We start from the raw sequence: 63219 nt of genomic DNA, 5'->3' as shown, positions 1-63219 counted from the left end.
CTGCAGCTGTTTCTTATCCGGCACAGCCTCATTTGATCTGTTTGTAATTTGCATGGGAAACAATTGCGCCGAAGGGGGGGCTTTTCGGAGTGAAATCCTGATACACTTCTGAAAGTTTCTGTTCTTTTTGAAAACACAAACAAATCAAAGAAGGAAGAAAACGGAGTCACGTCGTGTTTGTGCTGACCTCGTTGATTGTGTTTGCTTTCAATCACACGGGTCAGAACGCGGGTCGGGCCCCATGGATCATTTACTTTAATGGCCGCTTCCTGCCTGCTCACACGCACACGGATACGTGACATCATTTACGCCACATGATGCGCCAGTGATACAAAGCTTTCGGAAAAGGGAGGTTTGTGCACGTAGACGATAGAGATGGCGACAAAAGTAGAGGGAAGGCTTCGTTTAATTTTGTGCCCTGTTGGGACGACAGATGTGCGGATGATGTCATGTCGAAAGAGGATAGGGCGGAGTGAGCAAAGCGCAGGAGGACGGACGGATGAGGAGGAGCCTCCATCCCGGAGTGGGCCAGGAGAGGAGGAGCAAGGGAGGGGAGCTTGTGGCACATCCTCCATTGTTGTCACATGACCATTTCATAAGATGGTACCCAGCTTCCAAAGTACCTTCCACTACCTTTCCAAAAGGCCAAAACAAAAGATTTTGCTGTTCTTCTCCCAAAAATGTGCTGAACTGTTTTTTTCTTCTTCATGGCAGGACCTCTCACAAAGCGCATCCTTTCCAACCGTACCGGCTGTTGGAGCTATAATTTACTTAGCGCAGTCATTGCAGAAGTTTACCCTCCCATGCCAGGACAGGCCGCAGCATAAGAACCCAATTGTTCTCGCAGTCTGTAGTGACAATGGCTGTTTGTGGTCCTCCGGGGGGGGTGAAGGGAAAGGAGCGTCATATCCATCCAAGGTCATTTGTGCTAGTGACTGCTGTAGCTACATGGTGACGCGCCACAACCCTCTTGCTGTTTTTTTTTTTTTTTTTACTGTATCTGGCTTAATAGTTACTAGTGCTACTACTTATCATCCAACCTGCTTCCAACTTGCCAGTGTCACATGCCATCCATCCAGGCCCCGCCTCTTCAAGGCACATATCACATTCACAGACACTACATTCATGCTTATCATATTTTGGATGCATTTTATGGTTGCAGTTTTTATTTGTGTCCAAATATATTTAAGTTGTGTTTCAAACGTTTGTTTTAATTACGACGGTGTATTAGGGCCACGTATAAATATATATTTTTTTACAGGGCGGGGGCAATATTTAGAGAAAAAAACTTGTAAACTTATAAAGTGGCAAATTTGCGAGTTTATAAAATTTTATAGAGGAAGATTTGCGGGAAAAAACCCACTCGCTATAGTCTAATCATGTGAGGATTCATTGGTGGATAGTGGGACAAATTCATTCTTAATTTAAACTTTACCCGTCATACACGGCAGCTAGAGCGAAAACACTTCCTGATCCCCTATCAGCTGACTAAACACTAACCAATCAGAAGCTAGCATACTTTTAGGTAAATGCAAGTGAAAGATGGAGAGCAGCGGATTCGACACATCAACTTAGAGACTTGAACAAAAAAAAAAAAAGTATGACTGTGTAAATAATAATTCTGGTAGTAATATAAGTAAATATACATTTTAATATACATTTTAACAAATTAACACCTCAGGGTGTGGAATTTCGCAAAGCGAAGCGTCATTGTTGCTGGCCGTAACCAACGCTTCAAAGAGCGAATTCTTAACATGATATTGTTAATCTCTGCTTAAGCAATTGCTATCTCCTTATTTGAAAACCCGACCAAAAAATATTAGCACAAACATTCGAGGGACTTAACTAGTACGCTACGTGTATTTCTCGACAGTTTCTGAGTTTTTTTCTCTCGCCAATCTGCCACTTTATAAAGTCGCAAATTTGCTACTTTATAAACCCGAAAATGTGCAAGTTTTTTTCTCTAAATATTGCCCCGCCCTCTAAAAAAAATATTTATACGTGGCCCTAATACGCCGTCGTATTTAATGAATATAAATATAAAACAAAAAAATAAACATCAAAGAATGTATAAACAAAAAGAAATTAATTAAGCGTCTCAACAAATTTTGTTTAAAAAAAGTATTAAAATCTGTTTGAAGAAAATGTAACATTTGGAAAAATTTGGTCTAAAAAAATAAAATAAAACTTTTTTTAACCATCACAATTTTAGTAGGGTGAGAAGATCGGTCATCCGGGAGGGACTTAGAGTCAAGTCGCTGCTGCTCCTCCGCATTCAGAGGAACTAGTTGAGATGGCTCGGGCATCTGGCTCGGACGCCTCCATGGAGAGGTGTTCCGGGGCATGTCCCACCGGCGGGAGTCTTCAGGGACGACCCAGGACTAGCTGGAGAAACTATGTCTGAACGCCTTGGGATCCCACCGGAAGAGCAGGTTGAAGTGAATTGGGAGAGAAAAGTCTGGGCTTCCCTGCTAAAGCTGCTGCCCCCGCGACCAGACCAAAGATATAGTGGTAGATGATGGATGGATGGATGGACAAATTTCAAGTTAAAATTCTGCATCTCAATATATAATGCATATTTTAAAAAAGTTCAACATCTAAAAAATGAAAATCACACAAAATAACACAAGCGGGGACATCCAGGTAACCAGAGAGAAATCGGGGAGAAGCAATGGAATCTTTCTCTATATCATCCTGTTAAGCTCTGTTGGTCATGTGACCCTGACACTGAAGGATAGGTAGCATTTAAAAAAACCTGTTTGAAGTTCAAACTTAAAGGGCACTTCCATCATGTTTTCCCAAGCATCTCCAAGCATCCGGACAAGACCGGTTAGATCCGTATGACCAATTTTCAAGCCAATCGTGGTCAAGGGGTCAGAGTGACCACGGAAACCTCACAGGCACCATTTTGCTCCATTTCTTTGCCACGACGTCGCCTGCATAAATGTGACCATTCCTGACGTTGTGTGTTTGAACCACACTGAGAGGCATTGTGCTCTTATGGTCCCATTGCAGGAAGGTGCGTGCAAAGAAAGAGCACCCCTCTGTGTTTCTCGAAGCTTTGAGGTCAAGTGCAAAGCGCAACTGTCATTGATTCACTGAACATGTGGCAGCTGAGTCGCACCCAAAGTAATCTAAAATCTTGAAAAACAAAGCGCCTTGAGTCTAATTTGCATGGCATTTAGCATGTGATAGGGCTGGGTTTTACAATAAAATCCTTTATTTTTTTATATATATATTTTTTTATATTCATTCATTTATTTATTTAAAAATATTTGCTGGTATGACTGATTTATGGGTGTGATAACCACCACAGTGGCCAAAACATTCCTAATTAAAGTTAAACTGCACTAATAAACTAACCACCAGAGGGTGCTGGAATTGCACACATGGAATACAACCTCAACTTTTAACAGATGTGCTGCTTTTTAATATCATGACATGACAACAATAATATTATGACAATATCGCAATATCGCCATTATCGTTACATCCACAGTAGTATATACAGTACAACTGTGTTTTCATGAACAAACTTTGAACAATCGCGTATGCAAACACAATCCTAAATAAATTACCATTTAAATAAATGCTTACTAATGCAAGATTTTAAATGAGTCGTCAAACTGCACGGTTCAGCCGGCCGGGAGCTCTTTTCTCACAGTGAGGCAAGGCAACTTTGGCAAAATAATTGCGGCTTGAATGCTGATACCTCAGCTCGAACATTTTTTTTCAACATGTCGAGAAAGCACTGCATGCTTTTACAAAGTATAAATGAGCAACCTGTCTGAACAATTGACTCTGATTATCTTCCTCGAGCTCCTTTTTTTGTCTCAGAAAAAAAACGTTTTCAGAATGCAAGAATTCAAGTATTTTTTTAAATAGACACTAGAGAGATACAAACACAAAACAATTGCAAACATGGCAACACTGACTTCTTTTGCAAACAAACTCCTCTCTGTTTGCAGCCGTATCATGTAAGCAGTGCTTGTCAGCCATTTTGAACTACAACAAATAAACTCGAATGAATTGATCAAATCGATTGATGGCCCAACCCTGTGAAAAAGATGCAGCCCGAACTTTCTCCCCTGGGGGTCTGACCTGCACTTAAGGACAATCCAGGCCTCACTGGGTAATCATTGACCTGTTACCCACGGCAACCAGGCCACAACATACTGTACAACCACTGGGATGCAGATAATAAAGTTATAATGCCTTCACAGGTGCATGAACCCACTCAGACGGTGCACGCGTATGAGGCTGTATCATATTTCGGAGAAAAACACCTATCCATTATACACACAATGCCGTTATAAAGAACCATACAAAATCGCAATATAACCGTATGCAACTAGAGATCAGTATTTCTGTAATCACATAAAAAATTTAATCAAATACATCATACTCAACAAAGATGCTGATTATTAAATGTAATATTGTGTGCAAGCAGATTTTTGCTAGTTGTTGTTGGCTGTAGCACGTTTTGCTGTGACCAACCAATCAGAGGATTGGAAAATGCTGCTGTCATTAAGATCTGAAGACTTATGTGAAATCTGATTGGTTAAAGAAACAGTCCCATTGCTAATTTAGATTGTGTGTTACATCAGACAGATTGACTGACTCTGAAGGCCCTGAGCAGATTACATCAACACACAAGCTAAAATCTATTTGGACAAAAAAAATATCTAATATTCACAATAGGCCATGAAAAACACTATGAAATAAAATAGAATAGGCTGTCTGGAATAAATGAATACAGATTTGTGGAACAAGTCATAAGATTGAGTTGTTGTTGTTTTTTAATGTATACGATCAGTGCTTCTGATGGTGTTTATTACACCAGCAGAGAAGTATGATTTCAGGAGTTTTCTTGGACTTCACAAACTCCAGGATCAGATTTCTGGCTGGTTCTCCCTGTTCCGGAGGAGCACAAAATCGATCTTTTAGTGGTGCAAGGTGGGGCGTGCGCAGCACTGCACCACTTATTTGGAGGAGGCATGCAAGGGTAAAAAAAAGTGCAAGGAGCTGGGCTGGGAGGCGGCAGTTTGACCCTTTGCTAGAGTCACCTCCCACTTCTCACTTTTCCACACCTCCTCACTCCCCCGCCATTTCACCTCCTCACGTCGTACTCCTCCATGTGGTCTCTGCTATCTGGGCTGCTCCGTGCAATTTAGCCCATGGCCTGAAATTCATCGAAAAGGTACCTTGGCCGCCTTGTTTACAACTCAATGTTTGGACATTACATCCTCCTATCACTTCATAATTATACTATCAGTTAAACCAGACTCAGGTACTCTTTCTGATACTTTCTTAATTGATAGTATGAGTGTATAAAGTCAATAAAATGCTAGACTAATGGGTATTTAGGGGTACAGCTCATAAGAGCCAAACACCAGCACCAATAATAAAACCATATGTTGTTTATTCAAATGATTTTTCATGCCACTGCAACTTTTCCCATATTTCCCCCCAATACAGTTTTTTATTTAATTAAACCACAAAAAAAATAGAATTATAGATGTATCCGTTTGTTTGGTTCCCCTAATTTACACTAATTAAAACAATAGATAAACATAATAGAGAAAACACACTCTAGAGAAATAAATTTAAATCCAATTACTTTAATTAAAAATACACATTAAGTATGATGACCAGATCTATATGAATTATTTTCATAGCATGAGATTCAATTGTTTAATTTTACATCACTATACATCAGTGTGTCAAGCATTGTGTAAAATATCTAAATAGCATAAAATCTCAAATCAAATGTATGTATGAAAAATACTTGAATAAAATCATGTGCTCAACTCGTATTCATCAAATGAATGTAAAAGTGATGGTGTACAAATGGTTAAATTTGTCCCACTGGTTGTAATAAATTAGGACACACTATTTCAATACATTATTATAACTTGCAAGTTATAGTAATACACATTTATTTGGAATTAATTGAAGTTTTGACTGAACTTGAGGCTTCCAGTTTAACCGATTGACCGGCACACACACATTTGTTGTTCATGCACACACACTTCAAGTTATTTGAAGATTAGGGGGGTAATTAAAAAAAAACTGTTGGTCTTTAGGCACGTGAGGCTCCATTATGAAAGTATATCAACTTTTAATCCCTTTAAACTATATAGCCTAATGCTTTATCTAGCCAAGTCAAGGTAAGTATACGCACACACACACACACACACACACGATCTTATAGTACGCTTATGTTTATGGTTACTGTATGGACAAGAAATTTGTGGGTGCAAATAAATGTGATATTACCATACAGATCTCTTAATACACTGTTTAAGTGTATTTAGTATTTTAGCTGATGACCCATTTATTTAAGTGAATTGCTTTACTTAGATAGCTAGGTGGATAGATAGATAGAAAAAAGAAATATGCACTGTTGATATATCCTTTATTTATCCACTTATCCACAAGGGAAATTCACTTTTCCAGTAGTCAACAAAATGAGAACATTACAGCATTTGGCAAAGCAGGCATGCCAATTTACAACTAATAAAGATATCAAAATATTGAACTACTAGATTAAATATTAAATACAGTAACTAAAGCGCTTAAAGACATGAAAAATATTAACCGCCTATATACTGTATAAGTCATTCTCCCTTTTCCCCTTTTAAATCCAGAAATACAAAAATAAACATCAAATAAAAAAATTAAGTTTGGGTTGAGTTAAGTTTTATTTTGAAATGTTGAACACTATAAAACCTGTAGTTGATTTAGTTATTTTGAATGAGAATTATAATGTTATGCATTCATTATTCACATTTAGGTATAAAAAAAAAAGTTCACTAGCTTTTGCATTAGAATTCATATTCTGCAAGGGGCCCTTGGAAATACGTAAAGTTTGCTTCCCTGTTTTTTTTTTTAATAACCTGTATCATGCCTGATTGTTATGGTGGCAAAAAATATATATCCTTTCCAAATATTATGAGTCATTGTTCATAAGTGTATTTTTAAAACGGTTGTCATATGTACAGTTTATTTGACTGAGATAGAAAAATGTCTAGTTCACTTTAAAAAAGAAAAAGAAAAACATCATCAGGTCAATCTCATTATGACTGCCTCAATTAGGACCCACGACATAAGAGGATTACGTTATATCTAAAATGACATTTTGGCTGATTTTGATGAGCATATTTGTAGTTTAATAACTTTTATTGTGTATTTGTGTAAGTAAACTGAGAGTTAATTAAATATTTGCCATCTTTTTATGAAGCTCGTGGAGCTAATTAACACGGTTTTACAGACGTGTGGGAAGCCACTTTTAATGTCTTTTCGAAGCTAAATAGCCGAACCAAGCTCAGTAACTAACAATTAAAAAATGTTAGATTTAATGCATTAGTGTCTTTATAACCAACTAAGTCCTACACACGCATATGTTCTGATTAATTATGTTGAAATGTTATTATAACGTGCGTTATCCTCTTTAAACAAACTGTTTGCCATGAAGTTGACCAAAGTGCCTCTAAAAAAAAAAAAGGCAACCTAAAAAAAAAACGATTAGAATATCGTATTGTATTTTTAAAATCCACTTCACATTTTCGCTTATTTTCCCGTCAAACTAAGCTTTTAATTGCTATTTTTTGCACAAAGCTGGCATCAGGCAATATCAAATAGTGCTTTTTTCTATTCGCGGAAGGGGCAAAAAGGAGGGGGTGTGAGGCTGCCCTCAATAATCATCTCAACGCAGCCTACTTTTTGCTGCATTTACAACGTCAAGTGTCTTTTCACTTTTTTATACCCCCTCCTCTCCACTCTTCTTTCTCTTTAACAGACATTGAAACAAGCGGGCTTCGATGGAGGAGCGGGGGGCTGCTTGTGTAACGGGCTGCAGTTTCACCTCAGCTGAACTTGACGCATCTGCTTGAGCGGCGGGCACAGGACGCGCCGTGTCCCCGCTGAACCGAGCAGCCGTGGCCGGGGGAGGAGGGAGCGGAGAGCAGCGTCACCATTACCCGACTGCCGTCTCCGAACACGGACACTTTCCCCACCTCCTTCGCTGGCTAGAACGTGTCTTTGTTGTTAGCCCGACGAGTATTCGAGAACGTTGGACTTGAACGTGACACATTTGGGTATGTTTTTTTTGCATTCACTCTCTTCCTGGTTGTTTATTTTGTAATGTCGAATACAAGACGTGCTCGTAAATTACCGCAGGTGGCTGCCGGACCATCTGTAGTTCAACACGCTAATCGCAAAATTAGAGGCTTTTAAGGGTATCGTGGCGTGCCCGAGTTACGACTGGCACACGTCGAATCCTGCCCTTTGTTGTCCACTGGAAGCAAGCTCGACCGGGTTGCGGCTCATAAGCACCTCCGCGCAGGGGGAACTTGTCAGGCGAGGCGCTGGTAGGAGGTGACTAGAAAAAGTGCTTAAAACGACAAAAGTCATGACCCACGATTAACCTATGGTCACATATGGTCCAGGCGTTTGGTTTCCCCTGATGTGTCACTGTGGTTTCCTCCAATGAGAAGTTTTTGATGAAAATTAATTCAATGAAACGTGAGATGGGCTTACACAGCTGTGGCTGGATGTGATTTTTTTTTTTTAATGGTTAAAAGGCCTGCGTGGGCTGGTTTAATTCATTCCGAACCTAACACAAAGTCCAAAAAATATAATAATATTGATCCTAGTGGGAGTGAGTTGTGATGATTTATTTATTTTTACAGTTAAAAGGACAGTTAAGGTTATAAAATAAACATAAAAGATTGCTTTGTCACATTTTATCTGGAGAGAAAAAAATCAAAGCACAATTGTGCAATTTTCCCTTTAAAGCTTGTTGACACATTGCTGTGGCTGATGTCACCCACTTAAATCTTTGCAACATTCATTGCATACTTTTCAGTGCAGTTTTTCGATGCACTAGTTCCATGCACCTGGGATTGCCAAGAAAAAGATTAGGCGACTCACTCTTTCAATGGAAGCAGGGAAAGCTCGTTTGGGGCACCCACACTCTCTCATGTGATATATAAATACCCTGACGTTGCATGTTTACAAAGCGAACTCGCTGCTATAAACAGGAAAAAATGTCATTGTGCCTTTGAGAAAATGGAGCAGCGACACAGGTGGCGCGACAATGGACCCGAGAGTTCATTTCTCAGTGGCACACATGGGGGCAAGCACATGGCTGTGGAATGAAAACTGGCAGTCTGATTTTACCTAGCTCACAGCTCTTGCGTGGCCAACATGGCTGTACAAGAAGAGGCCTGGAATCCAGGGATTTTGCTCAGGTTCGCCATCCCTCCATCCCCTTCGCGCCGTCATATTTCGCGCAATTGATTGAGCGCCGAGATGGCGAGATTAGACTCTTCAAACCCTCCCCTCTATGGAGAGTTGATTGGATGTGCTTGGCAATGTGGCGTGTTGTTCCTTTAAGGGTATATCAGGCCAAAGGACAAAGTTCGGGGGATTTTTTTTTTTTTTGCGAACACAGTTGATATTGCCGTGAAATAGTTTCTGATGTCCCCAGTGAGGTCATTTGAGGTGCATTTTAGGCGCACTTTTATGTATTCAATTGCCATCTTGTGTTCTGACACAGATGGATGTTTGTCAACTTTGATTTTATGAATGTGTGTGCATGCCTTTGCTGTCCTGACCAAACACTTGCCGTTTTAAATCTGCGTTCATCTCAGTGCAGGGTACTTAAGTGCTTGACCTAATTTCTCCGGCAGCAAAGAATCCACCAGTGAGTGAAGGCCTCGCTCTGTGTGTGTTTGTGTGCGCATGCGCGTGTTGCTCTGGGTGTTTCCTCTTTGCCTTTCGAACAGGAAGCTGATGTGGAGTTCAACCGAGGACAAGGAAAAGGCCTTTTCTTTCCACTGTGAATCATTTGAGAGCGAAAGACACGGACGGAAGAGAGGAGAGGGAGAAAATAGTGGCAAAAAAGACACTGGGGTGGGGGGGGAAGAGAGCGAGACGAGCAGGCTTTTTGCATTGATTCAGTGTTCTGCAATCGGTCCTTCTCGCACTTCGCTGCCGATTGTCTCCTTTTCTGCACCCATTTTCAGTTCTAGTTACCGTCTCGCAGGAGAGACGGCGGCGTTCAGCAGGGAATGTGCAGGTTTATGCAGAGTTCAGGAGTCCTGTGAGAAGATGGGGAGGGGAGAGGAAAGGGGAGACGAACAAGCAAATGAAGCAGACCTCTGTGGCGAGCAGTGCAGGTCCTTCCGGTTTACTTTAAACATGAGCGCAAAGAAACTGGCTGCTTGGCATGCTCAGAGGCATGAAGAAAGCATGCCAGTGGCTTTATTAAGGCCAGTGAAGAGTCCCTCTATGCCTTCAATCAGTGATAGCATGGAGAGAACAAATTGCTGCATTCCCATCGCTATAAATAGCAGATAAACCGCTTTGAGCGTAAGCACCGGATAAAATATTAAAGTCAGTTTCCACTCAGAGCAATACTGAAGAGCTAGATAAATGGTGTTTGCATCCATCGTCTCGATATGAGGATGGAAGCTGATGGAACGGTCCGATTTTAAGGGGTAACTCCAGTGAGGTTCAATGGAAAATATGAAATCACATCAGAGCAACTGAAGCAAGTATCGAACAGTCAATTAGAGAACTAACACGTTGCATATTTGAACAGTAAGTATGGAACGATGCATTCTCAACCTCAAGAAGATCATTGTTGTCAAGACTAAACTGGACATACCACAGTACAGCACAACATTCCAAAATACATGTTTTTTTGGGAACACAATTCACTTGAAATAGAATAGAAAAATGCTGTGTCATTTTCCAGCCCTTGATTGTTTTGACCGCAAGACCAGAGGAAAAAGGGCCCTTATTACAACATTACACTTAGTTGATGTGTACTACACTACAGTACAGTATTTAACATAGATAATAAAGCAATAATTAAAAAAACATTTCATTTTGTGTTATTTGATGTTGTGTATGTAAAATCTGAAAATATTACAAATTCAATATTTTTTAAAATAGGTCTGTGTTTTTAAAAAAGAAAAAAAAAAGTTGACAAAAAGCAGCAATGTGGTCCGGTGCCAGACAACACTGACATGTTCCAGCAAGAACGTTGTGTGCTCAGCTTGCACCCACATTCTGTGTGCCACTCGTTTGCCTCGCTTTAAAATCCACGTCGGTGTTCCTCACTTGTTGGATTTTTGTGCTCACGTCTGTTTCATGTGTTTGCTGCAGGGCCACCGGAGGCCACAAGCACCCTTGAGAGCAGGACACCCGACGACTGGTAAGTTCCTCTTCATCCTAAACCTAATCTGCAAAATGTCTTGTTTTGAGTCATCAATTTGAAGCAAAATCGAGCACATCTTAAAGTAGGGCTGAACAAGTAATCAAATTCAAATCAACATTGCAATGCAGTACAATACAATATTCACGTCGCAACGGCTGCAGTTTGTAGGGGGAAAAAAATTGTTTTATCTCGGTCAGTCGGTTGACTTTATTTTAGTGGCTAGGTAAGTTCAGTTCTTAAAAATTGCATTCCACATGTTGACATACTTGTTTAATGAAACGTGAAAAAGTTGAAGTGATGAAGCCACAGCTTTATTTACATTCTTGTTGTAATCAGGAATGAGGTTTATGCCACACTTGTTTGGTAGAATTTTGTCAAGGTTACTAGAAGTCAACTTTCTTTTTCTATTAATTCATGGTTCATTTGCTTTTATTTTTGCGTAAGCCTAGCATGAAACATTTATGTATAATAAATTTGATAATTTATTGTATTATAGATTAATTAATTTCCTGTGTCTGTTAAAAAATACATGGAAAAAGGACCTTGAAAATGTAATTGCGTATGCAATCATATTTTTGAGGGGGGGGGGGGGGGGTCGCAATTACCACAAGACTATTTTTCAAAATTATTTGGCACTACCTTCATGTGTGATAAATAAGCAGAAAGAAACCAAGATAGAAACCAGTAATAATAATAGCCATATATGATTAAACTAATGTCTCACTATGGCAGAACACATCATTTTGACATACTTGGTGCTTTTTAACAACACTCTTAAGAATAAAACGCCAGCGTGCTGATGTGTCATTTTCATTTTCCTCCATGAAGGCGTTGAGAACAATATGACGTCCGATTGCCTTCATGATTTCAGACATGACGTCGCTGTCGTGGACTTGACGCAGTTTAAAAATGTGGTTTTGAGCGCTTAATTAATTAATTATATATATATATAATAATTAATTAAATGACATTGTTACACATATTAACACAGGACTTGTTAAATATTTTTCGGAAGGCTTTGCTGCAGGAAATGCTTTTGACAGAAAAGGGATGGGCGGAGGAGCTAAAAAATGTTTTTCATGTTCCAGCTGGCTAAAATCAGAGAGATACTTTTTTCCTCATGACCCCCTGCACACATGATCCCCCCATCCAGCAAGAAAAGTTGGAAAACAACTTTTGGAACAATTCTCTATTGCCTTCAAATATGCTTTGAAGGGTGAATTTTTTTACGTTGTGACCCAGCGGCTTCAACAATGCATCCTGCTGTATTATACTCACAGTCAACAATCAAATGTAGTATAATTTCAGCAGATAGTATTCATTTAAAAAAATTCTTGATCGGCTTGCATTTATGCAGTTTTCTTTTTGTCGTGTGCAAACGTAATACTTCAATTTGAAAAGAATACATATAAATATATACATCTTTCAGTCTCCCAAGTGCAAGTAAGATAATAACTAGATGAACAAAGAAAAAAGTTTGACCTAAATGATGAATTACAAACAGAAAAAAAAAAATTATTCACGAAAACAGGATCTCGATTGCCAAGATGAGTGTTTGGGCACAACTTAAAACATTCAAAATATTCAGCAGACCTAGTCGATCAGAAGTGGTAATTCTGCCAAGTCGGTCCTCGGACTCCAGACCCGTAATCACCTTTCTGTTGTGTTTAGTGTGAGGGGAAAAATAGCCAGCTGAAATTAGAGGATTCAAGCTGTCCAAAGTGAAGACTGAGGAACAACTGCACACCTTAAAAACATAATCAGAAGCATCTCGAACAAGCAAGTTACTGGGTTATGTGCATCTGACACTGGATTGGGTTTGCATGGAAAATGAAAGGCAAATTTCTGAGGGAGGCACGTATTAAGTGCAAGGCCAGCCAAGAGAAAATAACACGGTTGGATACGTTTATGTAATTTGTGACAGTATTGATTAATTGATAGTAACAAGACCGAACCAGCTTATTACCACAATTCTTTCTTGCATCTTCACTGATTCCTTTTATTTTATTTGGATTTTGCTTTACTTGTGTCAGTATTTAAATGTTCAACTGCGCTAGCATTTTTATGGATTTAAAAAAATAATAATTCCTACTCTTTCCTGAAGGAAAAATCACACAATGTCTCTGCCCAAAAATCCTAAATCAGAAATTCATTAACAGTATACATGAAGACTGTTCACACTAATGATGGGGTATTTATTCCTTTCTGTTGAAATCCAACTCACAGACTAAGAAGACATCAAACAAAGAAAATATTTCGAGCCACTTGGAGAAGCTGCATCTTAATGTTTAGTGCCAAATTGATTTATCAGACATTATTGAAATATGTTCAACATTACCCCCCACCTTCCTACATTTGGACCAAGATTTGATAGAACGATCTTCTTGGCAGTCCACTGCAGGGATCAAGTGTTATCCAGATGTGCTGGAAAGAGACATCCTCAGGCTCTTATCAGCTATTTTGTGGAGAAGAGGCGGAACCAGATAGCCCTCCCAGGAGGCTAATGTGCCGTACACTGTAGGAGACAGTAACTGTACTGCCATTGCATCCCATTTTCTCTCTGATAACTAAAAAGAAGCAAGACAATGTCAACTAGTTTTTCTGTTTAATTGGCTTGGAAAGCCCTTAATCTTTTTTTTTTTAGATTGATCCTTTTCAATGCATCTTGATGTGACTTGATCAAACCAAACTGTGCACTTTGGGATTATTTGTTGCCTTTTATTAGAGCTGTTTGGATGTTTAATTCAAGAGGGAGGCTGGTCTTCCTTATCTCTACTTTACCTCCCGTCATATTCTTATGTACCCTTCCAGTGTTATTTCCTCCTAATTTTCTATTCAATATTCCATGGACTGAATTCCAAGCTGTTTCAATAGAAGGATGTAATATGCACCTTTGGGACACACTTGGTATCTTGTTCGAGTTTAGTTTGTAAATATTCTCCAAATAGGACCCGTTGCAAGGTAATAATAAATGGCCGGGATTTAGACCTAAAGGAGTGTATGCTTGCTGTGCACCACGCAGCTAAAATGAACTGTGCCTTCCTTGGTCGAAATCATCTCTCCCCCTTGCTGGGACCAACCGGGGGGGGGGGGGGGTTGCCCAGCATTCAGCGAGTGCTCGGCCACTGCGGCATTGTGACCCGGGGCCTCATTTGAATGGGCCTTTAGTACTGTGTGTGAACACGTCGGCGCCATTTGCATTTGTTCCTGTCACAAAGGTTTAACAGGTCAATAGGGACTCCCAGTGGCAAAAAACGAACGCACCGGGGGTACCTTTTTTTTCCTGTCTCTCGCTCTCTCCGTCCGCCCCTCTCGTCTATTTCAGTTGGACATAACGGCGAGCAGTAGTGGTAGCAGTCCGAAGTAGTACACTGTGCAGCATGACACACCACAGTCGCTGCTACTTTAATTCCAATTTTGAACAGTTCAGCCTTTCTGTGTGGAGTCTGCATGTTCTCTCTGCTCCAGCTTCGCCCCACAGACCACAAACACGTATGTGAGTTCTAAGTCAATGCAGCTGGCCACGACCCTGCACAGGAACTGTGTGGCACAGCAAGCGCTTCTCTAATTTTGCCCGTTTTCCCAAGGAAATCTCAATTGGCCCACCTTGCTATGAACGTTGAAGTGTTTGAGTGATGACATATGCAGATCGTTCTGCAGCTGTTCATCTGTGGCTGTAAATGTTGAGAGGTCGGGTGGCTAAACGTACAACATGTGGGCAAGGTGAGCTACAATCGCCGATGTACTTGTAGACGTTTTGAATTAGGCAAAACACAAAATAGAAAAAGGGCTGCTGTAGGTCACAACTTGTACCCACAAGGTCCACATGCCGTCTCCTTTGGTCCAACCATTCATGTCACTCACTTGGCTACCCTCCTATAAGGCACATATCTACAGTACATACATGATTGCATGGATGTGGATTTTTTCTATCAGCAACCAGAAAATTAGCATTGTGTAATATAAAACTAAGCTATGGCTATTCTGCTTGACAATATATTTGCACCTCAGGATCATTTTGTCACTCTTTGAACTTTGAAAAATAATGTGGGCCTTTTTCAGCCAATCATGTTCAAATCAATGAACAGATGGGGACAAACCTATTCATTAGTTTATTTCTTTGCATTCTCTTTTATTATATTCACAATTTTTCAGACGTGTTTGTGTGCCCTAAAATGTCTAGTAAAAATAATCTTTGGTAAGTCACCAGAAGAGAAGCCGGTTTCCAATAAAGTAACATTATAGAAAGTCAGCATAGTTTACTATTGTGGCACAAAATACCCCCTGCCGATGTGGCACACCACACATTGCCTAGTCGGATTTATTGGCCAAGCGCAAAATCCACCCACATTTGTCCAGGTGTTAATTTTGGACTTTGTGCATGCTTGTGTTAAAGACAGCACAGACATTCTGATCACCGACTCTTTACACTCGTAATAAAAGTTGTAAAACAATACACAGCGATATGTGGGTGCTAATTACGCCTCACCGCCCTTGCTGTGACTGTGATTGCAAGATCAGTGTGACTGCAGTAACACTTTGCTTGAAAGATTTTGACTTGTATTCTCTGTGGCCTTCATTCACAAAGATTAGATGGAGGTTTTACGTTTTGTACTATTGCGATATGTTAGTTTAGAATCAGGCTTCAACTTCTTGTAAAATTCCTTAGGGATTGTAGAAACTTTTTCTAAGTCTGCCAAAGCAGTTTTCTTCTTTTCCACCCTTTTTTTACGTACTGTATATATTTAGTATCATTTTAGTTCTGGGGGATTACAATGGTTGTGTGTGTCGATCATTTTCAATTAAATAAATATTTTTAACAGCTAACTCTTGTCCTGCAGATGTATTCTGTATTATGTATTATGTATTCTGCAATAATACTACATTGTTTGGACTTTAAATTTCATCATTCGACTGAAAAAAAGGATTTATATCTTACACAAAAAAAACTAATTTCCTGTGGGAATGTGATCAGTCTTAAAAGGACAGTTTTTCTCATCATCGCAATATGGGCGAAAACTCCCCAACTGTCAGCACACTTTCTTGTACATGTAATTACCAGTATTATTGTTCTGAAGGTTCCATCCAAATATTTTCACATCTTGGTAAAACACCAGCTTGCTAATTTGAGCGTGAGGTAGCAAACATTGCTTCTGACGTTGCTAACAGTTGCTTTTTTGCCAGCAGGCATATTTGAGAGGAATATCGAGAGAGAGCGTGTATTTGTTGTGACTTTTAGAAAGGGAGCCAGTATGGACTTTAATGTTCTTATTTTCTCTCCCGTGTATAGCATCTGCTGCTTCTGTGGCTCACATGGGGCTTTCACAGTCCTAAAAATAATTGTGGAAATGTATTCTTTGCAATGACTCCATGATTATTTGTAATATTTTCCTGAAGGGTACTTATTGCACACATTAAGCCATTGCTCTTGAAATAGTGCAGGTCCACCCGAGGCTTTCTAGCCACTTGATGTGGGTTTCAAGTTCACTCGGGGCAGCAGGGTGTCTCGGTACTTTTAAAATGTCAAACGCTTCGTCTACGCGATGGCCGGCCACCTTGTTGAGCGGTTCTCAAGTAAAACGGCCTCCGCCCACCTGCCATCGACTGTGTGATAATAACAGCATTCACTTGAGCTCTCACGAGTGATCATTCTGTTCAAATGTGCAGCGTCGGCTGTCAGGCCAGAAGCATTGCACAAAAACTTCCATAAAGCTCGTGTTCCTCTTTTGGAATAACTGACATGTAATTACTTGCAAAAAATAAATAATAAAATCGACATGGCACATAGTTGGGAATTCTCACAGTGAAATTTCATTTGTGTTGTTTGCTTTAATGTGGGAGGAAAAAAACAAACTAATCTTTGTTTATTTGAATTGAAGATGTGTATGAGATTATTATCAATTTTGCAGTAACGTGCTAGACAGACACATAGAATTGAAAATGTCTCTCCATGAGCTGTACCACAGTGCAGAGATGAAGGGTTAAGTCACACACACACACACACACACACACACACACACACACACACACACACACACACTTAAATATCAACAAAATTAGTGCAAGTATAAAAGCAAGCATTAGGTTGACTAGACAAATCAAATATAAACTACTTTTGTTGCGTGAATAATAGTATTATGCTGGGTTTTATGTTTTAATTATTTAGTTTGAAAACATTCGATACACTGCATTATTGTAGATTCATTTGTTTCAGTTATTGTGAAACCAATTCATTAGGCACACTCAAATGTACTGAATGAGTGTTAATATTGTAGAATTTCATACAGCTTGTATTGAAGGATCCGTTTGACACAACATAGACTATTAAAACATGCTGATTGGCTATAGCAACACAGTATTAGGTGAGTTACTCATCTTTTTTTTTTTTTTTGCCTGAAGAGCACAGTGAACTTTCAGTCCTCCCCGTCTTATGCTGATCTAAGACAGCCAGCCAGGCCGGCAGACCAGCGCTCTATTCTCTTTGGAGATGTACTGCAAAGAATAGCGATGTGCGAGCCCCGCTTCAGGTGCCGCAAGCTGCTGGCCAGGCAGGCCCGCAGCCAGGGCCCCGAGAGCCAGACCTGGCAACTCTGTGGCTGCGACGTGTGAGACGGCGCGCACAAAGGATCTCGCTCCATCTGTATGCACCCGACATAGGCAGGCTTTTGTTGCAGCCGACAGGCACATGACCGCTAGCATCTTAACCCCTGAGAGCCAGCGTCTCTCTTCCACTGTTTACTCTTGCCTGCCTGCACGCTGCTGCAGACAGCACCTTCACTTTAGAAGAAGCGTCACTTTCAGGTGGAGGGATCATCCACAAGAAAATGTTTCAAATCAAATTTGATAAGTTAGCTAAATCATGCCGATGGAATTTTTTTTTTGTTCCTTCCATTGTTTATTACAAGAAAAATAAAAGGGTCTTGTTTCATCAACTGGATGCGGATCACATTTTAAACTTTAGGGATAATATCGAGGTCAGGCTTGAATAGCTGTACCAGGGAACACAAATTAACCAAAAAATGTTGTGTTCATTATTTTCACATGAAAAAGATATTCAGATTTAAACTTTGTCTAGCAGTATTAATTTCTAGATGTTGCAGCGTGTTTTCCACATTTTATAAAAATAGGTTTTATTTTTTAATGGACAAATGTACATCATTATAGTTTCAAATGATCGGAGTCCTACAAATGTGTTAAACAAATCAAATTAAAAGCTTAACATCCCACGTATCTTACTAGCACGCTTCATTTTTTAATTTGCTTCCTAAAATAGAATATACATCCACAAACGATTTCTGTTCCCCAGGCTGTTATTTTTCAAAGCAACCCACATGAAAAATGCAATGGCAAAAGTTCTCAATTGTCATCTGAAGTGGGAACTGTTGCGCATAAACTGATTCTGCAGGTTTCATATTGTCATATTGATGAGCTGTGTGTTTCTGCCTAATCCAGATGACTCCATGCGCGATATGAAACCAAATAAATCTCATTTAGATACAAAAACTCCATGGCCGGATAATACGAACAAGCTGTCACTTTGCAGGAAGAACAGAGCAACGCGTGTCTCATTTGCGGCATAGATTTAACATGGCTCGCTCCTGCGCCACCGTTCTCGTGTGGGTTTATGATCCCAATGGGGGCTGGGGTGCGCAGGGCTGCAATCTGGGCCGAGCTAGGTCACGCAGGCCCCGTTCCGGCCAGCGCTGTGACGTGGCATCGAGCTAGAACCAACAGCAGGTCCGAATCCATTTTAGAAGACGCACCACACCCTGAGTGTACCAGAAGCTCTCACACCGGCTCGGATAAGGTCGACAAAACCAAAGCTCTTGAAATGTGTGCAGTAGGTTACCTGCGCTTTAAAGCTTGTATTGGAAAGGGGGTGTTTAAGCTTTATATTTGAAGTTGTCCTTTTTCAAATTGCCTTTTTGCTCTGAAGAGTCGTGTTATTGTTTGTTACAGACTTGAGAGCACTTGACTTGCCGTGCAGGAAACTTTTGTGCTCCAGCATTGCAGCATATTTGGATGGACTCCATCAAGATGCAGCGTGAGTCTTCGTTTACTTTTTGCACTCATCGTTTTAATTACACGGGAGAAAACAGGCAAGATCAGTCTGGCCTCCCTGGATACATATTCATGTAATAATCTGAATTGAATTGAATATCTACATTGAAAGAGTTGTCAAAAGGAGAGGGGGAGTCTCATGGTTAAAAAGTAGGATGACGATTCCTCTAAAGCACTGCCCTTTCTTAAACGAGGGCAGAGCTGCAAAAAAAGGGACGAGCTGCGAGGATTTATAGCCCATTCTGCATTTTTATAAGCTACTAAAGGACCCTTGTTCCTAGCAAGCACAGGCCCTGCGTCCCTGTCTCCCTTTTTCCAAACTTTGCCGGGCTCTCGTCTCGCCTGCCGCAGGGAGAGGTTCGCTTTCCCCGAGGTGAGTGAGTGACTTCATGATTTAGTAAAGTAATGCGCTCATTTCAACAATACTGAAAAATTCAAAACCAATTGTAGGTATACATTTGTAACCGTGAATTGTAAATTTTTCCCAACGTGTCTTTAATAGCAAAGGCTCCAAGAAAAGTATTGATATTTTCATCCACTTAAAGTTTGTCTTCTTTTCCAGACCAACTGTGTGCTATATTATTGAGCAATTTGGCTCTGTAAACCTTTCAAAATTGTTGAGAGAATTTAGTTGACTAATTAGATGGTTTGTGTCAAAAGTTAAAACATTTCTCTCAAATTATACAGCAGCAAAATGCAAAACACACACTATTATAATTAAGAGGGTGTTTTACAAGAAAATCCTAAATGGAAACTGTAATTTGCATTTTATTCTTCGAAAATAATTACTTTATTCTTTTCCAAACCTCTAATCAAATTTACATTTTAGGTTATGGGTAATTGAAAACAGTTAAAAAAAAAAAAAACTTTTAACTGATCACTGACCAAATTAATCATTTTTTAAATATATGTATTTAATAAAAAAGAACAAATAATTCAAGATGAGAGTTTTAGCCATGTATATTAATGCAGTACTGTGACGTGCAATTTTTCTTGTTTGTGTATTTAAATCTGCTGCCTCTATTAATATATTGCCGATTTTTCTTGCTAATTTATACTTCCACATTATTATTATTATTATTATTATTATTATTATGTTATTCGGGCAATCTAATATAATCATGTAGTAACAGAAATACAATATCAAATTGGCACATGTACTTTGTAGCTTTAATTAATTTCAGTTTGGTTACAGAGTGACTGAAGAAATTCAAATTTTTGCCCTTTGATTTGCCATATTCCTCTAATGATGTTTTTTTTACATTATTTTTAATTTTATTTCTATTTGTGTTGCACATGTTGTTGTTGATACTTGATGAGGCAAATTCAAAATGGTGTGAGAGGGGCTTCGTCACTCAGGCCGCCATGTTGTCTGTTCGTGTCCTCCATTTTGTGCTTCTGACTCTGTGGGAGCTCAGCTGCTTTAATCAAAGTTTTCTCTCAACTTGGGCCTGGCTTGTATTAAAACGAGGAAAACTCTTACTCATGTCTTATTTTTATATCTTTTTAGGGCGTTTTATTAGGACATGTCTGCCTTTTTGATTTATCCCAGACAATTTGACTTTTTCTCCACCAATGCCAACCTTATGAACAAGTGGAAAACTTGCCTTAACAGGTAAACCTCCAGGGAGTGGATCCTAGTGGGCCTCCTTTAAACTCCTAAAACAATTTGTCAGTGTTATGACCAAGAGGTCGCAGGGAACGTTACGGCTTTGCGGCGTGAGCGCGTGTGACCTGGAGCCCGATAGTGGCCGCTGAAGGTCACAGAGGTTAATAGAGACTGATGTATGAGGCCCCCGAGTGACATCCCAAAGGAGACACGGCCTCTTAATCCTTATTAGGCCTCCGTGTTAGCGATCCTTACCTTTCAAAGCAAACGGCACGCTCTCTTTGCATTGGGGGCCCCGGGCCTGCCCCTGCCATTCCACTTCTGACCCCGGGGTCGTGCCCTTTGTTCAAAACCCTTCACAGGCTGACCTTCGAGGTCATACTTGTAATGGAGAAGTTGTCGCGGCGCGTGCTGCCGAGGGGCCCCGACACGGACCACCTTGTAGACGGAGCCGGGGCCGCCACGCTGTCCCGCCGCCAAGCGCAGGGAGCATATGGAATCATGGGGATCATAGGAATTGATCACATTCGAGCAATTCATTCGTTTTTATTGGTCAGGTCCACACTAACAAAACGGCTACAAATGGAGGTGCTAGTTTAGAAAAGCACAAGTCTTGCTATATTTTACAATATAACTCCTTTAGTAACCTTTTAAGTTTAGAAAATCACGGTCATCTTACCAAGTTGGCAATTTGGTTGCTTTACATTTGACAGAAAGGAATTTCTTTTGCAAAAAACAAAAATTTTAACATTAAAATAATTTATTATGCTGGTTGAAAAAAAAAAACTGGCATAAAAAAATATAGTATAGTATCAGGAGGAAAAAAGCAAGTCCCAGAAGGGGAAAAAAACAAAGGCCTAAACTTGTTTTTATAAAGGTTATTGTCTATTTTTTTTCCATGTAAATGAGATAAGAATCAAAAATAGTGAAATTGGTAAAATAAATTGAGGTTTTGTTTAAAGGCCATATCAACCCAGCCCTAATTTTACACTTTTGTCATAATTATATCTTCAAAATAGGCCACAACCTTGAACCGAATCACTGTCATTAGATATTAGCTAGCTTTATAGTTGTGAAATTTGATAATGAACTTAATTTTAAATAGTGTCTAATGTTAAATTTGCGTGCTGAATGCCATTTGCTTGCTATATTCTGTAAAAGTGATCATATAATTGTGTTGTTATTGATGATGGATGCGGCATGATTTGTAAAATGAAAAATTCAATTCTTTACAATCTCATTGAGACGCTACGTTAGCACCGGCTCACCGAGTTGTCACAAAGCAAAGCTGTTAATAGTGGAGCGTCATCAATGTTAGCGTTACGCAGGCTGCAGCGGTAGGGGGGTGCGAGGCCCGCGCAGAGGCTACAGTGTGAAAAGTTGCATCCGAGCCAAAGCCAGAGCCGTATCCTCGGGTGAACCCTCGGTGACGTACGGCGGAGGAACAGGCTCCACCAAGTTTTTGGAATTCCTGCCACGTTAAACTGTAAACAACTGACAGGAACACCATCTTGATCGGTGAAGGGGCGGGGGCGATGATGATAGTCTTTGCAAAAATGCTGATAAATGCATTTTGGTAAGCTATTGTTTGATTTCGGCACCCGGCCGTGGTGGCATTTCATGCTGATTGCTATTGGTTGAGCAAACGTGGCGAGATATGACGTCAGCAGGTTTCAAACTAGTGACCGTTTGTGTTTTTCTCATCATGAGTGAACATGTGTCTCCACAAAGAAGCTTTGCTTGCCTCCCGAGTCGCCAGATTTTCTATCACCCGTATTTACAGTGTGTGTGAGTGAGTGAGTGAGTAAGTGAGTGAGAAGATAGCACAGCACTCTGCAAAATACAAGGGGCCTGAATTCTTCATTTTGAGATTGTGGAAAGCTTAGAGTTGCATTCACGTGCGTGTTTTGTATTGTTTGTGACATTAATCAGTGTTCTTTGCAAGGAGCTAGCACAGACTGACACTTTGAAGAAGCGTATGTGCTTTGGTTTCCCTATATTTGATGAGTTACTGTACGCATGAAAATCAAGAGCAGCAACTAGCTGTGTTACATGATGTTTCGTGTTTCTGGACACTTTTTCCTTCCCCTCCCACAAGCCGAATCTTTTGTGCAACATTGAGTAGAGGAAAATTTTGTCAGTGCTGAGTTGTGGGCTCCTTTTGGGAAAGAGAGACTGAAGGGGAGGGGACCGGCGACCGAAAGAGGAAGTTTTTTTGGTTTTGTTTTACAGTAGTGGAATCTGGAGCAAAGCGCTAAAGGTCATTACAGCATTTTGGCTGCTGAAAGGAGGTTTGGAGGGGAACGGTGGGTGGAAAGTGGACATGGCGCGGATGACCTTGGCTGAGGCTGCAGAGGTGTTCAAGACAGGTGACAGACAAAGATAGCAGGGGTGTTATTTAGCGCAAAACACACAAAGACCTGACGCTCGACGCGCATGGCCTGAATTTATTGCTTGAAGAGTTTGAGCTAGAATCGGCTAGTCACCAAGTTGGGGGTGGCGCGAGAGTCTATTTTGTCATCCCGACATTTCTTCCCTCATTCGCACGCAGAATGCGCCCACTCGCTTCTGGCGAGGGAAAGCTGGCTGGTCCTGTCATGGCGGCCATATCAGACCCCATTTTCTGTCAACAACAACAAGTCCTTAACATGTTTGTGGCGGAAAGACAAAAAAATGATTTTGAGTCAAGACTGCAGTTGTGATTGGCTGCCACTTCCTGTTGGGTAGTTTGATGTTGCTAGCCTCCTACATGGTCTTGATGGTCTCAAATGTACACACTTGGAGTTTTGGAGTTTCTCATTTTGCAAGGCATGTTACTGATATGTTAGATTTATTAGCCTAATCATACATGAGTGCTTATACTAGAATACTCTCACACATAGCCCTCCCCCTGTTGAAAGTATTGCACCGAACCGGTGATGAAACGCGTAGTGTGTACCCACTCCCACACGTTTCATCATCAGCTGAGCCTGTTCTCCTCCACTCACAGCTCTAACCCCGACTCCCCCCTCCCTCATATTCTGTGCCCCCCCCAGGCTCTTGCTTCTTTTTCTATCCATCGCCCTTCTCCTCTTTTCTGCCTGGGTCCCAGCCACATGCGAGAGGGTAGACTAGGACGCAGCAGCCCTGAGAGAGAGCGAAGGGGGAAAAAAACGCTCCGCTGTGCTATTTCTACAGGCGGGCCCTCCCCTCGGTGCCAAAAGAGGGAGGGATATTTTACTACTCGCGGTCCCAGGATTTTAACCCTGTGCCTGCTTCGGCGCGATACTACCAAGCAACAAGTGGCTTGCTTTCCTCCGATAATTCTGCACGGAAGACATTTTTGTATTCTTCAGACACTCAAACTGTGGTCGCTATTTTTGTCGTGTTCTCTGTGTTTTTTTAGGGGGCCTGCCGTCGATTTTTGTCAAATAATTTCCCCTGCTCTTATCTACCCTCCACCTTCCTCTCCCATCTCTCGACCTCTCCCTTTTTTCGGGGTGTTCTGCCCCACCCTCTCTCTCTCTCTCGCTCTTTCTGTGTGTGTTTGCATGTCTCTCTCTCTTTCTCCTCCTCTGTCTCGCTTGTGGGCAGTCTCCAGTGAAAGCAGAGCAGGAGGGCGGAGCGGCCGACCAGGCTTTTTTCTGGGACAGGTGCCAATTCTAAACAAAAGGCACAAAAAGCCATAAAGGAGCGAGATGATTCCAAGGGGAAGAAAAAGTAGCATGTTTGAGCGACTGATGGGTGTGTGCGTCCGCGGGTCAACCGTTGTCCGCGCTCACGACTTTGCTTCAGTCGATTTGAACGAGTTTCTGCTGAGCTCCCGAATCGCCTTTCCTCCTTGCTGTGCTCCCGTGAAGGCATTTGAGTTTGGAGCAAAGAGTGTGTGTGTGGGGGGGGGGGGGGGTGTGAAGGAGGAGGGCAGCGCGGTGTGGCGTCGGGCTCGGGCAGGAGCAGCACGAGGGAGGAGCTTCGCCTCCTCTGCTCCCTTTGCATTATTCATATGCCCGGGCCGGTACTGCAATCTGACTGGTTGCCCGGCTTAGCATTCAGCCGACATGCAGCGGCTCTGTTTGCTAACATTCCTCATTCAAAGCCTCGTTAACTGCCAGACGGGAGGAACACGCGACTCCATGGGAAAGCACATGGCCTCCCCCATTGTGGCGGGCCCTGACAGTCTCGGACTTGAAGGTGACAGACAGGGGAGAGAGCGAGGGAGATCCTCTTCTCTTGTGAATATCGGAATTGCTTTTAGCCAGGTTTGGTCCAAGGTGGGCAGAGCGAGGGGGCACAAACCAGACAGGGGGTCCAACAGATGGGCACACCTCTACTTTTGCGGTGGTCCGGACGGGGTGTTCGTTGGCACACTCTTGACTGAATCCAACTTGCTTCTCTGCCTCTTGTACACAGAGCGGATATGCAAACACGCTGCAATGTGGTGAGCCAGACATCCACCGCAGTGAACGGCAGAGATCTCTCGCAGTCAAACCTCACTGGGTAAGTCAGAGTGTAAGAGTGTGTGTGTGGGTGTGGATGTTCGAGTGTGTGTGAGCAAATGAAGCTTCATGCACATATGTGGAGGCTTTTTATGTGCAAAAGTGTGAAAAGTAGAAAGAGAATGAATGCTTTGTTTGATCCAATTCTCGCGTCTGGGCGTCCGTTTGCTACTTGACTAGTTCGGAGGGGTGACCCAGGGGCAAAAAGGGCATTAGCTACAAGACTTGAGACCAAATCGAGCTAATTTCCATTCCGGAGCATCATGACTTTCAGTTGAAGCCGCACATTTGATGTGTAGAAAAGAGATGAGGTTACAGGAAGCAGAGGAGTGCTGGGCCCGGGTCCAGGCAGGGCCTGCTGCACAAGGCCAAGCCACACCATAACGCTCTGTCTCTGCTGCTTTTTCACCCTCACTTCTCCTTTTTCATTGATCCAAAAGAGATTAACAACTATATTGAGTTGCCGCATTCAAACCTGGAATGTGTCTGGCGGTTCTGATTCCCAATAGAAGGCTGAATATTAAAAAAAAAAAAAAGGGTCATCAGTGACACGTGGCCACACATAGCTTTATAAAGCTTCGACAAGCCTGAGAGGCAAATTATTTTATTTTATTTTTTTATCTTAAAACATGCACGCACTCATCTTTTATCTTTTGCACTAAGTTCCATTATTTTGCTTTTTTACAATTTCTTTAAACATTTATGTAAGTCAGACTACCTTAAAATGGGTGTGCCGTTTAACCAGAAGGTTTGTACACATTTTAGAAATGTTTGTTGTAATATTAGCATTAGCATTACAACCACTTTTAAAAAAAAAGACAAAAATTGCATGTATGCGTGGGTGTGTTTTTTATTTTTTTATTAACCGCAGCCAGTATCTATCTGTACATCCCATGCATATACATTTTTAAATGAGCCTTTAGACGTTGGTTGTGTGGTAGCCCTCTAGAAAGCACATAGAGAATGGACAGTGATGACAAGATAGAAGTGGAGGCAGTGTGAGTCATCACTGATACATCGAGCCATCACACCTACTACCTACTTCTCATCTGCCACTCGCTACACTGAGCGCCGGCATCTCTGTCGGCCCGACAGGAAACCAAAAAAGTTACATTTGTGCTTGATACGTCTGAACCCCTCCCTTCGGAAAATGCTGAATGCATGAGGCACGCCACTCGCACACACACACTCACACATATCTTTCATTCTGCTTTGACATTATTTTACTGTCCACGTATGATTTACAAGTATGTATATATGTGTGTATATATATATATATATATATATATATATATATATATATTTTTTTTTTTAAACATGTTTATTGCACTATTTTGCCGTTCTTTACGACATGTGGGGATAAAATGCGCATTTGCATGTATTTTAATCACTGAGGGAAATGACATAACATGTCAATGTCATATAATTACCTCCATAAATGGCATTAAAGGCTGTGAATTTCATTTTCAAAAAATTCTCGGGGGGTGACGACAATTAAATTGAAAAGGTCTAAAACAGAATTTTGCAAATAATAAATCACTGTTTTATTTTCAAAAATGAAATCATTTTTTAAATGTTGACATATCCATATTAATTGAAAGTGAGGGAAATACACAGGCGCATGTGCACATACACAAACACCCAGTGCGTGCAAACAGCCAGACCCATTTGATGGTGTGCACCCCACAATGACGCCCCGGCTGGCCAGATGAATGGGGTTCCCACGCCTCTCGCAAGGAGTGCAGGGCACAGCCTCCTCCTCGGAGCATTCACACGCACAATGGGCCACATACAGATGGCCACTGTCTTACTTAAAACACACACAGGTGCATTGGAGTCAAATGGAGAAACACACACACTTACAAGTTCGGCCATGTTGAGCATGCAAAATTCTAATTAAAGCTAGCGTCATATTTATCTCTTCTTTTATATTAAATACACACTTTGTCTTTTGGGCTCACAAGATTTGTTTGTCTTAATGGGGTGAGAAAGCCTCAGTGTGTGTGTGTGTGTGTGTGTGTGTGTGTATGTATGTGTGTGTGTGTGTGTATTGTGACCTTTTTGGTTTTTCAGGTCCAACAAATTGCATTTAAATGAATTGCCGCTGTAGTTTTCCATTATGTATAAAATACTGTATTCGTGTTTTTGCTTTGAATTTAACCTGTGTGCGTGCGTGCGCGCTTGTGTGCATGCGTGCATGTGTATGTGTATATTATTGTATAGAAATACATCTAAACTAAAAACAGAATTTTTTTTTAAACCGGTAAATGGGGTAAGATTTGTTTTGTAATACTGCAGCTGTAATAGCTTTGTGGTTGTTCTTTTTTTAAAATTTATAAGATTATTTAATTCAAGACTACGGTGTATTTTTGTTTTACTTTTTCTTTTTTTTTTTAAATGTCGTTACTATTTATTAGACAGTATTTACTTTGATTGTTTGTGTGTGTTTGTGTGTGTGTGTGTTTAATTCAAATGATCCCACTTTATTTGCTGCCTTAGTGAATACATTGTTTGTCTATTTGCACTTTTTGTTTTGTAGTAATATACCAAGTCATTTTTGCATTATATTTTTCGCAACTATAATTAGAAACAATTTTAAAGGAAAAAAAGTTTTTTTTAAAGCCACAAAATTTTAAAGCCACAAAGTGAGTCTGTGCTTCTTAATCAGATATTATCCATTAACATTGTAGTTTATTGCCAGTCAGTGATGACATCGTGTTGAATGTAGTTGAAAATGAGTAGCCAGTATTCTTGAGATGTGATCACTCGGACATTATGCTGCATCAGCCATTAAATGATACACTCAAGGAGCTGCTTTATGACTAAATGGGCTCCATGGACACCTTACTGTGTGTGTGTGTGTGTGTGTGTGTGTGTGTGTGTGTGTGTGTGTGTGTGTGTGTGTGTGTGTGTGTGTGTGTGTGTGTGTGTGTGTGTGTGTGTGTGTGTGTGTGTGTGTGTGTGTGTGTGTGTGTGTGTGTGTGTGTGTGTGTGTGCGTGCGTGTGTGTGTGTGTGCGCGTGCGCGTGTGCGTGTGCCATTATGACCACATGTAGCTCACTTGTTCTCTTTCATTTGCAGGCTGAGTGTATTTCCTGGACAAACCTCAACTTCAAGGTTAGTTGTTTTCCCCCAAACTTTTTTCATTGAATATCCTTTTAAATGAATAATGTGATTAGCTCTGCGCCACCATGCGGTCGAATCTCATCTGTCTGGCGCCAATCCGGTTTCCTCTTTCAGAACCCTGAAGAATCCCGCTTCGCTACGAATCCGCCAAACACGACCGGACCCGTTAGAAGCTCCTCGAGCATGTTGTTGTGTGTCGAGTCCTCCAAATCGGTACGTCCCTGAGCTCATCCCCTCAAATGAAAGCAGCACAGGGAAAAAGAGGGAAGCAAAGCTGCGGGCTTAAAGGTCAAATGAAGATTAGCGGGGAAACCGTACACGAGGGCACACCGGCTGGCACCCGGAACTGCACAAAGGCCTCATTGTCACGGATGCCTCGGCTTGGGCCTCACATGCTTGGGAGGACCCCTGCTGGCGGCCTTGAGCAACTGAACCCAGTGCAATGCTTAATCTCAAATGGTTGCAAGCAATCCTTCGTGACAGCTTAATGCCGCTTTGCAGTTTATGGTGCGCTCCCCAAACAGGGGACTGATTTTCTTCTCTCATTAGTAACGTTTATTTTATTGCAGGCACAATACTTGTGCGTTTGGCTTCTCACCCTTTATTTTGGATCCCCGATCCAAACCCAGGCAGACTTTGATGATAGCAGCATAAAAAAAGCCAGAAGTAAGAGTTTTTATTTTATGTGAACTGTGGTCCCGTGTTAACATGTGCTGAGTCAGGGCTTCTGCACACTTTATAGGCCTGGGCATTCAGTAGTACTGCTATGGCATTTATGGGTTAAGTCAGGGGTGCTCAAATTCGGTGCCTCGAGAGCCCCTATCCAGCCTGTTTTCCATGTTTCCCTCCTGCAGCACAGCTGAATCTAATGATTAGCTAATCAGCAAGCTTTGCAAAAGCCTGATAACGATCCTGATCATGAATTAGTTGTGTTAGTGGAGAGAAACATGAAAAAGAAGCTGGATAGGGGCTCTTGAGGACCAAACTTGAGCCCCCCTGGGTTAAGTGAAGTGTTTTTTTGTTTTTTTTAGTGGTTAGTATTGAGCGCACTGAGTCACTTAGCAAAATTGCTGCCTCACATCACAGTAGCCTGAAACTATCTAACTACCGGCACAGCACGATGTCAAGATCCAATGCGAGAGCTACATTATATCACTATTTTGTTTGGAAACGGCTGCCAGTATGATACAGTGCGTGTAGTATACAGTATCTCCTTTTCTGTCTGCGGAGTGTCTGGTGAAAGCCTGAAGCTTGGACAATTGTTACCTGATCCTCGGCTGTAAGGTGAGAGCCAAGTGAAAGTGTGACACACTCCTCCTGCGTTGTGTCCTTCAGGCCGAGCAAGGCAGAGCGGACACACGTGCGGCACCATCACCAGGACAAGCGCACAGTTGCAATGTAAGTTGCAAAAATGTTGCTGTTTATTTTAATGTTCTCTCAGGTGGGCAGTTAGCTGTGAGACGTGAGCGGCACCTTGAGGAAGAGCGCAACGGTCCTTTGGGGTGAGGTAGTAGGTTGTATAGTTTTAGGGTCCTTCCCAAACTGTCAGATGACTATGCAACTTACTGTCTTTCCTGAAGCGACTGTCAAGGCAGCGACTTCATCAAGTTGTTCCAGTATTCATATGAATGTCATGATTTCACAAGTAAATGGAATTAGCGCCATACGGATGCTTTCAACCTGCGTTCAGCCTCACGGGTGACTCATGGTGTTCGTACAGGGTGAGGTAGTAGGTTGTGTGGTTTCAGGGTTGTGATTTTACCCCATCAGGAGTTAACTATACAACCTACTGCCTTCCCTGGAGGGCAGCAATTCGTCTGAGGAGTCTTTGACGTCATTCGTCTCCAAAGACGTCAAAAGGGCTGTGGTTAATGTCACAGGGCGCACCCGTGGTGAGTTTTACTCAGTATTATTTGCATTCTCGTATTTGCGTCATATGTATTAGTACCATATTGTTTCATTCAAAGACCAATAAAGGCTGGAAACAAATTTTGACTCATTTGTTTTATTGCCTAATGAGCTCTTCCAATCCACAAGTGGAATGTAAGTCACAAGACCAAGAAATAATTTGAAAAATTATTTCCTGATCTAGTTCTAGTAGCTAGTTCTTTACCCACTACCAAATGCCTAATGATTACGCTTCAAATAAATCCGCAATAACAATCACTCCACACTGACCAGCAGAAGACCACCTTGACTCGCATCCACAAACAGTAGAGGGCGCAACGGACAAATTACATTGAAATTAAAGTGCCATTTTCTCATGATGCACACAATCCGAACTAAACAGTGGTAATGTAGAACCACAAACAAATTCAGTTAAAAAAAATAAAATCACATTATTTTTATTTTTACTAAAATCAAGTTTTACCGTTTTGTTTTTCTTATTTTACAACCCGGAATTGTTTTCGTTCCCTGCACTGTGATTGGTCTAAAATGTAGGTGTGCCAGGTGGTGTGCTCGTTCGGTCGCGCTCTGTTGACGTCATTTCCTGCGGGGGGACGAAGGGCGTGTTGACTGAACGCAGGCCGGAGTAGGACGCTGGTCGAGCCGCTACGCTGATCTGAACGTCTTCGTCAAACAAACGCCCCTGGGATTTGTCATCTGGAAATGCTCGGGAGCGAACTCTCTGCGGTAATAACAAAACATTCAAAGTTTACTGCTGTTATGTAAGTGTGATTATGAGCTGCTAAGAGGATTTCCGCCATGTCTTCTGATGGGATTGGAAACTTTTTCAACAGTTTGTCGTCATGGAGGCGAAATATTTCTAGCGGTTTGATGACCTTGTCAGACATGAGGGAGATATGCAGCCACTTCCAACGTTCAATGTATTTTTAGTTGTGGCACTTAACAGATGCCCTTACAGCAGGGATCAAAAGCAGTTTCACTGTTGCTGCAGGTGCAAAAAAATAATAAAAATAAGGGCAACTATATCCAACTGGGCCTGGATCACTTAAGGTGTTTATATCTTTGTTCCTCCTTATTTGATTTTGGTCCATTTAATTCTTTGTTGACATGCATTCTGCAAAGCTCTTATTTCCTCTCCTCCTTTGACCTAAAGATAGAACCCCTCCCTCCGACTGCCTGGGAAGTAAAACACAATGAAAATGAATGCCTGGTCAGGTTACACTCAGGCCATAACATTAGGCGCACCTAATGAGAAAAGTTGTCAAAAAGATTTAAAATAAATAAATAAAAATACTTCCTTGTTTTGAATGTATTTGACTTGATTTCCTTAAGTTTGTGGCAGCATGGTGTGTGAGTGGTTTGTGAGTCTGCCTCAGTTGTATGAGGTTTGAGGAATCTCAGCTCTGCCTTCACTAAATTGTGCACAGGTGGGAGTGTGAATGGTTGGTTGTCAAAAAATGTGCTCTGGGATTGGCCGGCGACCAGTCCAGGTTGTACCAAAGTCAGCTGGGATAGACTTAATTTCCCCCTAATGAGTGAGGCCTGTAATGCTTAAACACAATCGCACCTCAAAAAAAAAAATGTCTTAGCATCTGTACTTGTGCTCCACTTTTGAAAATATCAGGAACATCGTCCCATTATTTTATGGGCCTTTAGCCTTTTCCTCTCCCAAAATAAAGTCAGCAAAAATTTCAACTAGGATGTTAACCCTTTTATTTTGTGAATGTTTGAACTTCCATCTTAAGCAATGATAACTTCATGTTAATCATGCTGCAGACCGCTCAAGTGCTTCACAAATCTTTACACAGTGCCAGTTGTCGGCGTGATCCCACTTTTATGTCACCCACTTGCACTCACCTGGCTTTGTGTTTGTCTTTGGAGTCTTCATAGAGTTCTGCTCGTTACACAGCTGAGGCTCACTGTCAGGACTTGTCCTGACAGACATGCTGTAACAAACTCCTCCACATAAACAAGAGTGAGTGGATCAATTGAGGGTTCCACGTTTGTGGATTATTTTTGAAGTAGTGGAATAATGCCACTGTACTCTAGACAATTAAATATTAAAGTTTGGGATTTTTTCTGAGTCGGTGATCTGCTTCTAACGCTTGGGCACAACTTTACATGTTTTAATTCTCATCCCCATTGTTGTAATCTGGAATCAGCGCTACATTAACGTCAGGACATCTGCCGCAGTCAATTACTGGAAGTCGGGGGGAGAACGTTTGTGGAATGGCTCAAACAGATGTCCCGGTCGGCCGGCACGCTCACTACACTGTTTTTTTATGGTCGTCTTCTTTGACACAAAACTCATTGGGTTTCACGACTGTCTTCTTTCTTTCCGTAGTCTGGTGAGTGAGGTGGTCATCCAGCCATGGCAGGGGATCTCTACTGCCCGCCGTCCCCACTGGGGGACTCCCTCTTGGACAGCCCCCTGTGTGCGGACCTAATGGAGGATCTTCGTGACATCTCCCAGTCCATCGCAGCGGACACTCTGGGGTTTGATTTCCCAGAGTACCAGAGTCCCGGTTCGGGGTCTGAGAGCTCGATCGCACTGGGTGAGTTGTCAGGTAAAAAGAAGATTTATGCATAAGTGCAATACATGAAGTAATATTGTACATAAACACATTAAGACACATAAATGATGTACATAAAGAAAATGACAACACACAGTATTATATTTATTGAGAAAAAATTGAGTTACAGCATATAATCAACTGTCCTGTAATAGTTGTTGCATTAAATTATCATGTTCTTTTCCTAAAATATGCATATAGTTATCTATGTTTTTTATATTTATTTATTTCATTAAATAATTTATTTATTTTAAATAAAAGAAAAAATGTAAATAAAAATTGTTCGTATACAATTTTTTTTATTTATTTTTTATTAAATGATTGATTCATTTATTGTAAATAAATTAGAAAAAATATTAGTTAAATAATTTGCTAATTCATCAGATGTATTACAACTACGTTTTTTTTTGTTGTTTTTTTGTTTTTTTCTCAGGAGAGCTCAGTATTGTTCATTCGATTTGACATCATCATTGCTCTCCTTTTTTTAAAAAACAAATAAAAAATATATACATATATATATATATATATATATATATATATATATATATTGTATGTGGGTGTATTCATCAGTTCACCTAAAGCCCATTAAAAAAAAATCCCATACTAATAATATAATATAATAATAAATTGCCAAATGCAGAAACATCAATGTAAGTACAACTACGTTTTTAAAAGCAAGTGATTATGTCTTAACACTCACAGCTTTACATAATTTAAAAATGTCCATTTATTTTATTCAATATTTTTTCATTTACTTTGATTAAATTAATCATTGAGCTGTCAAACGATTACATTTTTTTTAAATCAGATTAATCACATCTTAGAATTTTGATTAATCACAATTAATCACTTAATTTAAAATACTTTTTTATCAGCATTTTTTGCCCACCAAATTTAAAGAGCACCTGGTATGTGTTAATTTTTTTCGACATTTAGTGTTAGGAAGACGTCTTCCACATTTTTTGATCCACTGTATGCCCTCATCTACCTGTTTTTCTAATCAGTTAATTACTTGCATAATTTAAAATGGGAAAAAAATGACCCCAATATTTTGACATGAACAAATATTCTTAGGGTCATAAACAAATATTTATTAAATGCTTTACTTTATGTAGTTATGGTTATTGCTCAAACACAACCTGTGCTACCTTTAACGTAACCATCCGCTGTCAGCTAAAGGATCAGCGTCACTCAAAATTAATGGTGCAATTAATCAGAGTTAATATATAATATACGATAATTTTTTTGTGATTAATTAATTAACGCTTTAACTTTGACAGCACTGTAAATAATATGACTTTCAGAGTGACTGTTTTATAATTAGCATAGTCAATTGTTTCTGTTTACTTAAAAAAATCCATTTATTTTTATTAACTGTTAAATTAATTATACTTCATTTTATTCATTATTCATGTCCAACAAAATGTGTTACTTTGTTTAATTAAATGTATTCTAAATAAATTCAGTAAAACTATTATTTTCTTAGACAAGTTTTTTTTTTACATTTAGTAAAAAAATGTTTTTTGTAAAAAATATTTTTATTCTGAGTATCTTTTTATTGTTATTATTATTATTATTATTATTATTAAGAATAATCAATTTGACATATTTTACGAGCACACTTCAGCTGTTGTTGTTTTTTAATGTCATCTACAAATGATCGTCTGCCCTTTTTAAAAGTCAAACGTGGCCATTAAAAACGAATCTTTGCCCACCCCTGAATTGTTGCATAATCATGAACCTGAAAAAGGCCACTGTGGCGAAAGTTTAGACGTTCCTTGTTCTGAATAGTGTAGAAGGTAAATAATCATCAATGTAAATAAATGCACACTCAATTGCTTGCTCCTGTGTTGCCCGGCAGACACCTTAACCCCGGCTTCCAGTCCGTCATCGGGAGGCTGTGGGGATGCGCAGGAGCCCGGCGAGGCCTTGGGTACCCTCAGCTTACAGTGCAGGGTGTGTTCGGACAAAGCGTCGGGGTTCCACTACGGCGTGCACGCCTGTGAGGGCTGCAAGGTGAGACGAAAACCGTTTGCTCGAAAGGACAATTCAAGCCATGACAAGGAATGGCTCACCTATCCTGACACGTTCACATAACATAATGCTGGGTATGCAGAGGCGCTTGACCTCGAGGCCAATGGAAAGTTCCGGAGCCAGCATGTGGGGTTGAGGACACGCCGGCCTCGGTCGACTTGTCACCTCTCCCCTGCTTGGCTAGCAGCCAGCGTTACTGACGCTGGGACGACTTGCACACGTGTGGAGCAATGTCACCTCTCATGGGAAAATTGGCAGGATGTCATCGGGCCGCCTGCGCCTGATATTGTTGCCGTTTGTTGGCGGGGTGCTCATAAAAGTGTGACGTCTGCAAGAGGTGTGAGTGAGTCGTCAACATCGTGTGCCCCCCACTTGAGTTGCAAACGCTGCTGCTTTTAATCCAAGCACACTTGCAACCTTTTAATTTTTTAGCATTCGAGCTAGTCCGCGCACGTCAGGTATTTGACAGCTGTCAGTTCATTGCCTCATCATGGAAAATGTGGTCAGAAATGTGCCTGGCGCTTGGTTGCTATTATTCAATGTGGCCTTTCAGGCTTCATTATGTTTTATGTTGTACACAAGTACACAGATTTTTTTTTAGGACAATTAAATATTCACTCCAAATGGTAGTGAGAGCCTGAACAATTTTATGTATTTAATTTAATTGGCCGATAGTCCATTTAAAGTAGGCAAAAATGTGATTGATTTTTTTAGGGTCATATTTTAGTTTTATTTTTTACACATTACAACATAAGAGAAAGAACAACAGTCAAACATCCTCCTGCCCCCACCAAAAATAAATATATTTTAAAAAAATCTCTGTTGTAAAGTTAAAACTGTCAAACGCTCTCTATAATTCATATCTTTATATTTGTAAGCATTAAGGGACCAACAAATAAGTTATTTTATTCATAACGGTTTCATTTATCAGATGATTAATTGGTTTTGATTCTGCCAAATTTCTGAATCCGTCCAGAATTGACTCGTACAGGAAGAGATGCCTGAGGCTCAGAGCTAAAACACTCAAATTCACAACCTGATCGTAACTCAACCAAAGCAGTTCCATTCTTTCAGTTCCATTCTTTTGAGTGTAGGTGACTCCATTCACTGTCCACCAGAGTGTTTTTCCCCCCCAAAATGGTCTCACACTAAACTTTTTTTCTCTTTCTATGCGGCCCATTTAGGCAGCAAGCCAGTTCGACTGTAATTTGAGTCGGGATCAGTTGGCCTGAGGCTCTGAGCTCAATCCTTTGAATGCACGAGCCATCTGTAACAAACTAAACTGCTTCTTTCTACTGATTGCGCGGTAAACTGAGCAAGCCTAGTGACAGTCACTCCAGCATTTACGAAACGTAGATGAATGCTAAAGTCACTGGCCAGGGGAATCTCACTCCGTTAACTTCCCACCATTATGCTTTGGTGTTTTTTTGTTTTGTTTCTTTCAATACGATCCCCCCTTTGTGTTAAGGCAGAAAATCACTTGGCCCCCAATTAAATGTGCCCCAAGGCTCAGAGCTTAACCCCTTCACATTATAATGCACAGGCCAACTGTAACAAACCTAAAGAAGCGCCATTCCAGACGTACATGCTTGCTAACATTAACAGTTCTTGATAGCCTCTCTCCATTTTCTTGAACTCACCAATCATGTACAATACTTGAGCAAAGAAGGATTGAGTCATTCAAGTATGTTGAGCAATGCGTTTTATTTGCGTGTTTATCTTCTCACGTCGTAAATCACAGTGTGGCCTCTCGTTACGTTTGCGCGCATGCAAAGACACGCTGCTAGTTGCTTGCTTGTTTTTTCCTGTTTTTTCCCCCGCCCCCTGTTAGGAGCAAATGAATCAATTCATGGCAAGCGCGCGACATGACTACACGCATTCCCCTTAAATGTTGTGCTCACGCTGGCGTGTGATATAACAGCCCATAACCTTCCGTTTGCGGCTGAAGTTGACCATCATATGTGATCATGTGACCGTTTTGGCAGAAAGGAATATGCGTGGATCTTATTATTTGGCGCATGTACGATATCTGCTCCCACTTTCTTTCTTTGAGGGCTTTAGAAAGGTGTCATTCGACTCGGGGCCTCTTTAAGAATAAATATGGTCCAATTCCACTGGCTCCTTTTGCCTCTGTAGGGCGGTGATGTAACACTGACACGAACACCTGAATGCTTTTGTTGTTATGTTCAAGCCAGACAGTTGAGGGGAATGGAAAGAAAATAAGGCCGAGAGGACAGTTAATTGTTTGTTTTTTAAGGCAAAGTTCACGGAGTTATATTTTAGTGTGTACAATACATGTGCTTTACAATTATACTAATAATGTACTCATAATAGTTGCATTACCTTTGTAGGAATTGTAAAAACAAACTTCATTAGCATGCTAATATTGAGATGTACTGCATTTTGTTTTAAACTTAAAGTGAAGTTCATGTCCAAAATTTTCTTCACAATGTTTGCCCTCACAAGTCTAAACGCAGTATTCTGCTAAATATATTGCATTTGTGGAATATGAATTAAGAAGCAAAATCCACTTGTTTTTTTCTCCATCTCTGGGGCGGCCATTTCGCTGCTTGCTGTGGACTGAAAATGACTATGGCCCGACCAATATGCATTATTTAGGCCGATGCGGATAATTGGCAGAAAAAAATACAGATTACAGAATACGGCTGATTCTTTTAACACAAAAAAAAATGCATAAAATGTGCCCCGCCCCCCCCCCATTCCTTATGAATGGGTGTCACTTACGCATTAACTTTCGCTAGATTTTACTCAAATAATAGCAATTGAAAAAACAATAAGAACAAATACTGACTGTTACTGTGCATTTTGGCCTCTTAGGGGCAGTGTGGTGCCGTGCATCCATGGTGTAAACACTCAAAAGTGATTACAGAAGAAAGTTACGATTTAATTCTATTTAAAAAAACAAACAAACTAGTTTTTCCCATATTAAGAAGAATTTGTGCCTTTTGTAGTGTTATCTTACCTGTGGGTATGTGTTCCCTCAGCATTTGTGTGTGAATATTCGTTATTTGAAGGGGAAAACACTCCCGACGTCGATGCTAACTTCTGGTTAGCATTTGATTGGGATCCTCCCTTCGCTTTTAGCATTAGCGCTAGGCTAGCGATGTTTTAAAAACGAAGCATGTTTTGTATTAAATATACAGTGGATGTTATTCTTACTGCGGTGTGTTTGGTTTTGCAGTTAACTCCAACTGGGGTGTCATTAAACAGTTTAAAGGACGCTTGGGGCCAACAGAATAACCAGAATAACATAGATGCACACTTGCTAGTTGCTAATGCTAGCAAGCAAAATGGTGCGTTCAGGGTACTTTCACGGCGTTGGAAACTTCGGTTTTCTTCAATTAGAATGTTTTAAGGGGAAAATAAATGGTCAATTGGCCGATTGTTTTGGCAGATGTTTGAAGGGCAATAATCGGCCGATTCGGGCGGGCTGTAAAAATGACATCACAGTTTTTTATAGTATTACGGTACACAATATGTTTGTTTGTTTTTTGAAGTGTAATTGAAGTAATAACATAATCCTTTATTGATCCCTAGAAGGGCAGTGTTGACAGTGTGCTACTTTTCTTCCTCCACCAGGGTTTCTTCAGGAGAACGGTCCGGCTCAAGCTGGAGTATGACAAGTGCGAACACCACTGCAAAATCCAGAAGAAGAACAGAAACAAGTGCCAGTACTGCCGCTTCCACAAGTGCCTTTCGGTGGGCATGTCCCACAATGGTAAGGCCACAAGTTGTGCTTTCACATTTTTCGAAGGACTTCCAATTCAGTCCAGTAAAAAAAAAAAAAAAAAAAAAAAAGATTCCTGTCAAGGGTTATTATAGTTTTGGAATTTTCATTATAGTTGTTTTTTATTTTGTTTTGAGTTTTATTTTTTAATTTAGTAAGTTTTAATTAGTTTTCAGGGTTATTCTGTTAGTTTTAATAGTTGTACTCATTTATAAATGTTTAGTTTCAGTTTAGTTAGTTTTATTATTAATAAAAAAAAAAAAGTATATTACTTGTTAGGGCTGCACAATATGTCAAAACAATATGGATATCGGCCCAAGCAATATGCATATTGCGAAACATGCAATAAGTTTCATATGGAATTTTATGCTTTTATCTGAATTTGACCAGTCATCCGCTAACTAAAATGTGCACCGCCATCCGATGGTTGAACATTATCGAGAGGTAATTACAATTAATTAGCTAATAATATATTGAGTTTTCTTATTTTGTTGCATGAAAAAAATAAATTCTTTCATTAAATAATAAAACTGTCATTTCTTTTGGTACATGTTAAATCTCGCAATGATATCGATATCGCTACATATTATGATTTTCCAATATCGTGCAGCCCTATTACTTGTTCGCAATATTAAAAAAAACAACAACATGGGAGCGACGTCATCTGAAGGTGCTTTTCTATTGGCTGCTGCTAGATGATGTCACTTCTGTGTGACACACTTTCAAACGTCTTTATTCCGGGGCGTGGTTACCGTCACTTGCCTTTGGTGCAGGTTGGCGTGAGTTTGCTTCCCGCCTGGGAGACCATATATGTGTGTGAGTGCTCAAAAAAAAAAAAAACTTTCTTCCGGTTCAAAGTAAATCTACCGTACTTAAAATCATCCCCAAAGGCTCATACATTATATTAATTACATCTGACTAAAATGAAGGATATTTTTGCTATAATTATAGTTAGTTTTAGTTAATTCTGTAAACATAAAATGTAGTTTCAGTTAGTTTTTGTTTTTAAAACGCATTTTCGTTTTTATTTTATTTCGTTAACGAAATAGTTTTTTGAATTTTAGTTTGAGTTTTTTGTTAGTTTTAGTTAACTAAAATAACCCTGTTGCTGTTCTAGTTTTTTCTGCTCTTTATGTCCCTAAGAGCTCATTCGGTCAACAAAAAGTAAGTCGTAGTAGTGAAGAGCATAGAGATCTTTTTCCAGATGTAGTGAATGAACATTAAAAAGTCGTCTGAAAAATAAATTTGGTACTCAAGTAAAGTGAAGATACCTGAAAAATCTGAGTTTTTGGTGACTTCCCACTACTGAAGTCGAATGCAGCTCCAAGCACAAACACAGCACGAGGTGACCCAGGTCAACAGGCTTTACATTGCTGGCGTTTTTTTTTTTTATAGCGCATGTCCCGCTGGAGCTTTCCACTAACAAAACACAGAGCCCCCACAGCACATCTGGCCTGTCGTCAACAGCGGGGTCGTTGGGTTCGTCCCGACTGCCTCGCGCCGGCCGCAGGGCACCGCCATATCATTTGCAGGCTAATTTGCGTAAAAGAGGCTGCGCGGGATTGGCAATTGTTGAAGGAATGTCTCGGCTCAACAGCTATCCGCTTCGGACGCATGCCCCGGGCGGAGAAGATAAAGCTGAAGGCGCAGAGCAAGATGGTGGCTAAAAAGAAGGAGGAGGCGGCGAGCCCCACGCTGTCCCACCACAACATTCTCATCGGGCGCATCCACCAAGCCTACATGAAAAACTTCAACATGAACAAAGCAAAAGCGCGCCTCATACTCACCGGAAAGACCAGCAAGCCGGTAAAGGCACCAACACGTGTTCACACTCTTTCTTTTCATCTTGAGCTCACCTGATCTCCTTTGTTGTTCTTCTCCGAAGCCTTTCATTATTCACGACATGGAGACATTCCAGCTGGCCGAGAAGACCCTGGCGGCACACGTGGTGTCCAAGGCGGACGACGAGGAGCCCGAGAGCGGCGTCCCGGCGGGGGTGCTGGTTGCCGCCGTGGGATGCGGCGGACTCCAGCAAAGGAAGGCCGAAGCGCGCCTCTTCCACTGTTGCCAGAGCACCTCCGTGGAGACGGTCACTGAGCTCACCGAGTTTGCCAAAGCTATTCCCAGCTTCCAGAACCTGGATTTGAATGATCAGGTACCTTTAGCCGGGTTGTCACAATTTGGGGGCTTTTATGATACTTACTTTTCAGTTTGTTTTGGCTTTTCAGATTCAGTTTGTTTTAATTAGCAGGATTGCTTGTTTTCATTCGTTTTAGAATTAGTTTTAGTTTTGTTTTTGTGAAGAAAATATTCATGGACAGGATTTTTTTTTTTAAAGGTTTTTATGTATTATGTAATAAAATACATTAAAATTCCCAAATGACTGTTAGACTTTGACATTTTTGTGATACTTATAGTTAGTTTTAGTTTTGTAAATGTAAAATGTGCTTTCCGTTAGTTATCTTTTTCAAACACTTTTTATTTTGTTTATGAAAATGTTTTATTTTTTAGTGATTTCATGCGTTTTCAACACCCATAAATAACCTTGACTTATATTTATTTTTATTATTGTTAATTTTCCATTTTTATTTAAAATAGATTTTCATTTTCTTTTTTTCTCGTAATATTTTTGCTTTCGTTTATTTTGTCATTGTTCTGATTTTTGTTTGTTTACTTTTTTTGAACAGCTGTGAGACCATGCTGATGTAACAATGCAAAAAGTAATCATAGATCAAATTTTTTTCTATGGTTTTGTTTTTTTAAGCCATACAAGCTGCATTTATTTCACTCACTTTTAGAAGATCCTCCTCAAGTGAGTTATTTAGGTTTGCGCCTGCTTCTCTGTTGTGAGACCATGCAGAATTGCAAATGCAAGCGAACACTGAAATTCTCTCCAAGAATTTTTTGTATTTATTTATGTATTTTCGCCGCCATTTATTCCTCATTTTTTTGTGTGCTCACTTTCAAGTGATGTATTAAGGTTTGCACTTGCTGCACGGGCTGTGAAATCATTGATATCTAAAAGAAATTGCAAGCAGTGGTGGTGCCGTGTGATTTCTCAAAGCAGTTTCCCATTACAATGATCTACAGTTTGTTGCATTTTTTCCCCACTCACTTTCAGATGACTCAAGTGGTGTATTAGGGCTGGCACTTGCTGTATGGCCATGCGGATCTGCAAATGCAAGCAGTGACAACATGGCATGGTCTTAAAGCAGATATTCATTATAACTTTTTTTGGTATGTATGTTTCTGCTCACATTGAGATGACTGTCCTCAAGCGATGTACTTCAGTTGCTGCACGGCTGTGAGAGCTGCACAAATGCAAGCAGCGAGGCCTTGAAAGTTCCTCCAAATGACTTATTTCTTTATGCTGCATTTATTTTTGCTTGCTTTCAGGTGACACTCCTCAAGTCATGTTTGCACTTGCTGCACGGCTGGCTGTGCAAATGCAAGCAATGATGCCATGTCATTTGCCGAATGTAGTAGTCTTTATCTTTTTTTAAATTTTTATTTACCCCTTTCTCAAATAAGATTTGCGCTTTCAACATGGCTGTGAGACCATGCAAATGTGCAAATGCAAGCAGTGACGTCATATCATTTCCTGAAAGCACCTACTGACTCCAACTTTTTTTCTTAATACGCTGCAATGTTTTCACTCACTTTCAGGTTCTCAAGTGATGTATTATGGTTTACACCTGTTGCACGGCTGTGAGATATACAGGTGTGCAAATGGAATTGCCTCAAAGCAGTTACTCTTAACAACATTTCTTGCTGTTTGTTTCCTTTTTTTTTTTTTTAGGTGACCCTCCTCAAGTACGGCGTTTACGAGGCCCTCTTCACCCTCCTGGCCTCGTGCATGAATAAAGATGGCCTCCTGGTGGCGCGCGGCGGCGGTTTCATCACTCGCGAGTTCCTCAAGAGTCTGCGGCGGCCCTTCAGCGACATGATGGAGCCCAAGTTCCAGTTCGCCACGCGCTTCAACTCCCTGGAGCTGGACGACAGCGACCTGGCTCTTTTCGTGGCTGCCATCATCTGCTGTGGAGGTGAGTCGGAGCCAGTCCATGGAGAGGGACACCATCGTTAAGGCCCTCACTTTTTTCCTCGTCTGTGTAGACCGTCCGGGTCTGGTGGATGCGACTCTGGTGGAGCAGCTCCAGGAAAACATCGTGCAGGCTCTGCGGCTCCACCTGCAGGCCAACCACCCCGATGACGCCTTCCTCTTCCCGAGACTGTTGCAGAAATTGGCCGACCTCCGGGAACTGGTCACGGAGCACGCTCAGTTGGTGCAGGAAATCGAGACGACGGAGGACACGTCGCTTCACCCCCTCCTCCAGGAGATCTACAGGGACATGTATTAAGAGATGGCTCATTTACCTGCTGCCTCCCTTATCAATGTACTGTACGTTATTATTTTGGGGGGAAGGGCAGCTGTGAAGTGGAGGCCAGAGATGACAAAAAACTTCATGAGTGTAAAATAGTGCCTAAATAGTCTAATTAATGTGTGATTGTGCCTTCCACACAAAAAAGACCACTGTGAAATAAGCAATGAAACCTCTGCATCAGTTGGACGAGTGGTTTCTTTGATTTATTTTTTATTTTTTTTACCACATTTAAGGTTGAATTAACAACTCGGTTCCACTGTAAGCAATCATTTAAAGCTATTAAGATGTGCATCATACCTCTTGTACGATGTACCCCACATCTTTCATAAATACAAAATACTTTATGTGCCAGTGTGAAATAACTTGTTTTAACATTAATGACATAAGCTGTAAAATTTTGTGCGGATGTTCCTAAACTCTTTTTTTTAAACAGCATAAAACAATATTTTGAAACATTGTCCATTTATGTTTAAATATGTATTGTGTCCTCCACACAAAACTGAGCAATGTGTAATAAATGATGAAACCCTGAATTTATTTTGTGTTTGAATGAGATTTAAGTTTTGATTAACCATTTATTATAAATAGAAATGAATTGATTCTTCTTGATATAATTTTAAATGACTGCAAAGTTGCTTTACATATACAAAATACTGTGGGCTACAATACAGTACATGCAATTACCAGTGTAAAATAATTTGCTGTCACATTTTGTGAAAGGTGATGTGGGTACTTTTTAATTATTGCCCATGTGTGTAATAGAACAAAACGTGGTTGGTCTCTTCGCATTAAAGTTAGTTACAGAGTTCCTATAAAATGTTTACCACGTAAATATCCTGCTTAGCTGGTGAAATTTATAATAGAACATTTTAAGACGTTCCATCAAACGGTTAATGAAAAAAACTTACTCCAATCATGTAAAGTTGCAACCATTGTAGGCCAATTTTAATCATTGCCATTTATCTCCGGTGCTCTAGGTGGCGTTAAAGATTTATCCAACAGCATGACTGCAACTATAGCAACAAATAAAATGTCCTCTTTTCCTAGTTAGCAAAACAATGGAGGAGAGTACACGCGAACACCGTCAAAGGACATTCACATGCCAGTCGTGTGGTTTAAGCTGTCCTTATACTTCTTACGGACAGAAACCACCAAACACCAGAGCTATTGTGTAAGTGGAAAATGAAGCAGAACGAGAGGTGGTGTTCGGTGAGGGGCTATGCTAACGTGTTAAGCCATTACGTGCGGAACTTAACTTTCCACTTTCCCCCCTCACCTTAGTCACATTTCCACTATTTGTTCAACTTTGTGGACAGGAGGTTTGTCTAAATCAATTCGTTTGTTGTCTAGGTTGCTGGAGGACTGCTATGTGACAAAAGATCCCTTCAGTCCAGATAAGGAAAAGTTCCTCGTTTTGGGTTCCAAGTGCAGCTTATGTGGCGTTACTGTATGTGTTGGTTCGGTAAGAATTTGATTACAGCGCATTCCATTTAAATGCTCCATAAATGATTTGAAGCCAATACGTCAGAGGTGGGCATCGAGGGCCGGAGTCCTGCAGGTTTTGCATGTTGCCCCTCTCCAACACAGCTGATATATAATCAGCTCATCAGCAAGCTCTGCATAAGCCTGATAACGATCCTGTTGATTGGAATCAGCTTGTGTTGGAAGTGAGAAACCTCCAAAACCTGCAGGACTGCGGTCCTCGAGGACCGAGATTGCCCACCTCCGCAATACGTAGTGCTGTGTAGTTAAATCTCATTTTGGTGACAACCCTTTCTGGCCTAGATACATGTTCCAACTTCCTTCTTTATTTGTGTGTGATGTTATTAGTTTGCTCTTATGAGTTGGTCATCATGTGCTACAATCCCCACTTTGTGCTGAGTGAGCATTGTGAAATCAATTCAATCTCCTCACAAATACGCCCTGTGCCCTCCCCATCAAGTCAATGTGACTCCCATCTACTACTGTAAACACACACTCAAGCTGTGATTCTCTCAACTGGCAGGACTGCAGTCTGTTCTACACCAAGAGGTTCTGCCTGCGCTGCGTCAACAAAAACCTGCAGCAATTTCCACGCCAGATCCAGACAGAGCTAGCCAAGAAGCTGCCACAATAGGTTTACATTCAATTTTTTTTAACATAAACATAGCATGGGACACTTCGCAGTCTAATGACATGTACGACAGCAGTGTATTTTTATTCATATGCTTGAGCGACGTTTCTAACCATTTACAATTCTTACATCACTAAATATTGCTTTAATTTGACCACATACTGAAGTTGGTGTTGAACTAGGGCTGAACAATTTTTAAAAATTATCAATTTGTAATATTTTTTTCCCTCAATATTGTGATTGCAATTTAATATCTGATTTTTTAAGGTCCTCTCCCCATGTAAGTTTTTTTAACAAACAAGCAAAAAAAATTGTTACAATAAAAAAAAAAAACAATCACGTTTATTATACATAAATCTTTTGGGCTTTGAGATTAGACTTATGCTAAAATAAAAGCAAATGAATCCTGAATTGATTTGAAAGACAGTTTATCTACTTCAATAATAGTTAGCTAATATTTAATTGTTCAGCCCTAGTAAAATGCCTAATAAAGCCTGATCCATTATTTCCATATTAGCAGAATGTGTGTGGCATGTTAATAACAAATGTTTACACGGCTCACGCATTACCGCACCCTTTATTTTTGACACATGTTGCACATTGCTGGCTCCGATGGAGTCCAAAAATTGTTAGTTTGTGTTCATTTGTCTGAAAGATACAAAAAAAAAAAAAAACAACGTTTTTTTGAACTCACATTGTAGCTTTTATCACCTTTGTGTGCCTATCACAAGATGTTGTGACCTCCAAGGCTGTGAAGGAACAATTGAAGTTGGGACACAACATGAAGCCCTATGGCCATTCTCTTGACACGATGCGGTAAAGGGACAACTCACATGTTTGTAAAGTGTTTTTTTGTTTGTTTGTTTTTTTGTGACGCCTCTAATCCACGCTTGAGTGGATTTGCCGCAATTCAATCAAGTTGTTTATGGGCTGCGGCAATTGGATTAAGCAGCACTGTTTTGTTAGCATGGCCCCAATCAGCTGATGCTTGCGATAGTACGACGAGGCCTGCAGCCTGCAGCCGTCCCTACTCGCTGCCTGAGGTTTTATACACAATCAGCCTTTAAAAAGTCTTCACAGTGCAAAAGATTGCAGTTAGGGAGAATTATGCGTTTGCTTTTTTTCAATCAATTATTAACCTGTTGTAAACAAATGAGGAACTAGATCGCGTTTAGCTACAAGGAATTACATTTGGGCTATAATGTGTAGTACAAATATTCCAAACTATATTATGGATGGGCGAGTACCAAGACCAGGTCAGCATCAGGCCAATACCGGCCGTATTTCAAGGTAATTTCATTCAAACAACACATTATCAGCAACATCAAGTAAATTTGTACAGATTTATAACTGGTGTGCATGAAGCATAAAAAAATGATTTGATGCATTATCTCGATACATGGGGTATGATACGATTCAACGGTGGTCTGTTTTAAAATGTAACAATTTGATTCTGTGCATTAAATCAGAACCAATGTTCTGATTGAAATCGTTTTTTGTTAAACCCCTAAAATGAAACACTAAATCAAATGTCATGTGTGTGTTTTTATGTGAATAAAAATCACCAAAAATCTGTCCTCCGTATTCAACTCTGCCCTCTGGTGGCTGGAAGCAGTATAGACGTGATAAACGAGCAACTGATTCGATGCCGTGACGTCATTTATTTTTTCCGGCTGTTAGAACTTTCAAACTCTGCACCTTTATGATCCCTCTTTCTCCCTCGCTCATCTCTTTCATCTAATAAGAGCTAAGGGTTGGGTAAAGTAAGATGTGATGTATTTTTGTTCACGCTTCACTGATTGGAGTCGTCGCTGTCACGTTTTTGTCAGTTTGTCAAACAAGTTGGTCATCAGGGATTTTATTTTATATTTTCATATAAAACGGTAAGGTTGCAGTGGAAGTATGAGGCCGTTCTCGGTGTGTTGACATAATCCAACCTTCCTGAGTTTCTCGCTCGATGGGCGGCCCGAAGCGAGCGCGCAGACCAATGAAAGCTCTTCTCGGTTTAAATAGTCCTTCATGTCAACTTGCTTTTTTCGCTTACTGCTCCACTCGAACGCCATGTTGGCTTTACAGACCTGACTTGTGCGTATGCGTTTGAGGCTTTGCCAACTTGACAGGACAGGAGTGCTTTTTTTAAACCCTCCGTGCCATTTTGGGGATTTTTTTTCTCATTCTTTTTTTGTGTGTGTGGGTTTTTTTTTTTTTTTGTACGGCGCACTGGAGTACGCGTGCTGCATTCCCGTTGTGACTTGGCAAGGAATACTACAAGGGGATTTGAGATTGTCGTTGTTATTGTTATCATATGTGCAAGGAAATGTCAGACGTGCGCCTTTCCAACGCGAGTCCGCCGCTGGAGAGGGTCGACGCGCGGCAGCAGGACAGCGTCCGACTCCCGGTGTGCAGGAACCTCTTCGGCACACCTGACCGAGACCAGATACGGACCCGTTTGACGGCCACCATCCAGGAAAACGTGCGGTCCTTTGCGGACCGCTACAACTTCGACCCAGTCCGAGAACGACCGCTCCCGTGTGGGGACTTTGAGTGGACGGAGGACCGCGAGGCGCCGGAGTTCTTCTCCCGGCCGCCGCACAGGAGGCGGGGGCCGCGGGTGGAGGACTCCGGGGAGTCTCCACGCAGCCAAAACAGAGACTCTTCGACGAAAAGACCGTCGGATGCTGCAGGTGACAACACCCATCCGCCCCCTTAAAAAAAATAAATTAAAAAAAATAAGCACACGCCCTCTCGAAGCATCTTTGCGGACTTTGCATTTCCTGCTTTTTGGCAAACTCCTCTCTTCCTTTTTGTCCTTCCTTTTTTGGGGGGGCGAGGACGTGCAGCTCGGCACAGCAACACCCTCCAGTCCTTCCTCCTCTTCCCCTTCCTCCTCTTGACGACTTTCTCTCCCGCCAGGTCTGTCGAGCGAGTGCCCGACGAAGAGGTCGCATTCCGGGGACGACGACGACGAGCCGCCTCGGGGCGCTGGAGGTCCGGCGGGGGAGGTTCAGTGAGAGGCTGGGACCAGGTCAGCGCTTGTCTTTGAACGCACCACAAGCTTTTTATATTCATTATTACTACAGTACTACTACTACTACTACTACTACTACTACTACTACTATTACTGCTTCTGCTGCTATTATGTAAGTAGATCATGCATTTCTCAAAGCCTGTTTCGGTGCTTTCAAGACGTGCTTCCATGCCTATTTTGCAGACACCATCATGGAGAAGAACCCTCATCAGATCCCCATAGGAAGGCAATAGAGGCTGCACAAGCACTGAAATATGTACACTATCAAGTTTTGGCACTCTTATTAATATGATTTTTAAATTCAGAAATCGCCTCAGAAGCAGCAGACAATGTAGCAAGAAGTGTGCAAATTTATTATCCCCCTTACCCTCCCTCCATTTTGTGTTCTTACTACCTATGTGTTATTGTTTAAAAAATATATATATGTAGCACATAAAAAGCATTCTGCTTTTCATGCCTGTGTTTTTGAATATAAATGAAATTATGACACGGGGGAGTTGCAGTGCAATTTCCACCCTAAAAAAAGATTTTTCATGTTCAAGTGGTCATTAATGTGTCATTATTATTCAGGTTTTCCATTTTTATTTTGTTAAATGCAGATTTCAACAAGTCAGGGTTGTATGGAAACTTAAATGTCTTCAGTTTTTTTTTTAATCTATGGCTTTATTTGTTCCAGTGTTTTAGCTTGTTACACTGGCGAGGTTCCATCTTAACTGGGAATAGCCGCAGAAGATAACGTTTACATGGTCTCCTGATGTCTACCCCCCCCCCCCCCCCCTTATTTTATTTTATTTTTTTAAATTTCTATATCAGTATTTGCCAAAGTCTGTGCCTTTTTTGGCTGAGCAATATTCGACCAAATTTATTTCACAGTATTTGCCGATAATCATAAGAATTATGACCGGCTTATACTGCAGTGTCCAGTTGAAAAAAAAAAATGTTGTTGTTTTGTTTTGTTATGGGAGGGGGGTCCCACTGGGCTACTTATGCAAATATGTGAAATTCATGTAGAACATGTAATTGCACTATTGATAATTCAAGTTTTTGTTTAGTAGGCAGAAAAAATTGCACTGCCTCAGCGAGGGTGTAAAATCTGAAGTGTACCTGTGTGCCTTTTGTTTTGAAAAACACTGAAAAATTAAACTAACTTATTTATGTTTGCGTGGGTGTTTGTATGGCTTTTCCAAAGCAACATTTTGTAAATATGTTTTAATCGTTTCTAAAAGATTAAACGGTTGCAAAACTGAGCCTATAATGTTTTGAACGAATTATTTGTCCTTCCAAAGTCAATTTATGAAGTTGTTCCACAGGCAACTATATGAAGTCTAACCACTAATCAAAGCTCACTGATACGCACTGGGAGTTGATTTGGATTACAGTGTAACCTCACATGCACTTGGCAACAACTGCACGATAGTAAGTGAGCGCAAATGGTAAAAGGAAAAAAAATCCAGCACAGAACTCTTGCGGGGGGAGAAAAGGTGCAGTGAAGGCATGTGAGCAGAAGGAGGGAAAGAGAAGTGGCTTGCCTAGCAGCCAATAAAAACGCAGACAGAAAAGCAGACCACTTAGGTGGCAGCCAATCAGTAATCGGGGGCGGGAGCTCGGGACGGCACAGAATGTTCTTTTCATAAAACGTACACACACACTTACGCTGCAATTACTGTAGTTTCATTGGCTGTTTCTTTCCTGTTGATATCAGTGTGTAGGAGGAAAAACAAAACAAAAAAACGTTCATGTACGTGTGTATGAGCTATTCCTGTAACGGGCTGAGGGTGCATTCATGTGAGTTGAGCTCATTGCCTCGCAGCAGACTGATTTGCTTTTATTTATTTATTTCTAAAACCTTTGCACAGCAACATGTTACCATCGCCTGAGTATACATCTGCGACGCCAAAATGGCAAACACGTGTTTTTAATCATTTAAATGAGAGATTTTTTATTTTTGTCATTTCTGTTTTTGTCATCTTACCCCCACTGTCACTTTTATTATGCGCCTGTATAGGTAAGCCCCGCCCTGCACCTCCGGCCTCAGCCAATCAGCTTCTTACCTGCCACACAGCTCAGATTTGTCCATTTAGTCTGTTTTTGACTAAGATTCATAATTGTGTTGAAGTCGTTAGGATACAAAATTTGTGATCTTAAGTGGCAAGTCCTGACTGAAAATAGCTTGTTTTTTTGTCAGTATGCTTGCTATGCTAAATTTAGTGGCTACTGAGTCATGTTTCTATTCTGTTTAAACTCAACTCAATTTAACTTTATTTATAAAGCACTTGAAAACAACCAATGCTGCATACAACGTGCCGTACATGCAATAGAAATCAGTCATGCAGTAAAGACAAGTGAAACAAAATAAAATCAAATAACAGTAAGTATACAAGTAAATAAAATTAATAATAATAAATTCATAACAAGAAGTAGGTAAGTGAAAAGTAAATAAATTCATATCAAAATTAATAACACAAATTACAGCAGACACCATAAAGCACTGAAATGAGTCTCATGTTGAGTCAAAAGCCAACGAATAGAGACGAGTTTTAAGACACTAAACTACATCATTATTGATTTATTTTTACTATCAAACTGTATAAATGGGTGTCTACTAATGCTGTCTGGGATAAACACAATTTGGCTGTTTGTCCTCTCATTGGACGAGAAGAGATTTACTACGTCACTTGTACGATATGACGCAATCGTCTTGCTACCCACCGGCTCAATCTCGTACACGCCTCCTTAGCGAGTTGGAATAGGTGGCATTTTGAAAACACGTTTATACCGATTTTCAGGTTTGGGATTTATTAGCATAGCATTTGGCTCGTAGTATAGACGCGATTTAGGTTGTAGTTTTCACTGCTGCTACTTCCAACCCTCTCCCACAATTTTTTTTCCTTGGCTTGATAAACGCTGCATTAGTGTACCTAATGCAGTGACTTTTAGGCGTTGGCCTCACCAAATCGACAACTTGTACATCTTCTCCATCTATTTCAGTTTTCGTCTGTCATTATTTTTATCTTCCGGCCATGTCAGTAAAAGCTTTCACATTAGCGGAGTTAATGTACAGTAATTGTTGCTCAAGATAACGAACCAGGGCCATAAACGCTGAAGGCTATGAATAGATATTCTCCAGAAGGCCTATAAAAGAATGAGCTCACTTCTTGGCCTTCTTTGCCAAAGAGGAAGGCAGGGTGCGGATATTCCTTTCCAATTTGTTTTCGTGGGGAAATACGACTTCCCTGAGCAAGCTGGTGTTAATTAAGATCTTTTTCTGCATCATTTTTGCTTTGTGGTCAAGCAATTGCGATGGCGGAGGTCTTTTCATTTTATTCGGCGTGGCGCTAAAAAGGACAATTTGACCAGATGTTTTTTTGTGATGCAGGATGTAAACACACAAATCTGCCAATGTGAGTATGAGGCAGTTTTGGCTCTGGTGAGCTTGCACTCTAGCGAACTCTAGAGTGTCGCGTAACCTTTCCGGAAATATATCTTTTTTAAAAAGAGACATTTCGTGTGCAAATGCTATTTCAGGCTTGACTAACTTTTTAAAATTCTTTAAAAAGAATTGAAAGTACACAGATAGGTCAAATGAGAGATTGGGAATTTTTCAAGAACTTGTCACCATGGAAACAGAAGCTAATCACTAAAGCAGCGTACAAACCCACTGATAGTTATTTAAAAAAAAAATAGCGTCTGTGTTCTTACAGCTCTTCAAGTATGTGGTGGACTCGAGATGAGCAACATGATACAAAACAAGGTCTGTTGTGAGAGGCGGTGTAGTGCTGAAAAAGGCAAATGAGAAGTAAGAACAGTAGGAGAGGAAGAAAAAACTTCCTCATTGGTTATCGTTCTGTTTCATTTTCCATCCGTCACTTGGGTGTATTCAGACCTGCTCTGTTTACTCCACTTTAAACGGACCAGAGTTCGTTTCCCACGCCGATCCGGACTATTTGTGCAGGTCTGAATACACACAAACGAATCCTGGTGCGAACCAAATAAGCGGATCGAGAGTGAATATTGTGCTAGATTCATTCATAATCATCCATATTCTGTTTAGCTATGCTACTGTCAGCGTGTTGTGGTGGGGGCGGGGCATGCGGAGCGCAATGGCTCCTCCGGTTGCTGGACGCAATCACTGTTCCAAAATTAGAAACAGCATTGCAAAACCTCTGTTGAAGGAGCTGCCATTGACGCTTGCAAATATCTTGCATCTAATAACGCCACAAATATGCAGGGCATATGCAACACGTCGGAATTTCATGTTTTCCTCTAATTCCGGGTTTGGTTATGCGTTCAGCACTCATCATTTTTGTCCAATGGGAGCACAGATTATCATGCGGGTCGACGTAATTACGCATTATAGTCCTCTTGCAAAAAGCACAGCGTGAATATGAACCGCACCAAACGAAAAAAATAAAGTCTGCTTTTGGTCCGGACCAAACAAGCGAACTAAAGGACTTTTCTGGTCTAAATACACCCTCAGACACCACACACATAAGAATTGCTTTCGTACTTGGTACACCCCACACCATTGGATAATCATTCAGCATCATATTTCAGAAGCAGCCAACCATCGTGGTGGATGTGATCAGAATTGGGGGGAAATGTTCAAGTTCGGCCCGATTTTCGATTGTCTGGGTCTTGGCCTAACTTAGTGTTGACCTGCAAACACCTGAAGATTTGCTATTGTGAATATTTCACATGCTAAATATTTACTGTATGACTGTTGACGCTACCATTTTTAAAGCAGATCTTGAAGGGTGGAAATTAGAATGGGAAAAAAAACACTCAACAGCCCACACTAGGGTCTGAACAATATGAAAGGCTGATATTTAGCGTGATAAAATGGTGATAACCGATTCATCGGCTGGTTAATTGAAAAGACATCATGAAGAAAAATCACACCACAAGATAATCGTGAGGATCATCTTTTCGAGACGTGACCGTCGGGCTTTTGCTGCCTAGGAAAACGGCCCAATTGCGGCTTTACTTTTACTCTGCTTCTCTCCTCCAGACTGTAGTTTATGTTTTTCATTAGGCCTGGCGAGCCGACGATTTGAGAAGAGACACCAATCAAGCGCTGCTCACACTAATAACCCGAGGCCACGACTTTTCCCCAAACGCGTGTTTGCACTCGTCGCCGGGTTACGCGTGGCAGTGTGTCACCTCAACAACATATTAACCAACTAAAAAAAAGGTTTTGGAATGGGCTAAACTTTGAACAGTTGACCCCCCCTCACTTCACTCATTCCCCCTCCCCCTCTCAAGTTAGCGGGCTTAAGATCCCGTGACAAATGTTTGACCCGAGGGCAGACGTGTGTCGACAGGAAGTATCGGCGTTGGCGGTGGGGTCGCAGCCTGGTCATAGCAAAGTGTTCCAATACGTTTGATTGACGCGGGCGTGAGGGGGGACGGATGAGTCAGGATATTTTACTTTTGTATTTGTTTACTTTTCTAATATTTGACAATTTTTCCCCACATAATTGTATTTCTTGATGGTAATTGTTGATGTTGATTGTTGTCACTTATTGAAATGTGAGGAGGAGCCATGTGATTGCGATGAAAGCTGAATTTGAAGCCGGATTTTGAGGACGCGCGCACGCCTTGTTTTTCTTTTCACTCTCTCGCTCTCTCGCTCTCTCGTCCTACACACAAACACGACAGTGTTTGTTCACAAAGTGGTAAATCACCCAGCACAGCCGCACGGTATCTCGCTTCTCACATGAGAAGCACTCACTTTTGCTTTGGGGTGATTTATTACTGCTCATTGTATAACAACTTGTCCAGTTGCACCTTCATAGATCCACTACATATAGATTTGAAACAAAATGTTACGCCACGAATGTCAAGTGAAGCAAGAATCTTTTGTTGTTGTTGCCAAGACTGTGAGAATGAGCACCTCTATGTTGTTTTGCAGTTAGGTATGGCAGATTAAAAAAAAAAAAAAAAAGTAAGCTAACATCAAGATTGCCCTCAGATCCGTCTAAAAGCGTGACTTCATTTTATGATGGCTGGTCATTATGATACTGTGATAAGCAGTATCACGTTGTAAAGTGTGTGAGTCGATTATTAACTTTTTTTCAATTGGCATGACAGATGGAGTGGAAGAGCTGTGCAGGATTGAACGTCATCAAGTCCGTTTCAAGGTCATTTCAAACAAACACTTTTTAATAAGTGTCACTGCGGTTTCATTGGAAACTACAACATGAGTCGGCGAGGAAACCATGAAATGGATTTCAACCTTGTGTTTATGTGTGTGTGCGTGCGTGAACTGCCGTCTCAATCCGTGCAGACGTCAGCCATAAAACCAGACGGCCGTCATGATAATTTTCACTGTATCACGCACACGCAGCGGTCGTGTCCTTCAACACCCCAGCGCCTGCTAATCTTCCCACCACAAAACCAAAACATACTCCAAAATAAATAACGAGCTTGGCAACATGATAGAGGGTACAAACGTAAATAATCATTTGAAAAAAAACATAAAATGTTGGCATTCACTATACAATTGAAATGAAATGTTAGCTCTCAATGTTGTTCAGGTTTTCTTGCTTCACTTGTTGCTAGGCAGATCTGCTCTTAAGCACAAAAACGTCATTGTGAACCAGCAAACAAAACATTTGATTGGACGCTTATCTTTAACACAGAAGTTTAACATAAGAATTATATTTATTATCTTACGTCGTACATATCTTATTATCTTATGAACACTTTCTCATACAAACATAAAAATGTTTACCGATTATGTCATTTCCCCACATCACTTGTTACTAAGCAGATTCACAGGGCAAAGGTCATACCAATGAGGCCCAAAGTGTCATATTTAACCAGCAAACAGAAAAGCAGACAGAAACACACCAAGGTGAACTCCCAAATTGCTTAGAGTTCATTTCTTCTCTGCGTTGATTGTAAAAGTTGCCAAACTTTGCTCAAGAGTCAATGTGAAACGAGGGCACTGCGGTTTGGCTCGGGACCAGTTTCCAGAACGACTGCGGGTTCTACGTGCTTTCTTTTGTCACCTCCTGCGTGCTATCTGACAGCTGTTATAAGAAACACTGACAAGATTGCGGCTCCATAAAGCTATTTAAGGTCAACTCGGTGCAGATAAGGACAGCCAGCTGATTTCGATCATACAGTTCATTCTCATTTGTTCCTGCCAAATATATATAAAGAAAGGAATGTTTTCCACATGTAGCCACCATATGTGCCGTCCTCAGCGCGTTCCAAAACATTTAACATAAATCCAAGTGAGCTATGGTCTCGTGCGCAAAAAAAGAAGAAGAAAAAAAGAGCATCTTACAGTTTGTAGACCGAGTCGTCCTTGTGGCAACAATGACTTTCCATGAAACTGAAATTTTGCTCCAAAAATTGTGGATTTTTCTTTTCTTTTCGGCCATTTGAGAAAATCAGCCCCCGGAAATAGCGCTTTGAAGACAGATCATGTCCAAAGCCTGAAATGTAAAACACACTAGGCTTGAGTTAAACAATTGTACGTCTGAGGTAAAGTAAAAATGGTTAGCTAATTCTAAATAGCCTGCTGCTGCTAGTTGGGACAAATTGTTATCCCTCCACAGGTGGTTGGAATGCAGCGAATATCCACACAACTACTTGTGCTCTTTCCATCACTTCATTTAACAAACGGCAGCAAAAGATGACCTGCTGATCACCTCAGTTGACACCATCACCGAACACCTGAATGGCTAACATTTAGCAGGGTAACAACCAGCCAAATCCTACACTCTAAAAAGAGTTGGGTCAAAAATAACCCAACTATGGGTCAAAAATGGACTGATCTTCTACTTGGGTCAATTTGGCCCAACTTTGAGTTAAGAAATGTTTTTTTTTTATGTAAAACAACTCATAAATATTGGTCAGATCCTTTACTTGGGTAAAAAAGAAAAAGAAAAAAAGGTCATTTTGTATAAAACAACCCAGAAGGTTGGGTCAAATTGACCCATAAAGTGGATTGGTCCATTTTTGATCCATAATTGGGTGACTATACTATACTATATTACTTATATATATAATAAATTACGTATTTATTTATCTTATTAAGTATCTGATTAGTTAAAACCCTCCTATATTGCAGGTCAAATTGACCCGTTTGGAAAATCTAGAAGAAGAAAAAACAACTTAGGTTCAACTTTGTGTTCATTAATTTTCTTTTTTTGTTTAAATATTAAAAACATTGCATTGTGTTATGAGATATTTTTGATGATGAAACATTAGAACGAGTCACGTTGTTAAGAAACAAACACAACAGGACGGCTACTCTTTTGTACGTTTCTCACACTGTTGAAGCAAAACTGTCATAATTTGACCTTAAGTTAAACGCGCATGTCATGTGGACGCTCGATCATCATACTGTGGAAGCGAGGCCTCATTTAGGTTAAAACATGATCATCACAGGTTGTTCTTTCTTTTTTATATCTCAGAACATCCTGAGACTCGACCTCTTCTTGAATACAAACCACACTTTGTTTTCACTGGGCTAAAAATAAATATTACCACCAAAAATAGAGGAAGGGATTTCATTTATACCTAAGTCTGGGGGGACTGTTTATGGCTATGTGTAAAAATAAACCAATAAATGATCCATTAATTTATCTTATTAAGTAACTGGTTAGTTAAAACCCTCCTGTTATATTGCAGGTCAAATTGACCCGTTTGGAAAATCTAGAAAACAAAACAATACTTAAGTTCAACTTTGTCTTCATTAATTTTCATTTTTTTAATATTAAAAACATTGCATTGCGTTATGTGCATTGTATTTGTTGATGAAACATTACAACGAGTCACAAACGCAACAGGACGGCTACTCTTTTGTACCGAATCAAACAAAATTGCCTCCTGATTTATTGCATAATAATGAATGTGAACAAGTGGTTTACAAAGGTTGCATCATGTTTGGTTCAAGTTTGCTGCTTTCACTCTATATTGGGACACAAACAAAAGCTTGTTGATTTTTGACCCTGTTCCCTATTTGGGGCTCAACATGCACATATGCAAAACACATTTTAGGAACAGATTTTTTCCACCAAACTGGTCCAACCAGCCATTCAGCAGCAGCGTAACTGTTCTTCCCTTAAAAAGAAAAATAAAGCAGATGGGCATACGCAGGTGCAGCTGAGCACATTTCAAGCAAAACTTTTCCAAGCCTGGAAAATGGAATTCTCACTTTTTTCCCCATTTGTCCATTTCACACACTGACGCACAAAGGTCCTTTTCAACATAGGCTTACATGATGCACATAAGTGTGGGCGTGTCTATATGGGTGTGTTCACTTCCACCATATGACCTTTTTTTTTCTTTTAAAATAGGTGTGTGCTCGCAGACAGAACAGCGTAAACATGTCTGCACGACAATAAACACACTTTTGTGGCTGGCACATTTTGTGATGCATCATGTCTGACGTTCATATTCTGGTCTCGCATGCGTGCAAAAAAACATGTGGCCGACTAGTTCCGAACTCAGCAAAATGTGAATCAGTGAGTTTAAATCAACATCCAGTCAAGAAAGAAAGAAAAGGCTCAAATCTTGACGGCTCCTAACTCATTAATGATAATAATACCCTTCGGAGGCTATTTTCAGCCATTGGCGGTTGAAGTCAGAGACATTTTTAGCCCACTCTGTACTTCTTTTTTTTTCTTTTCCAGTTTCTGAGGGAAAATAGATGCCAAAAAACCTCAGACCACAGCACACAACGATGTTTGGCCCATTAAAAAAAAAAAGCCAGAAATCAAGTAAAGGGCTTTCCAGTTGCATGTGTGTGTAACATGTGTAGAGAGGCGTGTGATGATGTAAAGTGAGTCTTTAATCACATACATGTATATAGATAGCGGGATAAACACATCACTTTTAATTACATAAACACCCATATGGTTAATTATTTGACTCCATAAAGTCACTTTGTGTGTTTTTCAGTGCCAGAAAGTGCCCCTAGCTGTAAAAATAATAATAAAATAAAACTAAGTTAATAATAATGTCATCAATAGGGTTTTTTATTGAATTGTAATGCATGTGTAATTGTAAAAAATTGATTGAGACGAGACTGAACTTGAATCTGCAATTTGAAGCGTTTGCAATGTGACGACGGGGACATTTGTCACACACAAACGACACCCAGGCGACAAACTGCCACATTCTTGCGCCGATGACACTCGCCAAAAACAGTTGCACGACGGAAGTGACATCTCGCAGGCGCACTTGTTGAACAAACAAAGTCATCAATGCCAAATTATTATCCGATTATTTTCAAGGGAATTTCCAAGATGAAGACAGAGAAAGATGGTTAAGGGGGGGAAATACATTCAAACATTTCCCGGTAAGTGGCCGGAGTAACATGACAGGCATGAAAGTCCTGCATGGTGAGTGTCATTGAAAAGCATTTTCATATGTGGGCAAGGGCGTGGTGAAATATTGTCTTCATGATTAATCGTTTCGTTTTTTGTTTTTTGTTTTGTTTAAGCCATGCCCTTGTCAGCTGACAGTGCACACCCTCTGGAAAAGACTTAGTTTCTTTTCCACAGCAAGACTTCATCAGTAACATAAGATTCCTCACCTTCACTTTCTGTTGAAAACGTAAATAAAAAAAAAACATTTAAAAAAAAGCCAGCATATTACCATATGCCATATGAGAGACACTATGGCATAATTGTTACAAAGACAATCGTCCTAGAAAGGAGCCCTGTGGTGCATCACAACTACAATGACATCAGGTGCACAAAGATTTCATATTGACTTGCGTTGGGTGCTCTGTCGAGAATATTTCATGAAAAAATTGCGTGACTGTACAGTACAATTTCGTTTATCTTGTGTGTGCGTGTATCTGATGCTATGGCAGGCAATTAGAAAACCAAACGATCAACATTTTATGTAGCATAATAGATCAGGTTTTATTTTTATTGCCAAGATTCTTTGTGCTCGTGTAACTAGATGGCTCGCGTACAAATAAGCAGGGTGGGGCTCGATCATGTCCTCTTGTTAATTACTTTGAATGCCATTTAGATTAAAAAGGAATACGTTTCTCACACCGTTGAAGCAAAACTGTCATAATTTGACCTTAAGTTAAACGCTCATGTCATGTGGATGCTCGATCATCATACTGTGGAAGCGAAGGCCTCATTTGGGTTGAAAACATGATCATCACAGGTTGTTCTTTTTTTATATTCCCGGAACATCCAGAGACTCGACCTCTTCTTGAATACAAACCACACTGTGTTTTCACTGAGCTAAAAATAAATATTACCACAAAAAACAGAGGAAGGGATTTCATTTCTACCTATGTCTGGGGGGACTGTTTATGGCTATGTGTAAAAATAAACAAGCACGCTGTCATGGCTGCGAAAGTCAGCCAATTAGAAACAAGAGTGTATAAAATAGCAGGCCTCCATATGTCACAAAGATCTCATAGATGAGGTCACCGCAATGCGGCATACATGCACACGTGCATGACATCCCCCGTTTTGTGTACATACGTGCCGCCATTTGGGTGTGAGTGAAAGAGGAGATGAGGGTGAGTTCAATGACATGTTGTTAGTTTGGGGGGTGGTGGTACACTTTATTTGCTCTTCACCACTTAAGTCCGTCACAATAAATGGCGTCGCACACACTTACACATGCATACATGAGACCTTCTGTTGAGCTGTGGCGTGCGAGCAGGCTTATGTACTCAATCACGCGTAAACACTTCTGACAGACTGGGCAGGCACAGAGACACACAGACACACGCACACACACACACACACACACATTGAACGTCACGCCACAAATATGCTACAACCTTTTCCCAGGAGAGCCAAATTGACACTTGTGCTTTTTGATTCTGCAGCCACCTGCTGTGCAAAGTGAACGTCAACAAAAAGAGGAAATTCTACACATTTTGTGTGTGCTCTGTTTGTTTTCCGTCACTGTGCTTGAGGCTATAATTAGGGTGGGAAAATAATATTTGACTGTACAACGCCAGGGGGATCAAAAGCAACTTGTTACATGAACTGATTTGAATCGACATACAACATTATATGTCATACCAAAATGTGCGTATGTGTGTGTATATATATATATATATATATATATATATATATATATATATATATATATATATATATAAATGTGATCACTACTATTGATATATAATATGAAATGTTTATACAAAGTTTTTATATATATATATAACTGTAAATATAAAAAAGAAAAAATATGTAATCATAATCATAATGCATTCATTAAATGAAAATAAATAAGTGTAGAAACCTTGAGCCAAAAGTTTTTTGTTCGCACTCGTACAAAGGCCCAAGTCACAAATGTGTAGCCTGCAGTGCTGCTCAGCTGAGTACTTGTAGTGCTTTTGAGAAAAACAAAAACATATGAATATTGTGCCAAAATGATGGCATTGATTCCGGAGTATAACAGCTGTATTTGTATTTTTCAATCATCAAGTTGTAGCTAATCATGCTACTTCTTGCGCAGCATCCTGTCTAAATCCAACTAGTGCAGCTATTTCAATGCGGAATATGTACTTACTAACCCTAATGGTTCATAATAATGATTTTGAAAGCTATTTTCTACCTCCACACACTCCCTCCCTTCTCTCCTTCTTCATGAGACGTGTCTGTATTCGAGTGCCCGCCCGGAGCAATGGGGGAGGCCATGTTTCTTTATGGAGCAGCAGGCAGCACACGCGACTTCCACTCGTCCATTAATGCCTTGGGATCAGCAACAGGTGCTTCATAGAATTCCGCACAGGATTTTTTCTTACAGTGGGGAAAAAAAAGTTGCCTTGCTTGGGCTGACTTGGGATAACATTTTATAAGATGCCTGGATAATGTGTGTTTGTATCAATTCAAAGTATGACAATCTGGAGTTTTGTTTGTTTTGTTTAATTTGTTAATTTCTCCTTTCGGACAATCATAGAGACAATTTACAACATTCACTTTTCACATACAATTATACCCGAAAAGAAAAACGGCTGACGGAATGAAGCTGAAGTTGATTAATTCTCGGAGTGTTTGACACGTTAGCAATCTGCGGAATTGATTTAATCTCAGTGTGAGATATGAAACGTGTGTTATGTCTGCGGTCAGCAGCGCGTAGAGCTTGTTGAACGTGGCGAAGATGTGTCATGTGTCTGAAAATGAGCAACAGGTGAGGGTCAAATGGCACAAGAAACTAACATCCATGTGCTTGCAGATGAGCAGTTTGCTTGTCACTACTCGATCAGGAGTTTGTAAAAAATATTTTCTAGACTAACACCAAATGTACTCAAAACAAACTATAGCTACTACCACTACGACTAGTTGATGTCAGTTTTATTTTGAATCATGAAATTTGGTAAACTATGAATAGACGGAGAGAAAAGTCTCAAGAATTCACATCTAAAAAGAACCAGTCAGCCATTTTATTTGGGAGTGGCCATTTTAGGTTCACCTTTCAAAGAAAATTCAGCCCCCAAGCCAGCTTCAGTTAGCAACATAAAATGTAATAGCCATGTCGAACAGAAGCAGACCTACAAAGAAAGTCTTAGGAAGCCACGCCCCAAAAGACACAGGAAGTGACTTAATGTGCTTTAAAGCAGCCATTTTCAAGTTAATTCAGCCATTTCCAGGAGTCTTTCCAATTAAATTCACCCCCGCAATGCCATTTTCACTTATCAGAAACAAAAAAACAGGAAGCCAACCATTTTGTTTTGAAGCTGGCATTTCAGGGTCATTTTGGCCCTCATGCAATCATTTTTCATTTATTATTGTACTTTTCCCACCATTACATTTGTGTTTGTATTAACGTGCACTACAAATGAGCCTTCATGGCAACTTCACTGTATATTTGTAACCGCATATTAGCCCAATCTTTCCCAAACATGTAGTCTTAAATTATTAACTGATACTGAAATCTAATGAACCACTGTAAAAATATTGTCAGGTATGTTTTGGCACAAAAAAATGATTAAACTCTGACGTGCATTTTGGTAGTTTTATTGCAAATGTAAATATTGGGAAGGCCATACATCAAGCCAAGCCGCCAAGGGTGTCGAATAAAATGCAAAGTGAAGGTGAACGGGTTCAGTGTGTGTACCTTCACGAGCTGTGAGCGGTCTTTTCATTAAAACACGGAAAAACCATCAAAAGCAGGAGCTTTTGGGTCACACGAGGCCAAACAAATCCACTTCTTCTCGCCTCCCCATGTTGCTTCTGGGAGCCCTTCAAAGTGAGTGAAGTCATGCCAGAAACGCACAAGACCAGCTCATCTGCTTTATTAAGACATGACATCATCTATTTGTCTCGTCAAATACGTTTACACATTTGGGATTTTCAACTTTTGCCCTCCGTTGGTTTGGATCTTTGTGGCCACATTCTGACCTGGTGAAATCAAACAGCGACGTGATGCGGAGGCAGAGAGTGAGAACGGACCTGTGCTTTTGTTGGAGGCCCACCAAAAAACGCAGAGTAAAGAAAACAGGAGCAAGCTGCTGTGCAGAAACTTCACATTTGATCCAGCCAGGACGCGCACGCTGATCCTGACTCAGAACAGCCATGTGGAACTTGGCAAATGGCGTTTTGCGAGGAAAATGAACATTTTGTGCCACCTTCGTTTGTTTTGAGCTTTCAGCTCTGTAAGAATGTTTGCTCATCTGAGTTGTTTCATGTGATGCGTTCCTTTTTTGGGCTGCAGTTGACCACCCATGGTTTGAATAAATTCACTTTTGGGAAGGTCTCAAGGAAATCTGAGCAGATTAAATTAACAAAAACTGTGAAAATAAAAGATTAGTGCTGATTCATGCTGACTGGACTGATGTGTTTTGTTGTGGCTTTTGAAACAAAAAAAAACAACAACAAAAAAAAAAAACTAATAACTTTCAAAACCTCTGTGACTGCAATATTTGTATGCTTTATGGTACTTTCTGTCACATATTTTTGAAGGAGCATTAAAATGACAAAATTCAC

At 40.5% G+C, this 63219-nt stretch overlaps 3 protein-coding genes across 4 annotated transcripts; all 3 read left to right on the top strand.

The window, feature by feature from the left end:
* The first annotated feature begins 7732 nt into the window (after positions 1-7732).
* pparaa (peroxisome proliferator-activated receptor alpha a) lies at positions 7733-43678 on the top strand. 2 transcript variants are annotated; one of them, XM_077545132.1, is made up of 13 exons: positions 7733-8099; positions 11179-11227; positions 19190-19274; positions 25290-28713; positions 29836-29898; positions 30943-31134; positions 32753-32975; positions 34843-34997; positions 38616-38754; positions 40361-40569; positions 40649-40918; positions 42563-42806; positions 42877-43678. In XM_077545132.1, exons 7-13 carry the CDS (start codon positions 32780-32782, stop codon positions 43119-43121), a joined length of 1458 nt encoding a protein of 485 aa, XP_077401258.1. In that variant the 5' UTR covers positions 7733-8099; positions 11179-11227; positions 19190-19274; positions 25290-28713; positions 29836-29898; positions 30943-31134; positions 32753-32779; the 3' UTR covers positions 43122-43678. The 2 variants fall into 2 exon arrangements, with proteins under 2 accessions (XP_077401258.1, XP_077401259.1); XM_077545133.1 differs by having other exon boundaries at positions 7737-8099; positions 32753-32963.
* Positions 43679-44155: 477 nt separating this feature from the next.
* cdpf1 (cysteine rich DPF motif domain containing 1) lies at positions 44156-46833 on the top strand. Its single transcript, XM_077545135.1, has 3 exons — positions 44156-44316; positions 44496-44607; positions 45151-46833. The coding sequence occupies exons 1-3, from the start codon at positions 44204-44206 to the stop codon at positions 45259-45261; spliced, it is 336 nt and encodes a 111-aa protein (XP_077401261.1). The 5' UTR covers positions 44156-44203; the 3' UTR covers positions 45262-46833.
* Positions 46834-46975: 142 nt separating this feature from the next.
* Positions 46976-49533, top strand: LOC144035445 (cyclin-dependent kinase inhibitor 1B-like). The gene is made up of 3 exons (XM_077545134.1): positions 46976-47942; positions 48172-48283; positions 48470-49533. Exons 1-2 carry the CDS (start codon positions 47564-47566, stop codon positions 48267-48269), a joined length of 477 nt encoding a protein of 158 aa, XP_077401260.1. The 5' UTR covers positions 46976-47563; the 3' UTR covers positions 48270-48283; positions 48470-49533.
* Positions 49534-63219: the final 13686 nt, after the last annotated feature.

Source organism: Vanacampus margaritifer, chromosome 15 (assembly GCF_051991255.1).
Source record: "Vanacampus margaritifer isolate UIUO_Vmar chromosome 15, RoL_Vmar_1.0, whole genome shotgun sequence".
Taxonomy (NCBI): domain Eukaryota; kingdom Metazoa; phylum Chordata; class Actinopteri; order Syngnathiformes; family Syngnathidae; genus Vanacampus; species Vanacampus margaritifer.
Note: the sequence above shows the minus strand (reverse complement) of the source record. Positions and strands in the feature narration are given on the sequence as shown.

What these genes read in the sequence shown, in the direction of transcription:
- pparaa (XM_077545132.1), top strand. Translation starts at nt 32,780, where the DNA reads ATGGCAGGGGATCTCTACTGCCCGCCGTCCCCACTGGGGGACTCCCTC. An exon ending in GGTGGGCATGTCCCACAATG is followed by an intron (nt 38,755 to 40,360) that starts GTAAGGCCACAA and finishes TCGGCTCAACAG; the next exon opens with CTATCCGCTTCGGACGCATG. An exon ending in CCGGAAAGACCAGCAAGCCG is followed by an intron (nt 40,570 to 40,648) that starts GTAAAGGCACCA and finishes TCTTCTCCGAAG; the next exon opens with CCTTTCATTATTCACGACAT.
- cdpf1 (XM_077545135.1), top strand. Translation starts at nt 44,204, where the DNA reads ATGGAGGAGAGTACACGCGAACACCGTCAAAGGACATTCACATGCCAG. An exon ending in CCAAACACCAGAGCTATTGT is followed by an intron (nt 44,317 to 44,495) that starts GTAAGTGGAAAA and finishes TTTGTTGTCTAG; the next exon opens with GTTGCTGGAGGACTGCTATG. An exon ending in TTACTGTATGTGTTGGTTCG is followed by an intron (nt 44,608 to 45,150) that starts GTAAGAATTTGA and finishes CTCAACTGGCAG; the next exon opens with GACTGCAGTCTGTTCTACAC.
- LOC144035445 (XM_077545134.1), top strand. Translation starts at nt 47,564, where the DNA reads ATGTGCAAGGAAATGTCAGACGTGCGCCTTTCCAACGCGAGTCCGCCG. An exon ending in AAGACCGTCGGATGCTGCAG is followed by an intron (nt 47,943 to 48,171) that starts GTGACAACACCC and finishes CTCTCCCGCCAG; the next exon opens with GTCTGTCGAGCGAGTGCCCG.